Source organism: Furipterus horrens, unplaced genomic scaffold (genome assembly GCF_987537825.1).
Source record: "Furipterus horrens unplaced genomic scaffold, mFurHor1.1.pri manual_scaffold_1, whole genome shotgun sequence".
Classification (NCBI taxonomy): Eukaryota; Metazoa; Chordata; class Mammalia; order Chiroptera; family Furipteridae; genus Furipterus; species Furipterus horrens.
In genome coordinates, this window is record NW_028327171.1 from 38,879,597 (window position 1) to 38,951,685 (window position 72,089).

A 72,089-nucleotide genomic window follows, 5' to 3' on the forward strand; every position below is an offset into this window, starting at 1 on the left:
GCATGTAAATCTGGACTATAACCCCCCCCCAAAAAAAGTAAAATAAACTTTAATTACTACTCTTTGCAGTATTTGGGAATAACTAAACTTAGCTTTTTTATTTTTTTCTCAATTTAGAAAACAATGTGATGTAGTGAAACCATGAGATTTTGAAAAACTCTAGACCTGTGTTCAATCCTGACTCAGCTGCATAACTTTGGTAAAATTCCTAAAATTCTCTGAAACTCTGTTTTCTCATCTCTATATAATATAAGGAAATTGAGTCTATCAGGATGCCTAGTAGTTGATAACTGATCAACTGGTATAACAGGCTAAACATTCAGAAAAGAAACTGGGGTCACTCAGTTTTGTTGTTTTAGAATAACTTATAGCTCTCAAGATACCAAACTATGACAACATAATGAATGGGACATTTAATTAGCTTAACATTCTGAGACCTCTGAGCATGTTTCAATTACAAACTTCACTGTTCATATTATAGGCTCTAATCAGAAAAAAAAAAAAAAAGAAGTGCTGTGGTCCAGTGGATATGGGAGATCAATGTCTCTGAGTCCTAATTCCTTTGTCCGCTCATAACATTTTGAGTGGTCATTGTGTTTGCACATCCCCTGAGATTATGGATAAAGACTAGGTATTTTTGCAAAAATGGATATTTTAACGACATAATATAATTTGATAAACAACATCATGACAGATAAATACACATTTCCTCTGGAGAATTTTTTTTAACATGCAATCTTAACATCGTAACAGTCAACGAACAGTTGAAACTGTCTCGCTCGTTCATGTGCTGTTCTCTATCATCTCAAACTCAAGCAAGTCAGTGGTATGAAAGGTTTAGATTAAAGTCTTCTCTTAAGGGAAAGTGCTTTTCATCCCCCACAGGCAAATTTTAAAACCAGTTTACTGAACACCATGGAGATTTTTTTCACCTTGCCCCTGAAATTCTAGACATTGGCTTAGAATAGAATTAAATTACAGAACTGGTTGCTTTTCCCTGAAAGAAAATTTTTACATTTGTTCTGAAATGCTTTCCTTCCCTGGTAGGAATAGAGGTTTATCATCATTACAAGCCTTCATCAAGAGGAGAAATGGCACAAAAAACATTTCCCCAGAAAATCTCCAACTATCCATCTCTGCTGTATCATGACTTACATGGCTGAAAATCTGTAATCCTTTTTCATTTTAAAATAAATACCTGTCCTAACCTTCAGAGGATTGATATAGAGTTTTGAATTACACTTTAAACAAAAAAATTAAAGGGTAAATGTTAAAATCATTAAATAGATTTTACCTAAGAAATAAAAAGAAAATGACTAATTCCAGTCCATTGTTATATGATGTGTCATTTTGAGGGTAGTTTTTTTTTTTTCTTCAACTAGAATACAGAAGTCTTTTCTGTCTACTTGCCTGTCATCTTTCTGTCAAAAGATTTCTCACATCATATTCTCTTTTACCTCTCAAAACACTTCACTTTAAAATTTTATCACAGGATTTTCTGAGTATTTTTTAAGTTATGTCACATAGCACAAAATATAAAAAGCTCCTATTTTTTAAAAGTCAGCTCTAATAAGAAGAAAAAGTGTTTAACTGACTATCCAGAGTGTCTTTTCTGAACTGAATCTATAATCATTCTCCTTAAAATTTCTCATATATTTCTAAAGCTTGATAGACATTTTGCCTCATTAAAGTTAATGTGACATAACTAAAAACAGAGAGAATAAAATGGCACGTGAGGATTTCTTTTTTAGTCCTAAATCCTTTTCCTGAGGCCCTCTTGCAAGACAATTTCTGCTGGAAGAATAAGTTTATACTGGAGTTAAAAGTTCATTCACTTTGACATACCTGGGCTACTGTAGAAAAGAATCATGTTTTCACAGTAAGTTTCGCCATTCTCTCTGCATATTCTTTGCTGACCACTTATCAAAAATTTAAATGCATTTTACCTATGACCAAAATCCTCTACAAAGAGACTTCTGTCTTCATTCAGGTCTTATGGCCATAGTACCTCTCTTAAGTCTCACAGCACTCCACAATCAGATCAGGGAGAGCAAGATGATCAGCTGCCTGCTTGAAACTCCATAGATAGCAGGTGGTGTCAGTCAATATAGAGATGGCTTCCCAGGCCCCATGCCAACACTTTGGGGGAGGAAAGGAAAGAGGAGAAAGTAAAACATCCCTTACTGTTTTTAGTCTCATGGCCTGTAATGGTTAGAAATTAGATCTGCATATTACCCTAACAAATTTGATAGTAAAGGATTCTTTTGTCTCCCACTTGTGAGGTCTCCTTTCTATAGTTTCCACTATGGGCATATTTTCTCCTTCAAATCACACAGATTTTACCATTTCCCTGAATGCTGTTTCTGGAGCTCAGTGTTCAGTAGAAATAGAATGGGTGATGAAGTTTACATTTAAATGCACTTAACTCAGATTGAAAATGGAATTGGTTTTCATTTTTTAATGTAAATAACTAAAGTGTGTGTGTGTGTGTGTGTGTGTGTGTGTGTGTGTGTTTTAGCAAGTTTCTCTGAGAAAGTTGAGGTTAAATCACTATGCTACATTTCTGCATTTTACATTTCATTGGGCCCAAAGGTGGAGTAGATTATATATCCAGCTCGGGTGAAGTCATCAAGCACTTGAAAACTCATTTTTTAAAAAATGTCATTAACCTCTTGAGCCTAAAGAGGCAAAAACAGTGATGTGCAAAGCTTGACTGTCTGAGGAGATTACTAATGAGTTAGCACTTCTGGGTTTCATTCTCAGCAATGACTTTAATCCATCCCAGTACCCCAGCAGTCAGAGCCCAGGACTGTAATTAAGGTATATATATATAGTCCCACTCAGTTCAGTTAAATGAATAGGTCTGCACTAATTCTGCGCTCTGGGCTTTCATTCCTTTATTCACAACCAGTGATTTTTTTTAATTACTCCAGTTTACATAACCTGAAGATGAAGAAACCAAAAGAACTATAGAATAAGGGAAGAACTCTATTGTTTTGAATGCCTGCAACATATGATTCACTGGTGCTAATCCATAACCCAATTTCACAAATAAGGAAACGGAGCTTCAGCTCGGCTATATAACCAGTCAAGATTGCATAATCAGTAAGTGGCAGAGCAAAGATTAGAACGCAGATTTGTCTTAACTTAAAACCCATGCTCCTGTTATGAAACTAGGTCTCTTCCCAGAAGGCTGCCTTCCTATTTGACTGTATCTAGCTCAAGATATAAAATCAACAGCCTTGAGTGGCTCTGAGCACAAATAAGTGATGGCCATTTTCAATGCACTCCACCAAAACCTGGAAGTAAACTTAGCTTTTCTGTAAGAATCACAGGATTCACTTTATGATTTTGACAAGTGGAGTAAGGTATAGGGCATTGTCTCACTATAAAATGACCTAGGAATAAGACAAAATAAACTGAAAAAGAAAAAGCCAACCCACACAATGACATCCTGGCAAGTAGACAGGAATCAAGAATGCAGTCACAAAGACCAGATGAGAAGGACCTTAATGAAGCAGTGCTTCTTTCTGGTCACATTCAGGACAATATCTATGTTGAAAAGTTCATACTCATCACATCAGAACATTTCAAGCTAGTATGACAACATGAGATAGGTAAGAAGCTTATCGGGTAAATTTCTTTATTTCTTAACACCTTACCTAAAATGGCTTTTTTCTCTCTTTTTCCCTAGCTCGTAAGAAATGCCAGAAGTATGTCAATTTACAATGTTTATTCAGTCTTTGCCAAATGGAAAGCAGTTTGTTTGCCTAAGAAACTAATCCTTCTTGCTTATGTTTCCCAAACCTGTAGTATCCATGTTTTTCCAGCACATTCAGAATGAATATATCACTCACTGACTGCAGCACATGGCAGCTTACAGGAGGCTGTGACCCAAGGGCAGCCTCACAGTGCAAGGAACTGCGGACTCCTGGTTTACAGGCTACACACATTCCTCAGCACTGATTCCTAGTCACAGGGCTCTCTCAGGGTTCCAGTTAACACCCTACTTATGTTTCAGCTTCTATCAAAAACTAATATATTGTCCCTAAAACCCAACTTTCAGTAATTTGGGCTACCTCATCCTCTGCTGGGAAACCAGCAGACAAATATTGCATAAACTACTTGTTTCTGCTTCTCTGACAACTCCAGGTCATTAAAATGTATAAAAGCAAGCAGAAGTTAAATATTTGGATCTACTTTAATAATAACCTGAAGTACTTCAGTGTCACAAAACAGTCATTTAAATAGGATAAAAATGATTTTTAGCTACATGAAAGGGGGACAACTAGAATTAATGGGTTGTTTATTTCATATGGTCAGCTAGCTAGTTAACAGTGAAATTTTAGTGCATCCCCAACTTTTTTCTTGCTTCCATGTTTCTTAGAGGCCTATTCTTCTTCAAATTTTGATATGAGGTATAAATACATCATAAATGTTAGCCCAAGGAAAACATTAGAAAAATAAATGGGTTACAGTGATAAAACAAAATTTATTTTATATTTTAAAGAAGAATTTAATCAACTTCGAAGTAAGCTCTAATTTGTGTGTATCGTCGTTGGCAGCCGTCCGTCTCGAGAGACGATGGTGTAGCTTCTTAAGAGTCTATCTGCACCGCCAAGAATGGCTGTGCAGTCCGACTCGGGAGTGACACGGTATCTGTCTCCTCCCGTGTTGAATCGACATCTTGCGATGACGCTGGAGTGTCCTCTCCAGTGAAGCTGAAGCTACAGAGCCTGGGCAGGGTGATATGGAGGGTCTGCTGTTGCCCATGCAGCAGACCCCCCCTCTCTTCGCAGCTGAAGGGTCCAAGGGAAAGACGGAGTCAATACAGCTTGGCTTCAGGTGCGCCGCAGGAGTTGCCGGTGTTGACTACAACGTCAAACCGCCTTAGGGACTCCGGCTCCGGATTTTCTGTCGAGGTTTACTCCCTTAGCCTTTCCCCTGAAGAGGTATGCCGCAAGGCAGCGGAGGTTTTTTGGAGTCAGAGTTTTCCTTCTCTGATGTGCCCTGACTGGAAGATCGAACCAGCGACACTTAGCTCGCAGGCCGACGCTCAATCCACTGAGCCAAACCAGCCAGGGCTTTTGTGTGTATAATAGTCATTTATTTATCTAGGTTATCTTTCATTCAGCAAACAAATACATCTTTTTATGCTAGGTTATTGGGGAAGAAAAAAGTTTATTCTAATTTAATACCTCAGAAAACTCACAGTCTAATAGAAGAAACAGGATGAGTTATTTATTTCCACAAAGTAATCTGATATCTAATCCCCAAAACTCAGAGACATAAAGTAATAAGTATGCAGGTCAGTGATACAGTCTGGACAGTATGTGAAGTAGTTATTCAGGACTTGTCTGGGCTTATTCACACATCTAGGCATCAGGTGGCTATAGGCTGATCTAGGCTGGTTTTGGCTGATAGAACTGGCAAAAACAGGTGCTCTCCACACATATCTCATTTTCCATGGGGCTAGTCTGGGCATATTCTCAAGGAATGGAAGGAGCATAAGAGCACAACATAAATACTTAAGTACTTTTTCCAGACTCTGTGTCATGACTGCTAACTAATATCCCCTTGGCCAAAGCAAGACATACAACCAAACTCAGAAATCAAACAGCAAGGAAATAAACTCTGCCTCTTGGTAGAAGGACCCTTGAAGTCACATGGTAAAGGACACCGATATAGGGAGAGTTAAAACGTCACAGCCATCATCACAATCCACAATAGAAGTGTGAACAAACAAGAAGATATCCTCTTATTTTAAAAATACTATGGGAACTCAGTAGAAGTCCTAAATATCTTTTTCCAGAAAATCAACAAAATTTTCATCTGAGAAATAATAATTGAACTTGTTTTTTAAAGCTGCATGTCTGCAAAGGCAGAAAAGAGGTCATTTCTGAAATGAAATACACATTTAATTACGTAAAGGTGTTATTAAGCATAGTAGGTTCAGAACATATGAAGACTCAGTGAGTCTGAAACTGGAAAAAAAGAAAAGAGAAATTGTATTGGCGATTTAGGTTGAACCATATAAAGAAGCCTTTATATGCCAACCTACTATTTCATTTTACCCAGTTTACTTGATTGTAAATCTCTAAGAGAAAAGGGGTATGTCATTAATCATCTCTGCGTTACCTATAGTGACTTGCACATAGAAAGTACTCAGTAAATGTTAGCTAGATTGACTTGCACTCCACTCATAGGGAAAACAGGGTCACAAGTTGGCCACATGATGGAAAAGAAGTGGTGATGGACAAAGACATCTTTATAAGCAAGTACAAGTCTGTAAGTCATCTCTTTTCATATCAAGTTTGCAACTTACCTACTGAAGTCCTTAAGCAAATTTTTGGTCTTTGGTGAATTTAAAACTTATTAGGAGGATGAGAGAATTTGATTTCTTTGTTTTTATTTATCCCTAGGAATTTAGTAATGAGAGCAGGGTTAAAGGTTATAGCCCAATTGAGGGCATTCCATGGTGTTGACTTTGGTTATTTGGGTTTATTTCAAAACATTTTATGTTGGACAACATGAGAGAATGTGATTTAATAAAAGATAAAAATAAGAGGTACATGTAAGTCTAAAGTATTAACCCTTTTCAAAGGCCATCTAAAAACCAAACCTAAACTTCCTATCAGTGGTCCCAAGAAGAAACTCAAAATGAAATAGTAACTAGTACTGGGAGAGCTACATCATATAAGTTAGAACAGGGCTTCCCTGCTTTACTAATGATCTCTTCTGCTGAGAGGGACAAATACACTGTCATTTTATCATACAATAAAGATTAAGGCCATGGGTTAGAAGAAAAAGAACTGGCATATACTGGGTGGAGCTCTTTATTTCCTTACCTTAAAAATTCCAGGAGGCTATTTCCACCAATATAACACTTGAGTCTTACTTCATATTGTTCCTTACTCATTTTTTCCAATGATCCAAGAATTAATTTGTCAGATTAGTAGGTGCTATGAATCTTATAAAGTGGAACTAATCAATTAAGAAGCTACCAGTTTGTCCTCAAAAGGCAAGACAAGTTAGAAAATAGTGACTCTATGTGTGTCTCTTCTGCCAACTCAAACTCAGGTTGGGTATCCAAAGCTCTAGAATTAGCAAGTCCATTTTTCCCTATTCTCCATCAGCCTTATAGATAATAAAGCTACTATTTAATTTCCAGGTGACTTCCCTTATTTTCAATTGGTTCCAAAGATAAAAAGAGAAGAAAGAGGTATTATTTTTTGCTCTTCTAATTGCAAAAGCAGATATTCTGTCTTATCCATTGTAATATTCCCTACAATGCTAGAATACTGTCAAGAATATAGTGAATGCTCAAAAAAATGTTTCATGAATGAGAACAAGAATTATTTAACATCAAAATCTAGTCTGATCTTTTATTTAAATCTCTTGGGTTTCTTTGAGAAAAGTAGAGCTCCTCTTAGTGTCATAGTCAACATTTTTCTTCTCTACACATTTGTTCGATTTCTCAAGGGCTAATGGTCCATGCAACTCTTTTATCTCCCTGTTGGATACTTTGTAGGATGGTGACCACAAAGACTTTGTCAAGTACTTTGTCATCCTTAGTAATGACAAGATCTGTATGCATTTAAGTACTACCATCTGTGCTCCGTTTGGGGAGTTCACAGAAATAACCAGGGCCTGTTTTAATGAAACACTAAATCTGTATCACTCTAACTGTTGTCTCTGGTGGCTCATTGGAAGCTTCCTGAATGCTACTCTCTTCTCAAAACAAACAAACAAACAAAAAGAAAAGAAAAAAACAGTATTGCTTGCTGTAATTTCCCCAATCTCCCTAGAATTTAAGGTAGTTCTCAATTACTTAATAATAACCTCAAAATAACCAAATAGTTCTCAAGTCTTTGACAGTTTTTCATTCCTATTTGTATAGAAGAAAATGCAGCGCATTGGAAAGAGTTCTTTGTAAAAATTTTGAGGCCAATTTGATACAAAATAGTTAGAAAATCTGGGTGAAAGAGGAAGTTATTGAAGGAATTTGAGCCAGGAAAGAGGAGGATAGAAGGAAGGGCAGGTAGTCATATGAGAATGATACCCATGTCACATCTTCCAAAATATAGACTCAGGCTTGGCCATCACTGAGAAATTCTTAACGGGAAGAGCATGCATTCAGTGTGGCCCATTCACTGCTATTACCCATTGTGATGCTTGGGAAGTCAGTCCGAAACCATCAAAACTCTGTGGTTGTAGGGCTACAAACGACCAGTTATAGACTCAAAGAGTGTTTGAGCTAAATGGAACTTAAGAAATATTCTGGTCCAAGTTCTTCATTCTTTCTAAATAAAAGGTAACAACCCAATTTGTGGAATTAAATTATGGTCACCTGTCCAAAAGTCCAGGGAAACGGATAACCTACTATGAATCAATTCATAAACTAAAGAGTTTGCTCTCTTTGAATTCTTAATATACCCTTCAAATGTTTGTGTGTGTGTGTGTGTGTATGCCACTCACAAGCTATGACCTTAAAAAGGTGAACCTCCTTGAACCCTAGACCTTATAATAGACTTATAACCTCTATTTTATAGGTGAAAAAAAAAAAGGTTCAAAACAGGTTCAGGAAAGTTATTTCTCTATTCCAAGGTCACACAGCTAATAAGTGGCATGGCCAGGCTGGGAGCCCGAGTCTTTCCAATGTTTACATCACCAGGCAGCCTCATCCTCCACAATTCAGTAAGTTAATTTAGCATATGCAGTTTCACCTCCAGGCAGGAGTCCAATATAAATCTATATTCTCCCTGGAGTGTAAAGAGGCAAACAATTCTCAAAATTTAAATCAAAATGTAAAAGCTACTTTTCCTACCCATGAGACTAAGAAGCCAGATTTCATTTCAGGTGTCTCATTTGATCTTCTTAAAAACTTCTTTCCTTTGGGCCATTAGAACAAGTGCTGTCCGCAGGGCCAAAGCACTCAATGCTGCAACAGCAGACTGATCAAGTGGAGTGTCTTTATAAACACTGCACTTGGATTTATTTCACAGGGGCTATGAAAGAGAGGCTTTTATCACCATGTTTCTGTGATGAAACAATGGGAAAACACAGGTGCGATCTGCAGTGACAAGTGAAAATGTCCAGTACGCAGACCTGGTTGCGCTCGCTTACTGTTGCTGAAAACAGCATCTCTGCCTTTGCCATCATACCAACCACTCACCAATCTGCTACTTACTCTTCCTCTAAGACAATAATGCCACAGGCCTGCCAGTGGCACATGGGATGCCTGGGTTCTTCTGAGAGGAGGGACAGTAGGCTGCTCAAGAGCAGGGACCTAGAAGTCAAAATAAATTAGAGTCAACCCTCTTTTTCTTACCAGGTGGCCTTGGGGCCAACTGTGTAAACTTATTCTCAAATGCTGTCTGAAAAATTGAAGTAATGACACCTTCTTCACAGGGTTGTTGAAAGAATTACCTGTAGTGTGCATAAAGCAAATTAGCACAGGGCCTTGAACTTGAAAGAGCAGTTCAGTGGTATATCTTTGCTGACCAGCTTATGTCTTTTTCATTTTCCCTAATAAATCTATTATGGAATTTCTGAATAACTCCTCTTAAAACTAGGAGTTCACGAGGCCCTTTCCTCTGCATTATTATATGTAATATAGCATATGCTCTTTGTAAGGTGAGCAGGGAAGCTAAGGCATCATACCCATTTGTCAGGTAAGAGGGGCCTGGGAGCTCCAAATAATAAAAATCTTGCTTCAAGACACAGACGACTAAGTGACACAACCAGGATTTGATCCCGGATATTTTGTCTCCTAATCTACTGCTCTTTTCTCTGAAGTGTCCTAATGTGACAAGTATTACAATAGAGCCCAAATCAATATTACATTTTATTGTAAAATAAATCAAGAATTGGCCGGCTCAGCCTATCAATCTGAAGAGGCCATCCTTCCTCTTTAGAGTGTCCTAATGTCACAGGTATTATTAGCAAAGCAAGCAGCTCTGTATTTGTCTCTTTTATAAATAATTATGAGCCTCTAGAATGAAATGTCTCGCTGTACAATTTTCTGGTGACTATAGAGAACCACAGACTTTCTCACAAACCCACTCAGCAGTTTTGTTATTTGTTATTGTTGATGTTTGTCAGCAGCCCACTTGATTTTGTAGTGCGTCTTGTGCTACCTCATCAACGGTGGAAGACTTCACAGTGACATGGAAGGCCTCCTGAGAAAGGAGGTAATAAGATGTTCAGGTTTCAGCACTGGTTCTGCCTCGAACCAGCCTGCCAGCCTTTGTCAAGTCACTGGCTCCACTTTGTCATCTCTAACATGAGAAACTTGCAGATGATCCCTGTGATTGCTTTCAAATCAAACATTCTCAGGCTTGCAACTAACTGTCTCTCATGGACCACATGAACTGTCCCCTGAAGGGTAATAACTCTGATAAAACAAGGGAGTTACTAACATGCAAAGGCCATTTTCCTCTCACATTTAAATGCACTGTATTTTATTGTAATGTATTATATTAGCATAAGCCCCACATGGTAGGAAAAAACCTGGATTTAGAGCCAGACAATCTATGTAGTACCTCTATTAACACTGACTATCTGTGTGACCCTGGAAAAGTCAGTGGACTTTTCTGAGTTTCTCTTTGCTCAACCTTAAGATGGGGCTAATGTTCTGGCTTTTTGTGCATCACTGTTGTATCAAACTTGTGAATGTTCTCCATAAACTGCTCTGTGATATATACATTTGTATTGTGTATGAATTGCACAAATCTGAGTGTAATAAATGCCTCAGTTCCTTCAGGTTCCTAAACTAAATTTAGTCCTTCACCTTCAACCTGTAAGGTGGAGAGAAACTTTCATATTCCCAGTCATTACTGGGGCTTCACTACTTCCATGTTTCTTCTGGGTCCCTGAAAAGGTATCAAGGGTCACAAACAGTTTGGAATATTCATATGAGGGCCACTTTCTGTTACTGCTGAAATGACCCATCCCCCAGGCTGGCATGGCCTCTCCAGGGCAGGCAGCTCCTTAACGCCTTGCCAGTTCAGGTAGAAGGTGCTCCTGTGGCAGCTCCTACCAAGCGCTTTCCCACCCACTTCATTCAGATGCAAACATGTGGCTTTTGTCCATAAGAATGCAACTAAGAACACCCCTGGGAATGTGCCTGCTCTCAACATGATCTTTCTACTCTAGCATCGTTCCTACTTCAGTTCCTTACCCCTGAAGTCTATCCAGCTGTAATGTCCCCTTAACAAGCCTAGATTGCATCAGCAACAGTCCTGAGGGAACAGCAAATCTGCCACTCCATACAAGGGCTCCTGGTGCCAAAGTAAACAATTGGCAGAGAATGTCTTCTCAAGATATGAAGAAGAAAGTATCCATAATATGAGAACAATCCAGAAATTTATTATATATGATATATTTGTATTCATATATAAATTATGTCCAATATGGTACATAATACATGATATAAATGAATAAATGATCCCACATCTGTTTTCTTATGTCTTTTTGTTGTACATAAACAGCACTTGGGAAGTTTAAATTGTAAGAAACCACTCTGAACATCGATGTTTTACAAATGCGAGGAAACTTACTGAAAGCTTTGGGCCATATTATTGGAGATTTATATAGCCCAAATGCCTAGTATTTTGCTTTTAAATTGTTATGTTTACATGCCAGACATTGTAAAATAAGCCTTTTTTCCTCATGGTGATTCGACAGAAGTGCTTCTGGGCCACACTCAGAGCCCAACTTCCCCATCATCCCAGAGGTGGACCATTTGGCCTTACCTCTCCTGGAGCCACATAAAAAACCGTAAAGCAGAACAGAATGTTAGCTCAATCATTCATGTGGATTATCCTGGCACATTTTGACCCACCCACCCCACCCATCCTGACTCCTAGCATCCTCTTCCCTCTTTCCTTCCCCCCTTCTTCCTTTTGGGTATGCTTAGGGGAAGTGCACACTCTGCGCCTCCTGGGGCCAAGCCTCATCAGAAGGCAAGGGTTTCTGTAATGGGGGAGCAGAGGGACTCATGCTGCAACAGGCCCACAAATGCACCCACTTCACTTTGGTAAACACGCACTGTGTGACCAGGCCAACTTGTGTATGCAGCCAACTTGTCAAAGAAAAGCCCAAGCACTGGCTATCATCCATGCTGCATAGAAGATAATGGATATTTATCCCCTTTACTCTTTCTTTTAGGGAGAGGGGATGGGAAGAAAATAGAATTTTTGAAAATCTATAAAGGTGGCCTCAGGCATACTCTGAAGACTTGAACTTTGTGAGCTAAGGCTCCAAAATGAATTGAGAGAGTCTACACTGCTTTCTCAGCCTCAAGCACAGATCTAAGAGTTCTGCAGAGTCACTGTTGCTCTTTACATTGATTGAGCCTCATGTGGTTGAAAGGTGTCCCATACAACAAAGAGTGGAGAGTTATAGCCTCACAGAGCCACACTGTCATGCCAGGTGGGTCCCTCTACCATCTTATAGGCCAATTTGCTCCATCTGCCCTCTCTCCCTGGCACATGCAATTGAAAATCACCTTATCAAATTTACAGACTGATACTGTCAAGATGTAAATAGTCAAAACTGCAATCATTAAATATGTGTTGCAAAAAGAATCTACAATATGCTTGTTTATTAGCAACATCCAAAATCACAACTGGCAAATCCAAGTAAGACATTGGTTATCTTTAAAATGCTTTCTAAAAATGTATATGTGTATTTGTAGGAGAAAAAAGCAATCTGTTTAACAACTATATTAAGTGTCTACTATTTGGATTTTTCACATCTGTACTTTATATATACTTCACTCACCTACTCAGAAAACTTCAGTGGCTCCCCATTATTTGAGGAACAAAGCTTATGCCTTGAGTCCCTCCATGATTTGGCACCAGCCACTCTTCTGGTTTCATCTCTTACAACTCCTGCTACACTACAAATACACACACAGACATACACATACCCAGCTTGAGCTATGCTAAACTACTTTAAATTTCCCAAAGTAGTCACATCACTTCATCCTTGGATCAGCAATTGTCAACCTTTATCAAGGTTAGAAATATGTTTAGAAGGCAAATTCTGGGTTTTATTCATTCAGTAGAGCTTGGGTGGGGCCAGGAATCTGTATACATAAGCATATCGGTTAGTTCTCATAGAGGAGGCTCATGGATCACATTATAAGAAACACTAGATTGGATCATTTGCATATATATAATCTTTGCTCTCTCTGAAATGCCACTCTCTCTCTAATGGACCATAAAATTCCTTTGTATTCCCCAAGGCCCCAGTCAAATGTAACCTCTTTCTCCTTCTAGTCAGAGTAAATTGCTTTTTCCTCTGTGCTCCCAGTATACTCAGTACACACCACTTTTACTAAATTTGTCACATTTCATTTTATTTATTAGATAAGTATCTATCTTCTCAGGTGGATTGCAAGTTACTTGTAGACTCCAACTATGCACTGTAGGTGTTCAATAAATGTTTGATTAATAAATGATCTTTGAGGATAAGATTTATCCTACCTCAAACAGCCTTCACTTTCATTTATAATTGAATAAACCTTAAAATGTCTCAATTTCAAGATTAATGTTTCTTCTTTCATAAATCCATCCTTGGTAAGCCCAGGAATATATATCCTTTCTGCTGTGTCACAACAAGCCTTGTTTTGTCCTTCTCTCAAAGCATGTTATCTCACTGTTTCGTATTACATGTACCTGTACACATTCTTATTTCCCTCCTTGACTATGCTTCCTGTCTTGCTCATTTTTGTGTCCCACAGAGCATAGAGCAGAGCATCTAGCTCATAAGACAGCCTCAAAAATATTTGCAAAGAATTGGATTGTACATAATCAACTTGCCTGACAAAAGTGTAAACCCCTTACACAACTGAAAGACTCCATTTCCTACTCCTAGTTACAGTAAGAAATAAATAGATTTAAAAACCAAAACGACACCAAGAACAATGCTTTACTCTTTGCATATATCTTAAGATTTCAAAGTTGGTAGTAGATGGTCAAGTGACAGCTTCAACTTTATAAATCTAGGATTTTGCAGCTTTGAAAAAAATTCTTACTTGTACAGGTCTCTGTATTATTAGACTGTTTCTACCACTTATATTTGTTGCTGTTGTTATTATTGTTATTATCAATATTGTTATTTTTTATTATGTGGCCATACAAACTCAGGTGGAGAAATAATGTAGAAGTTGTTACCTTACTGTACAGAAGTTCTGATCTGCTTATCTTAAAGGGATATCCAATATCTCCTCTCTCCTAATATTCAAAATATCAGTAACCAGAAAGAACAAGAGAAAAAAGTTATTCATTCGTTCATTCATCCATTTATTCCATGAACACTGAGGTATGCTTAAATGCAAAGACCATGTCTTCATCTTCTTTGCAGGCTGAGACTACCACAGTTCCTGCCCAGTACAATTCTCTTTAGAAGTTGTTGATTAATGAACAAATGAATGAATATATGAGCAATAAGGAAAAAAGTTTTATCCTTTCCCTAACCAAAAGGATATACTGGCAGAGTCCTTCCAAGCTGTTAAAATAAAATTGAGTTATTATTGATCTGTGAACAATATAAGCCATTTTGTTAAACTCCTAAATAGTCTTTATTCCTGCCACGTGTTTAACTTGTAGAAAGGAAGGTAGAGTTTTGTCAGCCAAGGAAACCCTCTTGGATACAAAGGATATACTCAGTTTCGTAATGTTTTTTAATTTGTTTCAAAAGAACCATTTACTTTACCTACATATGTGATCTTAAATTGGGAGAACCACTCATGTTTCATGTGCCTTCAACAACTGTGAGATATTCAAATAAAGTTCCAAGAAGTAAATAAATGAAATATATCTGAAATTAACAGTTATCTTTGGCAATCAGCCTTCAGTCAGTTGACAATGAAGTATAGTCAAACTTTTAGTAGAAAGAAGTCATAAAACTAAAAGAATAACCAAGAATTCACTTACTGTCAAAATACTGTTGGTGGTACTCTACTTAATGTAGAACAGGAAGATGCACATCAGCATGGCAGCTACTGGAAACAGCGGCAACGACAGCCACACGATCACAGGATGTGCAATGATGACTGCAGATTACTTGGAGTAAAGGCTTCACGCAGCTTTCTAAATGGCTGAGCTCTGAAAGGGCAAAACCGTGTTAACTACAGGCACCATAGCCACTGCAGCTAACAGAGGGCTGTGTTACCTCAGGGAGCCTAGGTATACTGTTTGAAAAGACTTCCTGTTTCACCATAGCCTGTTAGCTATTCTCACTTGCAGGAAGGGAAGCTCCCCCAGTGAGAGGTCTATATTGATGTCTTATGACAAAGCACACCCAGGAATGTGTTAAACCAGGACTAGTGAGCTTTTTTTTCTCCTGGGCTTTTATTCTAATGTTGCAACCACAGGAAATTAAGCATGCAGGTGAACATTTACAAGAACTGTCCAGAGCCCTTTTATATTTTATGAAAGAAGTCTGCATTATCATCCCATTGTTGAAAGCACAGGAAAATAGATAACAGCTAAATCAGGAATTGTCAAACCCAAGCAATTGTCAAGAATTAAATGGTGGTGCTGAATCCAAGTCATCACTGAAATGCACAGAAACCTCTAAAGCAATGTTAAAAACTTCATGACATTGCAGAGTTTTCCACAGTCCCCTATATGGCAGCAGTATTGAAGAGATTGTGCTAGTAAAAATGTCAGCTGTAGAGTTTGTCTTGTACCTCATTACCTGGAAATACCATTGTGGTTTTTATACTCTTCTGGATAACTGTTTATAAGCTGGTACCCTCACCTTGAACATCGCTGTTGCATGAATAACAAACCATTCAAAGAGACATGAATAACAAAATATGGGGTTAGAATAAGCATGAAATGCTTTGGAGCATCAAGGAAGAAAGATATGTGGAAAACTGCTGCTATGTTTAAAACTGAAGATGAGCTGTTTATTCATATTAAACCAGGAAATCTATTCCAGAGACTGCAATAGCAGTTTTACCTCTCAGAGTATCATTCCAGTATCACCTGAATCTTTCCTAAGAACGCTAGGATCTGAAGAAGACATTCCATATCTTGTCGAGTTGTAGAAAACAGAGTGTATTTTTTAAAAAATAAGAAATGAACCTAAATACTAAAAATGGAAAGCCACTACACTTAATAAATATTGGAATTAATTAAAAAACAAAACTCTGCAGAGCTAGCTAATGAAGAAATATGAAGTGGTCAGACCAAGAAAGGAAGGTGAACAAATGACTAAGTTAAATGTGTTCTTGAAACATCTTGTACTAACTGGGTGACAAGAAAGTCTTTTCTGGAACTAAGCTACTGATTGAAGAAACACAGGCTATAGATAGACTCAGGTGTTTGTTTTGTTTCGTTTTGTTTGTTTTTACATTTCACCTTCAGCCCTCATTACTTTTCAAGGCTATCTTAGCCTCATTCTCCTCATCTATCTGTGGGGCAATAGAGAAAATATTTTTACTTTTCTGCTGAGTTAGGGATGTTTGAGCAAATTTTATTAAACTTGGAACCAGAACTTAAAAAGAAGCAGTGGAAGAGAATTTATGACTGATTAGCTAGAGAGAACTCCAGAGACATTTATCTCTCAGAGATAATGTGTTTACATTCCAAGAAAGGATGAAAGTGGAGACCAAGAGGACATTTTGGTTGCAAAAATGGAGACAATAGGTAGCTTTTACTTAGAGATAAGAGATTTAGTCACATTTAAAAGGGTCAGAACTAAGAATCCTAATAGAGTAACAAAGATTTTTCTGCCTCCTTTCAGGAAGAGAGGGAAATAGCATGTTTGTAAGCATCCAAATGCATGTTTTCAAGACTCCTCACCTTTGATACAGATTCTGTGTGTAGTTCTGTCTATCCAGCTCTCCTCATGTTGCTCCGAAGCTAAGAATTGGAGTACAATGGAACCAAATGATTGTTATTTGTTGTAAAGCAAACAATTAATCTGCTCTGTTCCAGAAATCTCACATGGGCATTCAGGATCCATATTAATACAGATAAATATTAAAAACATCACTGTTCTCACTGTTGGAGGGGATGATTACAGACAAGCAAGGGAAACAGGCTAGACCAATCTAAATGGTATTAACTTAATATAGATACATACAGTTAAATATAGAAATGTTTATAGATGTGTATAGATACACTGACTGGTCAGTATACACACAACTATTTCTTTTGTTTTGTTATCAGAGAGGGCCCCCCAAAATAAAATTTCAGTAGCAATGAGCACATATAACACCCAAATTTTGGTTTCTAATACCAGCAGGAGCAATGGCTGATTTTATAACAAGAGTGGGAGTTATTTAAGGTGAGTCCATTGCATCTTGTAGTACCATAAATTAAATTAAAAACTGTTCACACACACACACTAATGGGATTACAGCAGAGATTCAGAAGCCAACTGAATGACCTCCCAATGGTGAAAGATTTAAACAATTTGAACATCAATAAATAAAGTAGTATTGAATTATAATGCAACATACAAAACAAATATTCATGAGTTCATATTGATTATAAATAAATGATGGTGAAGAGACAGATTTCCCATGCAAAAAAAATTCTAAATTAATAATATAGCTACCTCACCTTAAGGGAGGGAGATCATAACTCCTCCCACCTCAAGTGTAAGCTAAGCATAGTGGCCTTTTTTTCCCAAAGAGTCCAGTATGGAAAAAGGGGATAAAAGAGGTAAACTTCAATAGTGATAAATCTAGTTGATAGTGTGTATGTACCCTTAATATGATGTGATGAAATTGTACTTTACCTCAGAGAGCTCCTTCCCAGAAATCCATAAGCCCAGTCTATCATGAAGAAAACATCAGACAAATTCCAATCGAGGGGTATTCTACAATATAGCTATTATTTGAAAACTAAAACTTTTAAACATTTTGAAAAAAATAAGAGAAAAGTCTTCGTAAGGATGTGGTAGGCAAAACATTTTTAGCTGGAACATGAAAGCACAAACAATTTAAGAAAACATTCATAAACCCAACTCCAGAAAACTGCAAAGTTGTACTCTTCAGAAGATACTGTTAAGAACATGAAAAAAATCCACAGATTTGGAGAAATCATACACAATACATGTAACTGACAAATGACTTATAGCCAGAATATATGAAGAGCTCTCATAATTCAATAATAAACTGTCCATTTAAAAAAATGTCAGAATCAAACACACTGCACAAATCATTGCTCATAAGAGAAATGCAAATTAAGGCCAAAGTGAAATACCAATCCATATACACTGGCATGGCTAAAATAACAAAACTAGCGATATCTAGTTTTGGCAAGGATATGGAGCAACTGGAACTCTCAAACCTCACTAGTGGAAGTGTAAAATACTATTCCATTTTGAAAATCACTCTGGCTACATCTTATGAAGTTAAACATAAATTTGTTACACAAAACAGAAAATGCACTCCTAGTTATTCACTCAAGAAGAAAAAAAAACATATTTACACAAATAAATGTATGGAAATGTTCAAAGAAGCTTTATTCATAATACAGTCACATACCAAAGAACGTATTTTGGTCACAATATATGACAATAATCTCATCGGATTATAAAGGATCTGAAAACTTTCTTTCTTCTAGTAATGTTATAGTCACCATAACATAGCACAACACATTATTCAGACGTTTGTGGTAATTCTGGTGTAAACAGGCCTACTGTGCTGCCAGATGCATAAAGGTAAAGCCCATACAATTATGTATGGCACCTAATACTCAATAATGATAATAAACAACTATGTTACTGGTTTCTATATCTACTATACTTTTATCATTATTTTAGAGTTTACTCTTTCTAATTATTAAAAAGGGGGGAAGGGTTTGCCATGAAAGTGCAATGTTATGCCAGCAGCAGCCTCATACATCTTAGGTTTATTGTGTCTCTTAATTGCATCATTTTCTCTTCTGCTTGATTTAATATCATATTGTTTTATAAATTTAATGTAGCATATGTGTACACTATTTATAAAGTCCACAATATTATACAGTAAAGTCTTAGGCCTTCACATTCATTCACTATTTACTCAATGACTCATCCAAAGCAACTTCCAAAGCTGCAAGCTTCATCATGATATATACCCTATATAGGTGCTATAGTTTTACTGTACTTTTCCTATGTTTAAATATGTTTAAATACACAGGTACTTACCATTGTGTTATAACTGCCTATGGCATCCTGTACAGTAACACGCTGTATGGGCTTATAGCCTAGGAGCAATAGGCTAGGCCATATATCCTAGGTGTACAGTGGGCTGTAGCACCTAGGTTTGTGTAAGGACACTCTATGATGATCCCACAATAATTATATCGCGTAAAGAGGCATTTCTCAGAAGGTATCCCCATCATTAACTGGCATATGACTGTTGTGAAAAACTGGAAACAACCAATGTGAATAGGTAAACAAATTAAGCAGGATACTATTCAGCAAAAAAAAAGTAATAAATTACTTGGTGATTCTACTTGATAATACTATATTGCACATTTGAAAGTTGCTAAGAGAGTAGATCTTAAAAGTTCTCATCACAAGAAAAAAATGTGGCACTATGTATGATGGCAGATGCTAAAAAGACTTATTGTGGTGGTCATTTTATAATATACACAAATATCAGATCCCTATGTTGTACACTTTATACAGATTCTCTTTGGTTAAATATTTGGTCAATCTTTTCCCACTTATTAAGTGGGTTATTTGTTTTCTTAATGTTGAGTTTTGACAGTTCTTGTATATTCTGAATATAAACCCCCTGTGAGACATGTGGTTTGTAAATATTCTTCCAGTCTATAGTATGATATTTTGTTTGTTTGTTTTTTGTTTGTTTGTTTGTTTTTAGGAATCTCCATACACTATTTTCCATAGTGGCTGAACCAATTTACATTCTCACTAAGAGTGTGCAAGTGTTCTATTAACTCCATATTCTCAACAACACTGTTATCTCTTGTCATTCTGATGATAAATGTGGAATGATAGATCATTGAGGTTTTAATTTGGTTAGTCATGTTGAGCACCTTTTCATGTATCCATTGGTCATTTTTAGTCTTCTTTGGAGAAATGTCTGTTCAGGTCATTTGCCAATTTTTTAATCAGGTTGTCTGTTTTTCAGATATTGAGTTGTATATGTTTCTTGTGTATTATGTATATTAACCCCTTATCAGATATATGGTTTGCAAATATTTTCTTCCATTTCATAATTGTCTTCTCCTTTGTTGATTGTTTCCTTTTAAGTGCAAAAACTTTTTAGTTTGATGTAGTCACATTTGTTTATTTTTGGTTTTGTTGCCTTTGCTTTTGGTATCAAACCCAAAAATCATTGCTAAAATCAATGTCAGGAAGCTTACCCCCAGTTTTCTTCAGCAGTTTTATGGTTTCAAGTCTAACATTCAGTTCATTTTGAGTTGATTTTGTATGATAGGGGTCCAGTTTTATTCTTTTACATGTGGCTGTCCAGTTTTCCCAATACCATTATTAAAGAGACTGTCTTTTCTCCATTGTATATTCATATCTCCTTTGTCATAAATTAATTAATCAAAGATGCCGAGCTTTATTTCTGGGCTATGTAATCTTTCCTTTTGATTTATGTCTGTTTTTACGCCAATACCATACTGTTTTGATTAATATATCTTTGAAATATAGTTTGAAATTAGAACGTCAATGACTCCCATTTTGTTTTTCTTTGTCAGAATTCCTCTGGCTATTTGTGATTCTATATGAATTTTAGATTTGCTTTTTCTATTTCTGTGGAAAATGCCATTAGAATTTTGATAGTGATTATGTTGTATCTATAGCTGGTTTGGGGTATATAGATGACATTTTAACCACATTGACTCAATCCATGAACAAAGGCCATCTTTCCATTTATTTATGTCTTCTTCAATTTATTTTAACAATGTCCTAATAGTTTTCAGTGTACAGATCTTTTACCTTCTTGGTTAAGTTTATTCCTAAATATTTTATTCTTTTTGATGTTACTGTAAATGGGATTTTTTTCAGATAGTTCATTGTTAGTGAATAGAAATACAACTAATTTTCTTATCTTAATTTTGTATCCTGTAACTTTACTGAATTTTTTATTAGTTTTAACAATTATTTATTGACTTACTGAGGGTTTTCAAGATACAAGACATGATCAGCTACAAAGACAATTTAAATCCTATCTTTCCAATTTTGATGCCTTTTATTTCTTTTTTCTGCCAACTTGCTCTAGCTAGGAATTCCATTACAAAGTATGATACTGAGTATAAGTGGTAAGAATGGGCACCTTTGTCTTCCTCCTGATCTTAGAGGGAAAGCTTTCAGCTTTTCACTTTGAGAAAGATGTTAATTGTGAGCTTGTCATATATGACCTTTATTATGTTGAACTACATTCTTTCCACCTAATTTGTTGAAAGTTTTTATCATAAAAGGATACTGAATTTGTCAAATTTTTTTCCTGCATCTATTGAGATAATCATATGCTATTTCTCTTCATTCTGTTAATGCAGTGCTTCACATTTATTGATTTATGTATGTTAAACCATCCTTGTATCTTAAAAATAAATCCTACTTGCCTCATTGTATATGATTCTTTTAACATGCTGTTGAATTTGGTTTGCTAATATTTTGTTGAAGAATTTGCATATTTGTTCATCAATAATATTAGACTGCAATTTTTTTCCCTGTACTGTCCCTATCTGGCTTTGGTATGAGGGTAACGCTGGCCTCATAAAATGAGTTTTAAACTGTTCCTCTAAATGTACAGTGATTTGAAATATAATAAATGAAGGCAATGCATGGCTTTCCAATAAAAAATATTTGAAGACTGAAAAAAACAATAAACTATTCCTTCCTTTTTAATTTTTTAGAGGAGTTTGAGAAGAATTGGTATTATTTCTTATTTAAATGTTTGGTATAATTCACCTATGAAGCCATCTGAGCTTTCCTTTATTGGAAGCTGTTTTTGTTTTTTGGTTTTTATTACTGCTTCCATCTTCTTAGCTTCTATTTGTCTGTTCAAATTTTCTTTTTCTTCTTAATTCATTTTTGCAGGTTGTATGTTTCTAAGAACTTATTTATTTCTTCTAGGTTATCTAATTTGTTGGCATGTAAATGCTCAAAATAGTCTTTATGATTCTTTGTATTTCTGTGGTATCAGTTCAACACCATTTTTGAAAAGGCTATAATTTTCAAAAAATGGTTTTGAAATGTCTTTGCTTTCAGATACCTTTCTATGAGTGTCAAAATCAATGAGGCACATGTGTGAATCTAATTCTGGAGTCTATTCTTCTCTATTCTTCTATGTGCCCATCCTTTTCCAATGTCACACTGTTTTGGTTACTATAATTTATATATATTAAATATGTCTTCAAATATGTCTTGATCATTCTAAATCCTTTTTCTAGATTATTTTATATCATTCCTTTAGTATTCTCTTTTAAAAACTTTTTTTTTAATTGTTGAGGGGTTCTCTATTAATTAAGTAATACACACATAACTTTTTACAGACTACTTAGAACCAATATTCTATGACTTTGAGTGATCTGTAGAGCTCTTATCACCATATCTGTCTCTTTACTCTCCCACATTTATATTGCAGTTATCTTATACATTATATCCAGATGCATTGAAAACACTAACAGAAATTTAGTTTTTGCCCTAAGTCGTCAAACATATTTTAAAGTACTCAATAAGTGAATAGTTCCTTATAGTTACCCAGATATTTACCATTTCTGATACTCTCTTTCACTTCAGATGTTCCATGTTTTCTTTTGTATCATTTCTCTTATGTCAAGAAATCCTTAGTAATTCCATGAGAGCTTTGCAGTGCTATTCAGAATTGTCCTGAATGTAAGCCACCCATAAATCAGTTTGGATCTTGAGCATTGGTATATCCCATAGCTTAGTTCTCAAAGTCTGTATGTGTTTTTCAGGATTAGGTTTACAACTGTGCATCAATTGATGAGCCTACAGGTTCATTTTTAACCTTCAGGGGTTGCATTCTCAAGTCCTCTCTTACCGGGATCTCCTCAGTTTGTTTTAGCTCCTTGTTGCTCTCCTTATGGTCATTCAGCCAGAACACTGAGGTTTTAGTCACCCTACTCTGCCTGATACTCCCACAGCAGTGCCCACATCTCAAATCAAACTATAGAACAGCAGGAAGGGAAGGGAAGGGAAAAGAGCCACTGGGAGTTAGTTCATCCCTCTTATGATTATAGCTCCTCTGATCAGAGAGGAAGTTTGCCTACCTATTAAGAACTGAATATTTGTTTCCCTAACCCCCAAATTCATATGTTGAAATTCTAACCCCCAGTGTGATCCTGTTAGGGGGTGGGGCCCTTGGGGAGTGATTAGATTTAGGTGACGTCATGGGGGTGGAATCTCCCATGATGGGCTTAGTGTTCTTAAGAAAAGAGAGAAACTAGAGTTCTCTTTCCCTCTCAGACACCTGAGGGTACAGCAAGAAGGTAGCCATCTGCAAACTACGTGCTCTCACCGGACACCAAATCTGCTGACACTTTGATCTCAGACTTCTCAGCCTCCAGAATCATGAGAAATAAATGTTGTTTGAGCTGCTCCGTCTATGATGGTTTGTTAGAGTAGCTCAAACTGACTAGGACACTGCCTTTAGTATTTTGGCTCCTACAGGTCCCCATTGGCTTTGCTCTTGCCACTCCCATAGGATTGCTTGAGGGTTAGGAAACAAGAAGTAGAGAAAAGATAAATTAATCTTCTTAAGGTGGGAGAGGTTTCCACACTCTTTATTAGCCTTAGAAAATTACTGCTTCTTAAGCCAGAAGTGGAGGGCTTCTCCTGGAGCTTTTTCTCTGCCCACGCTAACCCCCACTTCTAGGTTTTCAGCTGCATTAAGTTCCACTCCGGATATGCTGAAGTAAACTAAATGGTAAACTCAGTTTAGCAGTATTTTGAATTTTTATATTCTTCCTGATCCTCATCTTTCTCAATGCTATTTACTTTGTACAATCTTCAAATAGCTGCTCCGTGAATCCTGCCTGTGTTTTATAGCTGCATTCATTGGGAGAGACAAAATGGGCTGCGCTTACTCCATAGAGCGTGGAACCTGAATACCCTGTACAATTATTCTTAATTTAGGGGTTTATACAATCCTCAAAGCTCAGAAACAGACTTGTTCTATTTGCTTGAATGAAGTTGGACTTCCAATAGTCTGGCATTCATTTCCACAAAATTAAGCTCCTTGAGAATTGCTTTTATGCCACATTACAGTTATTAATATTCCCTTGTTGTCTATCAAAGGTCATTGCCAGAAGCAAACATGATATTTGTAACTTAAATCAGTATAAAAATGTTAAAGCCACCACACATTACATTACTCAATGACCCTTTACAAAGTTCCATATGAGGTTTTCTTTTTCTAAGTTAATATAGTGCAAGAAAAATTGTTTTTCTTAAGAAACTAGAATGCTTAGAACTTCTAATAACAAGAGTGTTATCAGTGATTATATGCTTCTATTTTTTATCCTGCTACCAGGAAGCACAGAAATAAATCAGAAATCTTATTTTATTTGCCATAATTATATTATTCCTAATTTTCTAATCTCCCTTGTACTTTTTTATTATTTCATTGCATGAGCATTTGTTATATGCCTCCTCAGAATCTTTGCAGAAAGAGGCAGAGAATAAATAAATAAAATATAATGAGTAACTGAGGTTTTAATTGTTATTTTTCTAGGATTTTTTACCTGTCCAACGGAAACTAGTTTTTTTCTTCTGAAAATTTTTTTCAAGCAGAAAGATATCAAGGGTCTTGCCTGATTAGTTCATGTCCTAGAGCATTTTCCTCCTGCATTTACACTGACATCTGCAAATGCTAATGGAGTTTCTCTCTGAAATGGGGATCATTAAGTCAAAGAACTAAAACAAAATGGGCAATGAAAGATGGAATTTGTTCATGTCCATAACAATAGGCAGTGATGCTGATGTGCATGGCAATTTTTATTGAATTTATTCAGCACATTGCAGCACCTGGAAACTTTTTGCTTGACTTGGGGATGCAATCAGTTCAAAACCTTAAACATACTCTTCAGGGTTTATTCTCTTATTGATTAGAATTAAAACAAGTTGAACACATGAAAGCCTGGGGCACTGATAGGAAGTTAGGGACACAGAGGTATTTTACTCAGTGATAAAAATAAAAAGCAATTACAGTGAAACTCATTTCCCCTGAGAACAGAAGAGCAAACCCTCCACTTGCCCACTTGCAGCACAATTTTACAAAATTGAACAATATGACTTTTCTAGAAAATTAGGTTAATGTCATCACCAGATTGAAGCTGATGGAGTTCTATGTATTGCCTCTACTGTGATCTTCACTCCAGAGAATATCCCACTCCCCAGGACTGAAGCCCTGATGCAGTATCTCTGCAGCCTCGTGGTACTCTCTGCCACTTTGTAGTGTCTCTCGGTACAGAAACCAGCCTTTCTGTTTGACAAGTTTCGCTGTCTTGCCTCCAGATCAATCCTTCTCCTGCCTTCCAATTAAGTCACTCTGCCCTCCATCTTCTCTTCCCAGATAGCCACTAGGAAGAAACTGCCTTAAAACTCATTTCTCTTCTCCCTTGTCCCTCCATCTCTTTATTTCCTTTCAAAGCACATTCTCATTCTCATTGGCTGCCATGGTTCTCCTTACTCTGAGGTCTGGATACACTCACTATATCCATACTGTCTTGGCAGTTTCCCTCATCTGTCTCTCCTTCAGAGGCTCTGAACCCTCTCAGTATTGCCAAGTTGGACAGCTATTTCCACCATTATCAAGCAAAAACCCACACAAGGCAATAAGTCTACTAATAAAGCAGTCTCAAGGTATAAAATGATTACTTACTGGGAGATTGATTTTTATAGTAGGCAACCCAAACACGAAGGTATACAGCCCCTCCTGTTGTGATTGTAAATAGACATCAATTGCCAGTACCTTATACTCAATTCAGGACTTATTGCATATCTATTCCATCTGGCTTCCTTCCAGTCCTGAAATGATAAAGCAGCTGAAGAAATGGGCTTAGAGTCCAGAGTGATGAGCTAGAGGGGACTCTGAAGTCCTTCTGGTCCAAAACCCATATTTCTTCAAACAATTGTAGAACCTGAGACTCCTAGAGGTGATGACCAAGATCAAAGCAAGAATTTAAACCAAGGATGTCCAATTTGCAGCCACCATTTTTCTGTAAGACCCTTCTGCTTATTTTCTTTATCAGAAAAACTTCCTTCCCTAAGCATCTTTATCACTGACTTCTCTGTTGCTATTAATATTACCAGTCCCATATGACATTTGAATATTTGTCTTTGTTTTGTTTCTCAGTTTAAGTAATTTTTAATTCTACAGATAAGTATGTTGCATTTCTAGCTTCCTTTACATTCCTTTATTCTTCTGCCATAGTTTCAGACATTTTTACCACCTACTATGACTCCATTTTAGCCTTCAAATTTCTAGCACTATAATATTTCTAAATTACACTCCAGTATTGCCACTTCCTTGTCCAAATCCTCTGTAACCTCTCATTCCCTACAAACCAAGTGCAAGTTTAATGTTCTCCTAAGTGTATCTATCCCCAGTCTCTCTTAATGGTCTTATCTCTCTCACTACTCATGCTCATAACATCAGGCAGAAAGTTGATTTCTTACACAACTAAAATCATAAACCATGTATCAAAGATTTAATAGTTAGCTTACCACAAATCAAGGAACTTAGCATCTTGAGGCATTTCCTTTGGAAAAAGACTAGAGTTCTGAAGCAGAGTCACCCAATAGCAGGTGAATACACAATATAGTGTACGGATGTTATGTTGCAGAATTGTAACAATAAAATTTTTTAAAATAATAATATGATAAAAAATAAATTGCCCAACAGCAAAATTAATGTTTTATTCCTAATGCAACATTGAGTATCTAAAATATTTCCAGGTACTTTACTTAGTACTGGAAATAGAAGGTAATTAAAACAAGCAACTCATCATTCTATAAAGAACATAAAACCATGTACAGCTGATTCTAACCCAATGAGATGCTTGCCATATCAGAGGCAATAATAAACTATTGAGGGAGTTCTTTGACACTGGCTACCCCACTTGCCCTCTTGGACTTCCATTTCTCTGTTATCCTCCATCTCCATTGCTATATACCTTCTTCTTCCTTATTGTATCACTCTCAAGAAGCTCCCCATGGATACCCACTAAAATCTGCCATGTTCTAGACCATTTGCTGACAGACCTTGCCTTACCACAACTCCTTGCCACCCTCTCAAAACACATTTTATGCATATTCTACTTCTTCACTCTTCTTCAAGAAACTGACAGTAATCTGGCAATGATTCCAGCTCAAATATGAAAACCTGATGATGGTTTTATGAGTCACTCTTTTTTGATAACATTATATTTTTAAAGGGACAGAAATTAAGGAATTTTAGTCAAGAAGGTATTTGGGGGAAATGTTCTGATTCTTTGTTACTGAGAATGGAACTAAGGTAGTCTCTAGAGGCCATGAAAGATTGGACCAGGTGGTGCCCTAGTGCCTGGGAGATAGATGTATCTAAGCAATGAGTACATATGGTAACTGAGGGGCAGTGCTGACCAGAATGTTTCCATAATAACACTAGGAGTCAAGATTTCATTCACCCTCGTGCATTTAGAGACATGGAGACCAGGCTAGAGTTCATAAGCCAAGGCTCGCAAATAGTAAGCAAAGCAGCATGAGGAGTCAAGTTGTGGACTGTGAACAGCATAGCCTGATGGTCTCTGACATATACTGAATGTTAGCTGTCCAACAAAACATTGAATAGACTTTGGTTTTAGATGTGGAAACAGAATAAACAAGGGAAGGGAGGTATTTTCATTATTAATCATAACAATGCTTGACATTTGTTTAGCATTTAAAGTGCAAACATTATGTTACATAGGTGATGTCCTTGTAGTCCATTAGATAGAGAAGAAATATTGTTTTTGGTTTATAAATGATATATGAGAGATATCGTATAAATGTCTATTTGTTCATTGTGATTAACTGTGTCATTGATTGATCAATGATCCCTAAGAAAAATGACAGTTCTTTCTTCCCAATAAGGCATGGTAGGTGGAAGAGGTGTCTGTTTTATCAATGAGGAATTAAAGCTTAAAGATATGAGTTGGCTAGTCTTCTAACACCTAACTCATAAATTGACCCAGAGTTTGAACTTGAGTTTTCTAAGAACATTTTAAGAAGTATTTTTATAGTACTCATTTATTTACAGGCCAGCCTTTCTGGCACCCTTGATGGTACCATTTGAACAATTTCCTAGACATTAAGCTATCTCTACACTTGCTAATAGAGAAAGCATCCTAAAAACCTACCTTCGCTGCAGAGTGTATCTAACCAGGAGGACTATACCAGGATCAAGAGCAACAGGTAAAGATGTCTTCTGCTGCTATTCCCTTCTGAACCCTCATATTCTTGCTATGATAAATACATACATATACACATATGCATGAAATATGAAAGGTGATGAGATAATAGTAAAATAATTAGGTAGTAAGAAAATTTTAAGTTCCTTTCCAGAAGTGTGAAGCAGAAATTCTAAATTTTTCCTTCTTCCCTGGTAGTTTTTACAAAAGTACTTTACTCATTCTTTTTTAGTATAAGGCTTTTATAATCTAGATGGACATCAATAGTAATTTTATTTCCTCTTCTATGTTTTTTTCTTGTCAGTGAATGGGACAGCTGGGTTAAAAACAATTCTGAGAATAGATGAAAGGAAAGCAGAGGTCTTTTTACCCACAGTAGACTTTAAAAGTGAGATAAATATTTTGTATAACATGAATATTGAGTAGGATCTAAGAAATGGTAGAGAGAGAAGGCTCTCATTTACAGTTGGGTATCAGGAGTTTGGAAACAATGGAATATCTAATTCAGTTTAAACAGGCACCACTTACTAAAATGATCTATTTGATGAATATAAGTAAGCTCATAGAACAGATTTTTTAAATGACAGTGGAGGTGGATCCATAGGTGGTCCTAAAATTCAGAGTGAGGAGGTTGAATCTGATTTTTTTTAAAGAAATAAGAAATAAAAAGAAGCAAAGATGTTTAAATGAATCACATTTAAATACCTATTCTATGAGAAGATACTTGGAAACAAAATTTTTAAATCAGTTAATGGCACCTATTTAAAATAACAATTCAAAATATTCTATGTTAACAGAGCTGTTGCAATATAGAATAAAATGTCATTTAACTATCATCACCTTCAAAAATGTATTTGCTGTAGATTCTCACATGCATAGAACCAATATCTAGTAAGTCATCAGACATATTCTTTGAGCTTATAATTTTTTTAAGTATTGACATAGGAAAACATTTTTAAATAACAAACAAATCTAGGACATATGTATGATTATGCAGCAATATACTATATATATGTAATTGTTGAGATATCAGAAATATGAAACGAGGCTATAATTGGTGTTCTAGTGATAAAGAATATGTTGTCAACCTGCTCAGCTAGTTCCTGATCACACATTTGCAAGAAGACAACAAAATATACTTTACAACCATGCTGAGTTCCTCCCCATGCTAAATTAATTGGCCTAAATCAATCTTTCAACTTGGAAAGAAATGAAAAAGAGAGGAAGGAATACGAAAGGAAGGAAGGATGTAAGGAAAGAAGGGAGGGAGGGAAGGAGAGAGGGAAGAGAGGTAAGGGAGGGAGAGAAGAAGGGAGGAAGGAAGGGAGAGAAGGAGGGAAGGGAGGTAGGGAAGGAAAAAACGAAGGACTGAAAAGGAAGAAAGAAGGGAGAGAAGGGATATCTAATGGAGAGGCAGGGAGATAAGAAAGAAGTAGAGAAACTGAGAGAATGGGAGAGGATTAAGAGAAGTACAGACTGGCAGTTACGAAGTAGTCACAGGCATGTGTGGTACAGCACAGGGAGTGCAGTCAATAATATCAGGATAACCATGTACAATGCCAGATGGGCACTAGAAACATCAGGGCAATGCTTTGTAAAGTATATGATTGTCTGACCACCACACTGTACACCTGAAATCATTACAAAATAATAGTGAAAGTAAACTGTAATTGAAAAAATTTTCAATTTAATTTAAAAAAGAAAAGAATAATAGGGCAACACGTATTGTCTACCAGGAACTCACACATCACAAACTCATTTCCTCAACACAACAATCCTGCTTTGTGCCTATTATCAATGCCATTTTCTAGATGAGAAAAGCGATGCTCAAGAGGCAGTTTAAGTTACTTGTTCACAATTAACAAATGATGGAGCCAGATTTTCAATCTAGAGCAGTGGCCCCACAGCAAAGTGCCCTTAACTCTAGGCTCTACCTCGGGCTCTCCAGTGGTTCTGACACGGTGCTGTGGACTGCGGAGGTGCTTGCTCTCCCTTCAGGAGAACCTGCTGCAGGGAGCCAGAGCATTGGCCATCTCCATCTGCCACACCTTTTAACCCACTGCAGATTCACACCATACCTCTCCCAGATGCTCCCAACCAATGAATGAGCACAGTGATATATGAAGCAGGCAATCTCTGCCAACGTGGGGTTCCTTTAACAGGCACCGGTAGCACAGGCAGCCTCCCTTGGTGAGGCTGAAACTTTCTCAGAATTGTGCTGGGGTTGGAGATTCTTAGCTGTCCTTACTTCTTCCTGTCTTTTCACAGATGGTAGACCTGCACTGCAGTCTGAAGATTCTTCTCTTCTCTCAATCCACCAACTTTATGCTTCACAGGTATTTACCCAATAAACCTCTTGCAGGTCTAGTCCCACCTTACTGTTTACTCCTTAGAGGACCTGAACTGACACAAATGCACAGCCACATGCATAGCAATGCCTGGGTAAATCCAGACTTTTACAGTCTAGAGGCAGCCTGGATAAGATGGCCTATGGATTTACATACAATTCTCAGCACACTCATTGTAACCTCCAGAAAAATCAAGGTAGACCATAAAACTCTCTGCCAACACCACGACTACTAATAAGTAAACAAAAGCACCAGAAGATGACTTGCTCTCCACTGTGAAGCCATGACTCCAGCTCAAATTGAAGGTTCATGGGAAATCTCCTTGGTGTGCGTTAGAAACTGGAAGCTATAATAAATAGACCATGAAGTTTATTCATGTCAGTCCCAATCAGAGGTTTAGAATGAGATATGAGCTGCTAAAGAGGTGATTCCCTTAAGGTACCTCCCTTTACAGCATCACTGCCACTGCTATGTTTGTTTGTTTTTAAGGGATTCTGGAATTTTTCATGCCTCAGAGAAGAAAGAGGCACCATCACAGACATGTAAACCTACACGAGTCTGCTTCAGAGCACAAACTTGCTCTTGTACATCCCCTCCAGCGACTGCAAATGTTTTCTGTTAGCAAATGTCCAATTCACATATTTTCACGTCTTACAGGACTAAATGTACCCTAAGTTGGAGAAAGAGGACAGCAAATCACAGTGTTCTAATGATAATCACCAGGTAGTTCACTGTTTTCACAACATTTTTCTTATAACTTATATAAGATCAATGTAAGTAACATCCCAGGCATGAGAATAAACTAGTACAGTAGAATATCCATAACTTTATATTACAGTGTTGAGGAATCACATAACATATACAGTAAGCACGGAAAGGTCAGTGATTAGAATTTACAAACTTGTCCTTTTTTATGCTTTTAGACAAATCAAATTTACAGACCACATTTTTATGAGGATTTAGTCAGATTACTGCGTGCCTCAGTTATTACTACCTTCTAACATAGAGTCTCTATAGCTATGTAAAAAATTTTCTTCTATTTTTCTCCCCCACAAAAATAAATCTACTTCTGCCTTTTAATTCTAAATTTTGCTATTTTTTTATAATAATGTCTTTAAAATCCTATGTGTCAAAGACAAAACAATTAAATAACTGCTGAAATCTGAAATATATACAATTAGTTGAAATTTTATTAAGCATTTCATGCCAAAAATACAATCATTGTGATTAAAATGTAAATATTATAATGTAGCAAAATAACTCCATCATTTAAAAGAAGAAAATATGGTTTCATAAACTATAGACTAGAACTACTGCCTTCTTACTATTTTAACAAACAAAACTTAGGATATTCTTAAATGTCAACACTCATCCTTTTGCAATAGTAACTATAGTTTTTTTTAATTTTAAAGATAAAAGTACAAAAGATAAATTTTGTTTGACCAAGATTTCTTTACTCTGTTGAAGTGAAATGAATTTCCAAGGACTGATGTAGAGTAACTCTTACATTTACATTTGCATTTTCCATTAATTGTTTTCAGCTTTAAATGCCAAAGCATTATTCCTATTAATAATAGCACTGAGCTACAGAAACTTTAATGTATGGATATTAGTTACAATAGTTGTGATCCACTGTAAGGAAAACTAACATAGAAAAAACTTATTTATAAAAATTTGGGACTGATTATTAATATTACCGAAAAAATTTTTGCCTTCAGAAATGACTTAATACAGAGTATTTTCAATTGCATTATGTAACATATTTAATATTAAGTAGTAAATGTTTAAAAGGTGACCTCAAAGCTACTGTCTCCCGGAGAATATTTAATTGGGTTGGTTAAGAAATGTCAAGGTGTAGCACAAAAAAATGACTCCTTTTTGGTAAAATCTCTAGGCAGAAAAGACTTTACCTAACAAATGGCCATAGAAATTTTTGCATAAGCATAGTACACTAAGGGAATGGATTGAAAGGACAAGGAAATGATATACTGCTAGGTAGCTGTTAAAAAGCAGGTTGCAGAAGTATATTAAATAACACAAATTTTTTTTTACTACTAGCGAATGAAAAAACATTATATAAGAAAACTTTGAGCATAAGCTCTATTTTTTAAAATAGCACATATATATTTCTAAATAAGCATATATATATATAAATTTCTAGGCGTATATATAAACTTTTAAATTGCCAAAGGAGCCTTGGCTGAAATAGCTCAGTGGATTGAGTGGAGGACTGTGAACCAAAACGTCACTTGTTTGATTCCCAGTCAAGGAAGGCACATGCCTGGGTTCCAGGTCAGTTCCCCACTTGGGGGCAGTCGAGAGGCAGCTGATTGATATATCTCTCCCTCTCACTCTCCCTCCCTCCCCGTCTCTCTAAAACTAAATAAATAAATAAATAAAACAAAATGCCAAAGGATATTTACCAAGATATTAGGATAATAATTGGGTTTTTTTTACATAATTGTGTATTTTTCTATTTTTTAAATGACCACACCTTTCCTTTATAACCAATTCTATAAGTCAGTGCAGATGACATTATACTGTGGAAACAAACAATCCCATGATCTCAGTGACTCTACCCATGAAAAGTTTATTTCTTGTCTATTTATTTATATAGGAAGGGGTGCTCTGCTCATGGAGTCAGTCAGAGATGCCAACTTATGGAGGCCTCATCGCCACGTTACCTTCCCTGATTACTGAGAACAACAGAGGACTGTGGAGAAATGTGCACAGCTCTGAAGACTTCTACCTGGAAATGGTACATGTCACTACCACTCTATTTCATTTGAAGAGCAAACACATGGCCAACACTAACTTTAAGAGGGTTCCATAGTTTATGAGAACTGGCTAAAAATCCTCAACAAATACTAAGTCACAAGGATAATTGTTAATTTTTTAAATATATTTCTGAGTTTTTTAAATTTTCTAAAATACCATGTACATTTTGTAAGGTCTCCAAAAAAACTCATAACAAATATTAATCACACAAAAAAGAAAAACTCATTATCACAACATGGATGAGAAAAAAATTTATCTTCCAAATACAAGATAAATCACCAGAGGAGAATATTAATTCTAATACAAAATAAAGTAAGCTTATGTTAGAGAGAAAACAAGATTTGACATTATGTCAATGATTCTAGAGTACAAAGTAAAGACTGCCTGATACAAAAACATAGGCAAGGGCCAGGATTTTGTAACATGACCTAAAGAAGTTCCCTCAGTCCAGACAAAACTATTGGTGAAAGGATATCACCCAGTGAGAAGGAATCAGTAATATGAAAACATATTCTATAGCCATCACAGTCGATTGTTCACAGTAAATTCTAGGTTTTAGTCATTACAGAGCCTGAGTGTGGTCATACAAGCATTTTAGTTAATCCTTTTGTTTTTTGTTCATTTATCAAATATGTATTATGTACTTAAGTATAGGCTACACATCATTATAGGTCTTAGGCAGAGCAATGAAAAAAAATGACGTACGTACTCCCTGTTCTCATGGAGCTTATATTCTAATGTTGGGGAGGGATGTAGACAATAAATAGACAGAGTATCTCCAGATAGTGACAAATACATACTCGTATGCAGAGTGAGGGGATAGAGAGGGAGAGGGGGAGTTGTTTGAGATAGAGTGGTCAGGTAAGACCTCCATGATGAAGAGACATTGAAGCAGAAACCTGAAGGAACTGAGAGAAGAAAGCACACAAGTGTCTGGGAAAAGAGCATTCTAGGCAGAATAGTAATTGCAAAGACCCAGAGACTGGAGCAGAACTTGTGTTCAAGAAGCAGCCAGGGGCTTGTGTGCCTGGGGCAACTGAGCAAAGAGAGAGTTGTAAGAAATGAGATCAGAGAGATAGCCAGGTGTGAAATGATAGTGACTTTAGGATCATGGTAGAAATAAAGCATTGGATTTTATTCTGTATGCAAAAGAAAGCCATTGGCAAGTTTTGATCAGAGAAGTGACATAATCTTACTTTCATTTTAAACAAATCACTATAGTTACTGTTGAAAATAGGTTAAGGCAGAAGCAGGCCAACCTGGCAGGAGGCTAGTGCATAGTCTAGATGAGCTAGCTTGAAATACAGCGAGAATGTGAAGGTGTTGAAAAGATTGAGGATATCATTTCAAGCAGAGCCAACAGTGTTTGCTGATGAATTAGATTTGCTCTGTGAGGTATTATTTTATGGTGAAGAATAGATTCTCAGAACTTTCTATGTATCATTACATAAAAATCTCTAGAACAGATATACACCTACCTCACGTAGAATTTTTTTTAACAAAGTGTATTTCTGTATGGCTGGGTTACATGCTAAAATTTCAAAATTAATTCTAATTTTTTTTAAAAAACACCTGATATTAATATAACTTTTCGTATTTACTAAGTTTAAGTATCATACTCTTGTTGTGATTATTACACAGAATCTAAAAAAATTTTTTTTATTTTATCTGTAGGTTTAAGGGATAGATCTTGAGGAACAATGTAAATAAGGACAGAATAGAGTATATCATAGCAGTAGAGCACTGTTTCAAAAAATGTCTAGATTGCTACAGTTTCCTCCCAATACTTTTTTCTTTCTTTTAATATCCTTTATTGAATATGCTGTTATAGTTGTCTCAATTTCTTTTCCCTTTGTTCCCCTCCACCCAGTGACCCCCCTTCATCCAGTTGTCCCCCTCTTTGTCCCTGCCCATTGGTTGTGCATACAGTTCTTCTCAACCTCTTCCTGTCTACTCCACTCCCTCCTACTATGCTTCTTAATTCCGGTACCATCTCCTTCCCTATCTCAATTTCCCCCTCCCTGCTGACCTCCCCCCAAAATGTTCCCCATACTTATAATACTCTCATTGCCTATTTAGTTTGTCTTTGTTTTGGTTCCCTAGCTTCTATTGGTGGTTGTTGTGATACAGTTTTCATTTTAATGTTCATAGTTTTGATACTCTTTCTCCTAAAAAAGTCCCTTTAACATTTCATATAACAGTGGTTTGGATCTGATGAACTCCTTCAGTTTTACTTTGTCCTGGAAGCACTTTCTCTGCCCTTCTATTCTGAATGACAGATTTGCTGAATAGAGTAATAGTGGTTGTAGGTTTTTGCTTTTCATTACTTTGAATATTTCTTGCCAGTCCCTTCTTGCCTGCAGTTTGAGAAATCAGCTGACAGTCTTATTGGGATGCCTTTGTATGTAATTCTCTTCTTCTCTCTTGTTGCTTTTAAGATTCTCTCTTTATCCTTATTTTTTGACATTTTGATTATAATGTGTCTTGGTGTGGTTCTCCCTGGGTCCAGTTTATTTGGAACTCTCTGTACTTCCTGGACCTGTAAGTCTATTTCCTTCTCCAAGTTAGGGAAGTTCTGCTTCATTATTTTTTCACATAGTTTTTGAATTTCTAGTTCTTCTTCTTCACCTTCTGGCAACCCTATGATTCTGATGTTGGCCCACTTATAGCTAGCTGTTCCATAGGTTTCTGAGCCTCTCCTTATTTTCCTCACTTTTCATTCCTCTTTGTGCACTGGTTGACTATTTGTTCTTTCCCTATGTTCCGATTTGTTGATTTGATCCCTGGTTTTCTTTCCTGCACCACTAGTTTTGTCCCCACGCCCTCCAGCTCCACACCCTCCAGCCTCCACAGTCCAAGGCAATGGGTGTCTGCCTTCCCCGACATTGGAATCGTGAGCCGATGGGTTTGATGTGCAGTGGGGGGTACTCCCCAGGCACTTCTCACCTCCCCTTAAATACGGGTGTCTGCGCTTACTGCCATCCCACCACCATCACCCCAGCTGCCGCTGCCAGCACATCTTGACCTCTCCACCCCAGCTTTGCCCCTCCTACCTGTCTGGATGAGCACCACTTTTTTATAACTTCATACATTGGACTTCCACGCAGCTTTACTTTCTGGAACCTCTGGTTATTTCTGGTTTTGTGGTCATTGTATTCCTTCTTAGTTGTGGAGGGAGACAGAGCGTGTCAGTCTAGGCCTCCATCTTGGCCAGAAGTCCCAATACTTTAATTTAAAAAATAGGATCAATCTTTTTCCTCAATAATTAATTATATCCTGAACAGAGTTATTCCATGGCATAATTTGTGCTATCTTTCTAATATCAGTATGATTTAATAGTGAGAGAAATATTTAAATAACTTTAATTTTTTTTTAATTAACTTTTCTTGGGAGAAAAGTAAAGTGATTATCCATGAATTTTGAGAAACAATTCTCAACATGAATCTTGAGAAGACTTAACATTAAAAGCAAAATACGTAAGAACTAACTGTGGAAACTTTGACAGCAAAGAAGACCTAAAGGAAAAAGCAATGATAGTAATGGAACCATAGAAGAAAATGTAGATATTATATGAGGTTGATAAATCATCACCAATAAAATCTGATGAGAGAGGGGAGGGTATGATTGGCTATGCATAGCAACACTTAGAGTGACAGGCAAGTGACACACAGTCACAGATGTTCTTCACCTTCTTTCCTCCATCACTCTACTCCAACTGAAGAATCTCTCTCAGCTTCTCCTCTCCAGCTAGCCACTTGTTAAAATGAAAATCTTTCCTCCTATATAATGGTTTCCTAGACTTATTTATGTGGATGGTATTTTTTTTTTAATATCAAGCAGGAAAAATGAAACGTTCTCAATAAGCAGAAAGGAACATTTTTAAACAAAGTTTAGTGAGCATTTTATAAGAGAAAAGCAATTCCTATGTTTAAAAAAAAATTCCCATGCCAACACGCTATAAAAAACATTTCTAAAATAACCAAGAACTGATGTGGACAAATCCTGCCTTACTCAATTTCTCTGGAGTAATTGTACAACCCTCTGGGGCTCCAGCTAGGAAAGCTTTGTTCCTTTTGTATAAAAATAAGCCTATAAAAGATCAAGAAAAAAACTATTTTTCAAAAATATAATGACTAAAGTGAAAAAGAAGACAAACATTGGATAATGTATCCAACATTACATATTTTTCTTATTTATTTGCATGTTTAAAGACAAGTATTTAATATTTATTTCTTATTAGATAATGGCCTCCGTTCTGTTATTCACTGTGTTAGGGAAAACAAGTATCTAAACTAGTGGTTCTCAGTTTTAAATTGAGGGAGAATAAGGAGTGTTGTACTGATTATTAGAATCTTCCTTTGAGTACAATTTTAAACACACTCCCAACAGGTGAATCAAATGCCAAGACCCCCTCTCTTCATCCGGTCACCACCAGCTGAAAACTACTAGCCTATATGTGAACTGCAAATACAATTCTATCCTCTTCTAAGCATCCCACACCAGAGGGGGGAACTATCCTTATTTTCAGTCAATTACAACTACTTAATACCTAACCTAATAAGTAACATCAATATAGCTAGGCTGGGTCACATAAGGTATTTACCTATTGTTACCTATTAAGTCTCCAGAAGACCAGCAGAAACCTGTTGAGCAAAGGACACTAAGTCTGTTAGTAACACCACCTTGACAAAGTCTGAGTAGTGTTTCAGAAAGAGATGGTAAGAGAAGGGCCTTGGGGTCTGGGCTCAAATAATTTAAGGCAGGTTTCTCAGGCATAAGACAAATAAGGATTAGGCAAGATCTGCAACATGAAAGTTTCTGATTGATGGATGCAAGAAAGCAACTGCCTTGAAGAAAGTCTTGATAAGTAAGTTGTTGCTTGAGAAGCAAGCTGCTTGCTCAGGTACACAGTCTATTGCTGAAAAAGACTGTTTACCTAGATGAGCAAATTATTTGCCTGAATAAATTAATTTTCAAAAATTTTCTGAAGTAAACAGTGGGTTTATTTATTGGCTTACAGTTTTTTGTTTTTTTTTTAATTTTTTATTGTATTTTTTCCATTACCATTTAGGCCCCTCCATCTTCCAATCACCACCCTGTTGTCCATGTCCATGAGTCCTTTTTCTTTTTTGCTCAATCCTTCCATCCCCTGACCTCTCCACCCCACCCCACAATAGCTGTCATTCTGTTCTAGTTAAGTTTTGCAGACACAAGTGGCCTTAGTTATTAGGCCTAAGAGTTCAGTTTTGTGGATACAGATAGTATACTTCTTACTACAAAGGCCAGCAGATGCTTGGAAGTTCAGTTCGTAATAAGTGGGAGTTGGGATTCATAATTTCATTAGGATTAAAAACAAACAAAGAAGTTAGTTGGAGCTGTGAAGCAGAATGAGAAGTCATGTTAAATAACTCATCACAGAGACCAAGAAAAATTGAGGAGTGTCTGTTTGCTCATTTGCAGTGGCTAAATAATGCTACAGGTATGGACTTGATTATTTAAGGTGCAGACCAAATGAAGAAGTCAGCACAGCCTTGTTCCTCAATTCCTTCCCCATCTGGAGAAGGACCAGGATCAGAAGGTAGAACTCTAGTAGTGTGCTCAAAAGAGAGCAATAGGGGAAAACTAATGAAATTCAGACAAGAACTATAGTTTAGTTATTATACCCATGCTAAATTTCTGACAGTGATCATTGTAATGTGATCATAAAAAACACTGACATTAGAGAAAGTTCAGTGAAGGATATATGAGAAGGTTTTGTTTTGCAATTTTTCTATAAGCCTAAAAAATATATCCTCAGAAAGCTTAAATTTTATTTATAGATTTTTGTGCTTATTATTTGGTAATGGATAAGAGTCTAATTAGAGGTTATCTGTCATACCTCTTTGTGTGCTTGTTAACTGAAAGGGTGTGAAGGTGTGATCTGAAGTGAGGGCGCCCTCTGTTTGGGTTGTCTTGAGTCCAGAAAGCCACGTGGCAAACCAACACTACTATACAACTAATGAACGTAACAAACAAATGAGCAGAGTGGAACCAGAGACATGGAAATAAAGAACAAACTGATAGAGACCTGAGGGGAGGGGGGAGGGGGAGAAGGAGGGAAAGAAAGGGAAGGGTCTTGTCAAAGAACAAGTATAAAGGGCCCATGGACATGGACAACGAACTGAGGACTGACTGTGGGAACGGGAGTGAAAGGGCAGGGCAGGAGAGAGTAATGGGGGAAAAACTGGGACAACTGTAATTGAAAAACAATAAAAAAAAAATTTTTAAAGAGAGAGAGAAAAGCCAACTTCTATGTCAAGGTAGGCAGAAGGTTCTTAATAAAGCATATTTGAGAGGGCACTGAAGTAACGAGGAAAGGAGACAGACAGAGGAATCTTCCCTAAGGGGGTGGCAACATGTGCAGTAAAGAGCCTAGGCTTAGAATGCAGGGAGGTGGCCATCCTGAGCTGTGCCAGGCAGAGCATCCTGAATTCTGATCCTGCAGTGCCAGCCCAGAAATCGAAATGTAGGCCTGCTAGCAGACAATAGGAAATTAGGGGATTTCAGAAGGTCACAGACACCCATGTAAAGGTATTTAAAAAAAATTTTTTTTTAACTGTGAGGGCACCTGAAGTTTGTCTATGAGTCACAAGTTTTCAATCCAGGTAGGTTCTCAACTTCATGGGAGAAAAGTACAAAGGATTTTGCAGTACCTGTCTAGCCTAGCATCAGGTGGAAAAATCAAGCCAAGTTGAACACAGAAGCCCTGCACAGGACTAACAAGCTGATATTTGATGTACTTTGGAAATAAGGGCACGGGTCTGGAATATTTCCATTTAATTAAAAGTCTGCACACAGAAAGAAGTGAGGGCAGCAACTACCAGACTTTTGGTGAATATCTCACCTTAAACCCTAACACATTATTGTGTGTGTTTTTTGCATAAGCACATCTTGAGATTCCTCCATTTCACAGATTTCCAGGAATTGTTTTTGGATCCACTGGGAAGGGAGCCTCTTATACTTAAAAGTAGATGAATTTCAAAAGGCTAAAATTTTATTTGACTAGTGATTTGAGTTTGTCAGATTTTAAACAGAGTAACAGTACATGAGGTCAAATATATTTTTTTACAAAAGAGTCAAATAGGTGCATTGAAAATCAGGGTATTCTTGTTAACAATGTAGCATATATATCTGAAAAGAGATTTAGATAAACATTCATAATGAAGGAGAGTAACAGTATTCTATCAGTAAAACAGATAAAATTTGATATTGAGTATCTGCAAAAGACCCCAGGTTTGTTCCAGAAAATAAAGCATTCAAGATTATCCTGTTATTTGGGTTTTAACCAAATCTGTGACTTGGGGACTCCTTTCTCTTCGGTCCTCTGTGTAATCTCTCGCTCAGTACCTGACTCCTGTAGCAACAGCCAAGAGAAAAAGCCCTAAACACTCAAAATTTTTCATAACAAAAGTATTTTACATAGAGAAACAAAATTATTCTTTTATATAAAATACTGCAAAAGGTTTCATAAACTAAAATACCAAAGGGTATAAGAGCTTAGAAATGGAATCATTATGTCAATGTGATTTCAGCAGCTTATTTCAATATTTGAAGTCTACAACATCCCACCCCACCCCCCCAAAAGAATAAAGGTAAGTTTCTAAATCATGTAAATAAGTTGAAACGATGACACATTTTTTATTTTGCAAAGGTCTTTTATTCGCTCCAACTCATAAGGATTTGTGTATTATACGTTCATCATCTCTAAAATAAGATAATAAAAACAAGAGTCTGTATCTTTGAAAAACCATTTCCTGACCACCACACTCTGTCCTAACTTTTCTTTGTTTGTACACCATGAAATACCATTTGAGAAAAATTAAACATCTCCAAAGAAGAAACGTCAGGCTGCACAGCCTGTTATAAGGGATACTCGTGTACTGTAAGAACTGGCATAATGACATCCTGCTTCGTAATGACTATGCCCAGGTACAAAAATCACAGGCATCTTTTAAAACCAGGCAGAGCTCTGACTACCTTGGCTGCACCTATTTTCCACCTTTCAAGCTTGATAGTTATTCCTTTCATAAGGATAATGAGTGTCCCGCTGAATTCTTCAACTCAGCTATGTCTATTCTCCCTTGTTTTCTAGATATTACATTCATTGTATTTCACAGCAGGGGCCTCCAATCAAGATCCTGAATATTGCTTCATGATAAATGTCACAGATGAAAAAATGGTCCAGTGCCAAAGTCATTATCACAGCTCTGGCCCATCTCCTTGAACAATGCCTTTCATTGTTCACATTTTTCCTTAGACAAAGGTATCGTAGAGCCTATCTTTTCAAACTTAGAAACTTTCTGTCCAATATTTGTATAAATATGTCGATTGTGAATTGGCTGATAGGTCTCTCACATATTTTGCTATTTGGAGTCATTCTGTTATTCTGCCTGTCAGACTTCACAGTGCTCACCATCCCACACCGTCTCACTGTGTCGAATCGGAAAGCACGTGAGAAAGGGAGCGCACGGAACAGCGAGCTTCATTGCACTGCCCCACAGCGCTCTGACCAGCAGGGTGAGGGAGATTCACACCAGCCAGAAAATAGATTACTGACTTAGCCTAAAACCGTGATTAACCAGAATATGGTATATTCCAGAAGCAGACCAAAGAGCATCAAAGGGACTTTAAAGTTCATCTAATTGAGCCCCTTATATTATGCACAAGAATAACGAGACTCAGGCAGTTTATGTAAGTTATATACAGCCACTTAGCTGCTTGGCTACAGAACAAAGACTTGTAACCAGAACTCTTAGCTTTCTGGCACATTCTTTGGAATGCCACACATATCTCTGTTACTTAAGAGTGAATAAAGTTTCTATTGAATCTAATTACCAGAAGTTTTTCCTGGTATTTTAGACTTTTAAACGTCTTATTTTGAAAAACATTTATCAAAATTTGTATCTGATTTCTATCCTTATACATTAAGTTAGCAAGAATTGAACTTCTCTTTGACGATTAATAAAAAAGATGGCATTTTGCCGCTGAGTGAAGGAGATGGAATTGTCAAAGTTGAGGGTGACAGGATGAAATCTATACTGACTTGAATCAAGGTATGACTTTCAATATATACTGATTATTTTCTTGTGGTTTTCTTCTTTTCCCTAAAATTAAGGGCAAAAGTAATTTGGGATAGTTAGTGGTTTCACATAATTGAATCTTTCTGCTTTTATCTTGGGATTTAAATAACAGGACAGTTCTACTCTGCTGTAAAAGTTAGCCCAAGTGTCCAACTCCAAATAATTTTTCCATGTATCTCAACAGAATCCACATTCCATTTAATTTAGCAAGTATTTTTTGTTCTTGCAGTAGGTTTTAGGAGAAGGGGAAGAGAGAAATCAAAATAATACAAAGAACAGTTCTATATTTATCTTTTCTCTCTACTGATACAGAAACTCTAAGTTACACTTTTGCTTTTCAGTTATCAGCCTTCAGTTTTTTAAAGTGTCATCTTCCTAAGGCCTTACCATATTTCTGGATTCTGACCTTTTCTCTCCTTATTTTAAATACACACCTCTTTCCTTTTTAGTTAATTCTTTCTTCTATGATTCCTTCGATAATGGCCCATGGGTAGCAAATGCACTTCTTAGTTTTTAGAGGTCTGCAGATACCTTTATTTCTCCCTCTCTCTTGAATGCTAGTGTAGTTCGGTACTAAATCCCAGAATGACATGTTCGTTTCCCTCAAACGTGTGAAGGTATTTCTCCATTGGATTCTGCCATCTGTTGTAGTTGTAGTTTATGAGTCCAATTTTTGTATTTTGAGAGCATCTGTTTTTCCCACCATCCTCTTTTAAGATTTTCAATTCATCTATCTCTCCTGAAGTTTTATTATGATGCACCTACATATCACTTTTTTTTTTCAATTTATTCTGCTTAGTTATTGAAATGCACTTTTATCTGTGGATATTTGTAGGCTTTTTTATAATCCTGGTAAATTCTCAGCACTTTTCACATTTTTTTTCTGCAATTCCCTCTACTCTCTTATTTTAGAAAGTCTATTAAACATGTATTGAAGCTTCTCAATCGTGTTTCCATATCCCTTAACTACTCCTATTTTTTTTCTTATTCTTCCTATAACACTATTCTGTGTTCTGGAATCATTTCTCAATACTAACTTCTAATCAGCTGATTATCTTTTCAACTGTATCCAATCTTCAGTTTATACTAAATGTTGATTTTTTTATTCTAATTAACTTTTTTTGTTCCCAAAATTTCAGAGTCGTTCTTTTCTGTAGCTACATCATCTTCTTTCATTTTTGCCTGAATGTGTGTCATAATTTCTCTCTTTTCTTTTCAGTGTTATTCTTTCTTTAATCCTTTAAATCTTCTAAAGAAACTTAATTTCTTTCAACAATACTATTATTGTTTTACAAGTGAAATAATTTCATCTTCTAATTGGTGATTGTCTTGGCTATCTTAATATTAGTTTTCTTTAAGTAACTTAAAGTTTTGGTTTGGAGACTCATCATGAACATGGGGTATTTTTCCTTACTCTTTGTGACTAGATGTTTTGCTATCTCTTCTACCAGTTCTCCAAGGGGCCCTTAAGTGATCCTATTGGACTCTTGATCTATAAAGATAAGAGGGCTATCACTGAGAGAGTCACTCAGCTAGTAGGTGGCTTATCTCAAATCCTGCTTACTAGTCTCTGTCAGGGATGTTTTGCTTCCCTAGGCACACAAATATACTTACTTTTATGGACTTTTTATCCAAACAGAATTGTACACCCGGGTAATTTTCCCTGCCCCTAGCCCTGGAGTCTAGAACTATTCTCTGTTCACTACTCTTTTCTGTTTGTTTGCTTGCTTGCTTCCTTGCTTGAATTTTTAATTGAATTTATTGGTCAATAAAATTATATAGGTTTCAGGTGTAAAATTTTATAATACATCATCTGTATATTGTATTGTGTGTTCCCCACCCCAAGTCAAGTCTCCTTCTATCACCATTTATCCTCCCTTTACCCTGTTCTACCTCCCCCAACCCCCTTTCCTGCTGATAGTCACCTTACTATTGTTTATGTTTATAAGTTGTTTTTCTTTGCTTAATCCCTTTACCTTTTTCACCCAGACCCCCAATTCCTTTCCTCCTAACAGTTATCAGTCTGTTCTGTATCTATGAGTCTGTTTCTATTTTGTTCGTTAGTTTATTTTGTTCATTAGATTCCACATATAAGTGAAATTATATGGTACTTGTCTTTCTTTGATTGGCTCACTTCATTAGCATAATACCCTCCAGGTCCATCCACTCTGTCACAAACAGCAAGATTTCCTTCTTTTCAAAGTTCTTTATTTCTGTTCTATTTTATGTCCAAGGTGCTACTGATAACAGCATGTTTATTGTAATAATAATTAGTTTTCCCTACCAAATATTTCCACTTTTCCTTCCAAACACTGAGTAGGATTTTATTTCTTACCTTGGACATGGTCCCATGATTTCACTCGGTGAGTGAGGTATGAGTGGACGTGGCATGTGTCTCCTCAAGATGGATTCTATAAGGAGCTAGTGTATGACTCATCATGTGCCCTTTCACTCTGCCATAGCAACTAGCAATGTCCCCAAGTACTGGTTCTGTCATTCACCTAAATGTCAAGGTGAAGACATCATGGAGCCCAGAGTCAAATCACAATGGAAATGTAGCACAAATAAGAAATAAACCTTTCTGTATTAAGCCATTAAGATTTTGGTGTTGTTTTATACTGCAGTCATACCTGAACCATCCTGACAGGTTTGGTTTGTTAGTCTTTTTAATTTTTTTTTCTTTTTAAATTTTTACATTATTGCTTATGTGTTTGGAGCAGAGAGAAGATTCAAAGCATGAATTTACAATGCAATCTTATTGGAAGTGCAATCTCTACCTCCAAGAAACTTTAAATCTTGTGATATAAACAAAATAAACATCATGAAACACTAAAAGAACAATACACATATATATTTTTGTGTCAAAGTATGTAGCTTCACTAGTAAGTATACAGGTATAAATTACTAAATTTAACATACGCAAATTCTTCTTCAATTATTTCAATTCTGAATGTACTTTTAAAATATGGAGACACCCTTCTGATCCTTTTTCTTCTCTGTAAAATCCACTATTAGCAAGTTTGTGATTACTCAGTAAATTTCGCTTTATATTTTCAAGAAGTCTCTGGCCTAGACCTTCAGGAGATAAAGCTGGCTGCAAATAAGCAAATTTCCCACTTTTACTTTCTTTGTTCCCTTTATTTGTTCTTTACTGTCTGTAACATACTCTTTCTTCTCCCTTCAGAATCTCTTTGCCCGGTGGCCCTCCACTTGATCAGTTCCCACCCACTTGCAATGTTTTCTCTCTACTCAGAATCTGATGCAAATCATGTGTGCCATAATCTAAATAAGTACAGGTCAACTCTTCTCTCTACCAGAGTTCCTTGATTATAATCATTCAAATATTTCAGCATGTATTTATTAAGCATCTATATAATAATGACATTAGAGACAAAGATGAAAACAATAGTTTTCTGATCTTGAAGAGTTAAAATTAAAAAGGGCAAAAATAAATAATGGCACCAACGATAATACAAATAGTAAAAAGTAACATCGTCTATGAGTACAGAGAAGAGGAAGTTACCCATCTGGGTTTAATTGTAGAATGAACAGCTCTGTCACCTGTTTGAGAATTAGATATTGTACTCCAAGAACAAAAAAGAGAGATATTTTCAACCAGACAATCATGGTGAATGGGCAACCACATATTTTGTTCATTTGCAACATCGGTGCTGCCTATGATCCTTTAACCCAAATTTATTATTGGTCAAAGCTGTTTCTCAATCATGGCAGTAAAAATAGGATTGAATTTGTCCATTTTTAATTTTCTATTAAATTTTTTCCTATCAGTTATTTTAGAAGGTAGTTTTATTTCTAAAATGATCAAATCAAAGTTTGCTTTAATTTTATCATTGATCTCTCAAGGAAACCTTTTCTAGTAAGTATAAATCACATGCCTAGTGATAGCCATGTAAGAGGTCTGGGAAGCTCTTTCCTTCCACCTTGACTCTGGGCTTATGAAACTGTCTAACATTTATGTAGTGCATAATAGTTCTCAGAGCCCTGCACATATGACCTAATTATTTTTCCTCTCAGAACAACCTTGTGAGGGATTCAGGTCAGTTGTGAATCCAGGATCTGTGCCATTTCATCCATACTCTGAAATGTACCCAAGTGGTACATTCTACTTGAGATCTTGATGGACAGTAGCAAATTCCTACGGGAACTCTTTTCACATTTGTTTTTTTGTTTGTTTGTTTGTTTTGTTTTGTTCTATTTTGTTTTTTGACCTTTAGGAAATTTATAAGGCCTAAAAGAATGTATCCTCAAGATACTGTGTGCAAATCAACTGATTATAGTGGAAAAAATGTTTCCTTTTTTTTTAAATGTGGTATATATCAAATAATTTCTATATTTAAAGGGTTAGAATAGGAAGGAGTCACTGGGTTGCAATTGAAGACAGAGTAAGAGGAAAGGCATAATTCCTCATTTGGCCCTCAAGAGACACTCTTTCCATTCTTTTCTTCATCACAAGTTTCTATAGTCTGGTGGTAGAGACAAATAGATTTTACTAAGTCTCTCTCTCTCTCTCTTTCTCTCTCTCTCTCTCTCTCTCTATCTCTCTCTCTCTCTCTCCATATATGTATATAAAACAATGTTAGAGTAATAGCCAGAAACCTAATCAAAAAACTAGCTGCACTGTGATTCTACTTACAACTAAATTGACAAGGAGGAGAAATGATAAAAGAATTATACCAAAGTAACCCAACAATTTTGAAATAAGAGGTCCTAATTTTCCACCTCCAGCAAGAAATTTGGTTTTACTTTGTCTATCAACTCTATTTACCCCATCTTCTAACCCAACATTGATCTCAATCTCTTTTTTAAGGGAAAAAAAGTATTTTGTTTAAAAAAATAGTCTTTTTGTAGCATACATATTAAATATGGCATGGGATTGTGAGAGAACCTGCTGTGTTTAGAGCATACCCAACATTTCTGTGTAGCTGACGTATCACAGGCATAGGACAAGAAAGTTAGGCAGAGCTTAGAGCTTGAGTGAATTTTTAGACCATGCCAAGATATTTGGATAATTTTGACCACAGGACTTTGCCTAATATTACATCATATCATATACATAGTCTCACTTCATTAAAAGTCTTTATAAGTACTATCTTAATGAGTATACATTTCATCATACTGGTATTATATTACTTTTTAAGGATAACTTTGATATTGGGTATTTAGATTTTTTTTCACTATTACAAATATCACAACAGTAACATCTTTATAAATCTTTGCTTGTTGTAGTCCATCTCTGTTTCCTAAAAGAGGCACTTCTGGGGTAAGACTAGAAAGATATTCAGGTTGAAGAAGCAAGAAATAATCATGACCTTATTCCAGGTTCTCGTCTTTTCTTAGATTAGAAAAATGTTGGCATCTAAACTTTTTATACCATACACAAAAGTGTGTTCTGTATATGGGAATAGCTACATGGTTTGCATGTAAAAATGAGAGATGGAGAGAAGCATTGCCAATTCTAAAAGCATATCCTAAATAATACTTTACATTTTTTGTTTTAACTAGGGTCACATTAACTTTTATAAATTTAATGTTCCCTACGGAAAAGTATAATTTTTCTATTTAATCTTTCTTTCATGGACATTCCCATGAGTCTCTGTGTTTTCACTGAGAACAAGAGAGTATATCACATTTCATCCTTTGACTATGAATATCCCATTTCTTAATAAGAATGATTCAGAAGATTTCTGAGACAGGGTGGCTTTTCTGAAATGCACACCAGAAAAGCCTGTCCTAAATAACTTAATAATGGACTTGTAGAGCAGGAGAATAAAAAAACAAAACATGTAGCCCATTGTTTTCCAAACTGAGATACACATTCTGTTAGTGATACAAATTGCAAACTGCGTAAATAATGGGAAGTGCATAATCGTGGGAACGTAGTTGCTGGTACAATTTTTGCCAGTGGTCCATGAGGGCAGTTCCTTTAAATCGATATTTATTAATTCATTTTTAGAGTTACACTTATTGCAAGTGGTAGTACTTTTCTCTTTGTTACTTATTTTAAATTTTCTTTTCAAACATATATATTTTTGCTAGTTAGTTGAGTCAATTAAATATGGTTAGTTGAGATACGAAAGTGGACAGCTGATATGTGAACATGTGAAGGTCTTGAAGTGGAGGTACATAAATAACCAAATTTTGTGAAACAACTATTCTAGGATGACCTTCTCATCTGATATATAAAAACCAGGGAGATGAAGTTATTTGCCCCAAATCCAATCTAATAGTGGCATTCAGACCTCCAGTTCTTGGTCCTGTTCTTTGTTTGTATTTATCTCCTGCTTTGTAATGCTCTCTTTCAACAAAAATACTCATTCCTGTGTTTAGAATAGGACAAAGTCACATCTTGTGAATGAGAAATGAGGCAAAATTAGGAGAATATATTTGAAGATTTTTCTTTTCTGAGTGTCTATCATTCTCATCACAGGTAGGGAAATTAGCTTGCTATCCTTCACTTTGCCAAAGATGATTATTATGCCATTTCTTGTGGGTGCACTGAGCCAGAACTTCATAGAAAATAAGTGAGTATAGGAAAATTTGGCTTTGACATTTATGTGATAAATTTGCCTTCAATTAGATGAAAAATACTCCATTAAGTAAAGTGAGTGTGCCTATTACTATGAAGATAGCCTACTGTTAATAATATAATTGAAATTTAGAGAAGGAAGGCTCAGCCCTCCAGAAACTGACTGCTTCAGGAACAGCAATACAGTCGTATAAATATCTGTGCTCTTAGCCATTTTCAGTTGTTCTCAGAATTTTCCTAATTGAATGTCATTTTTATGTATATATTAAAATATTGCCCTGTTATTAGCTTCAAGATGTTTCCATTTTTTGCCATAACATGTAAAAAAATAACAAAACAGCTACATGTTTCTATGTTATAATAAAAGACATGTAGATATGGAGCACTGGTAACCCCAAGATGATATTTTTGAGATAAAACAAAATTCAAGCTTAGAGCTGGGTCAGTAATGATTGCTTTTAGTTCCTCTTGGAAGAGGAATATTTTAGACTCACTGGCAGGGGAAAAAGGAACTCATCCCATGGTGTGCTGCTTTCTGCAGCTGTGCAGTAGCTGTCAGTGGCCGGCTGCCAAGGTGCTTCGATTTCAATTGAACAAAATGGGAACATGAGTGTTCTAAGAAACAGTCCTGCAAAGGGATGGCCTAGTATTGAATTCTTTTTCATCTTCAATGATTTTGTGGCTCGTATATATTTAAAATGTAAAATGAAATATTTATCAACAATCAAAAACAGACATGTCCAACTCCATTATCTGAATTCAATGCTTCTTTCATCTCAGAGAATAGAAGGTTGCTTCAGAGGGGCACTCACCCCGCCTCAGCACAGCCTCCTTTCAGAGAAGACTCCTTGAAATTTTAACCCCTTTAGTTCAAAGGAACTTCTCTGGGGAATGTTTCACCAAATCCAAGTGAGAATTAAACACAAGGTGCCCGCCAACTTTATTCCAGGATTTAAAGTTCTTTTTCTTTGAGAAAATACAATAATAACAGCTCGCATTTAAGCCCTATTATGTGTCAGAGGTGGTACTAAATGTTTTTGCATTTTTTACTTATTTCGTGTTTACAAAGACTTGCAAAGTAAACATTAATATTTGCCATTTTATAAATGAAGAAAATAAGCCTTAAGTATGATCAATGAATTATCAGCTACTAAAGGGTAGACACTGAATTTAGACTCAGATCTGTCTGTCCCTTAAATACTGATGTCTTCACACTACTAAAAGGTCCCTCCTCTGTTTTCAAAAATTCTTCTTTTCCTAATTCCCTGCCTTGATGCTGCAAAGTCCTCTCTTCATCACTACGTACTGCCGGCAGGTTCCATTTGTATCCTATGGGTCCTGCCATCTTTTAATGGTCATAAAGATTCTTTTTGGTTCTAATATCTCAATGCCCTTTTCTTCTATTTCCCTCCTCATGCTGTCATCTTCCATTTCCACATTTCAGTGCTTTATATAGTAGTTAAATACCATCTGCTACCTGGATCTCCCAGCCTTATGTGAGTTATTTCCACAAGGCCCAAAAGGACTCTCATAGACACCTGACCCCCAGGTAGCTTTCAGAGATACTCTATTGGTCTCACTCCTTAACACTAAGTGTGGACTTACATATTCAACTAATCTGGCTAGTTCTCTTTTATTTTTATTTTTTCCTGATTAAATTTACTTGTAATTTCAATCAAACTAGTGAAATCAACTTGACCTAAAATCTAAAAACTGAAAATTATGGCTCTCCTTAAAACCACCTAGCAAAGGCTTAGGTATTCCTTGTGACTGTCAGATTCTGTCTTAAATTTCTTTCCAAAGCTCCCCTACAATATAAAGAAAAAGGACATAGACACAATTAATAGAGAGGTTTACTGATATCCTCACACTCTTAAGTTGATGGGATCTCCAGACTTTCAAAGCATGATCCCCCATTCCCTTCTAGATCAATGTCATGGAAAAGAGATGTAGTGCACCTCCCCGCCCCGCCCCCACACAGTCTGAGGTGGGAAGAGCCACAGTAGAAAAGTTGATTCAGGCTGCTATGGCTGCAGGTTTCTACATTATTTTCCTACTTGCAAGGCACGGGTGATGAAAATATCCATTTTCGTCCTAACAAGTGTGGTTCAGTTGGTTGAGCCTTGTCCTGCAAAGTGAGGAATCGTTGGTATTTCTGCAAGTATTGTATTAAACAGAACCCCAATATGCATTAAGAAATGTGCCTTGTCTTTGCCAAAAATATATTCATTGTTGGGCATATTTTCTGGCTTAATCCTCATGATGGCATGGAGAGGATTTATTGTCCCCATTGTAAAATATGGAAACCACACACAGACTGTCACAATAAAGGTCCCTCTCTAAAGCCATAATCTATTATACCTTAGTCTCCTGCTTCCCAATCCATTTACCCCTTCTGTGACATAAACCCTTTGGCCCACATATCATTTTGCCTAGATGGTGGTGAGAAAAATTTTTTTTTCTTAGTCACAACATCAATGAGCTAGGATAACCTGTCTTACCTTTGTCATAGGCAGTTACCATATAGAATTTAAATTTTTCAACCAGGTAAAGCTACGAGTTTTTAAAACCCAAAGCAAAGACTGTAGTATACACTGCCAGTGGGCTTCTCTTTGTTAGCAACATCAAAGGAAGTCCATTTCACTCCAGGAATAGCAGCCTGTTCCCCTTTTTTCAGCACAGTGCACAAGACAGCAAAGATTCTGTCACACTATTTATGGAAATCATTTACGATTGCACTTGGACCTTCAGGCAATTCGGCCAGGCTCCATTCACCACCTCCGGCATCCCGCCAGCCTGACGCGCTCACACCAGATGCATTAAGACTTCATTTTTTATTGTCCTACTGGTATCTTATCACTATTGCAGTAATAGTTTTATTTCAGAACCAAACAATTATTTGCTAGGATATGTCAAAGCTAGAAAATTGGTTTGTACCTCAAGGAGCAATGAGAAAGCAAGAATACATGCTCTCTTGCTGCTCCATTGATTACTGGAGGTAGATAGGAATGGATAAGAACTAAAATGCCACCCCCCACCCCTGCTTGGAGAATTGTTCAAGTGGGCTTTGATTAAGCACGAAATCTTTTCAGAAGAGTTGCCAAAATTATAGGCCTAGTTTTAAGTCAAGGAAGCAGTAAGATAAATTGACACTGATGACCAAATGTGCAGATGCAAAAGTCTATATTTTTATCTGCTATAAATTCAGAAGGAAAAGAAAAAATGATCCTTGTTACCGCTCCCATTTTAGAAAGTTTGTTGGATATTTCTACTTTGGCTCCATCTTCACTGTTCAATAAGCAATTTATCAATTGCCTTCTGTGTATCATGTATTCTGCTTGGCGCTATGGAGTTCCTAGTCTTATAAAGGAAAAGGACAAGTAATATAACGTAATAAGTATTCTGGTGGCTGTTTCATTAGGATTTTACTGGGTCACACAGGAGGCACATCTAGCCTTGGTGGAAAAGTAGAGGAATAAAGGATTTTCTCATGGCTCCTAAGTTGAGTCTTGAAAGATAAGCAGAAGTAAACCAGCAAATAGTGGAGAAAAGGACCTGGATCACAGCACAGAGAACAGAGAGAGTATGATGTTTGGGAGACTACAGATATTTCCAGACAACCAACGAAGTAGCATAGAGTCACCCAGCCATCCTGCCATTACATTGTTCACATATTTAAAATTAAATTTTTATTGCCCTCTTGAACCACAAATCTTCCATTCTTGACTTTACATTCAGACTCAATACCTTGGATTCTCCTTTAATTTTTCCTTTAATTCACCTTTCCATTCAATGAGAAAATTCTCTCTCTTCCACTGTTGGACTAAGGCTGGCCTTAATTTCTTCCTTTTCAATTACATTATTAATATACTAGTCCAAATTATTTATACCTTGTTCCTAGACTATGGCAATAACTGTCTTCTTCTTTTATTCATGAATGCATTCCACTAACTGCCATTAGATTGACTTCTTGAACTTGATCCTGTTGATCTCTCCTCAAAAATCTTTAATGTTCCTACAGTATAGAGCCCATTCTCTTGGCCAGATAGGGAAGTGATCCTTAATCTGGCCCCATATTGCTTTTCCAGCCATAGCTCCCAGTATGCATCTACATAATCCCTCCTTTCAGTCAAATGCTTCTGCTCATTCCTTATCTTTCCCTACTCAGAGGCTTTGTTTCTACCACTGCCCATGCTTAAAATCCACGCCCTCCCCCTAGTGAATCCTGCATTTTCTTAAACAGTTTCACTTATCCTTCCATGAAACCATACAAAACCAAAACATGACTATCCCTCCTTCCTCCTAAGAATGTGTATGATATGATGTTTTAATAACAAATTTAGTAAAGAAAGGAAAATTAATGTTTTTTTAGAATATACTAAATACCAGGTTATTTAAAACTCTAGGAATTAAGTGTTATTTTACAAATAGGGACATTATAGTTAAAAGAGGATAAGTAAAATGGCCAACATCATACTGCTAATAAATCTGAACCCAAGTCAATGTAATCCCAAAGCAGTTGATCTTTTACTTATATCATACAGCCATTTCTAAATCAATCATCATTGTTGTCATCATTATCACTGCTCTCAAAAATCGAGCATTTACCATGTACAAACTATGAGCTAATATCTTGAGATGATCCAACAAATGTCTAACAGGCATTTTGAAAGAAAGTAGAGAGAAATGAGAGAGTGTAATATTCGAAGAGACAATGACTCAGAACTTCCTAAAGTTATTAAAATACATAAACACTCAAATATAGGAAACATGAATCAAAGCAGACTACATAAACATGATTTCACCCCAGGACAAATTATAGTGAAAACAGAATACGATATCTTAATTTCTCATTATTGTCCATTAGCTTCCAAACTATCCTCTTTTCTAATCTATATACCACTGAGAAGTACAGTATTCAGTCATTTGTGAAATTAGTTGTTGGTTTGGTTCTACCAAGTTCACTTGGATGAGACAGCTCTGAGTTTTACTAGAAGGAAAATCATTTTGAAACATGAGCATCCACTCAGAAAAACAGCTTTGATGAGTTTTGTAGTAAGGGTCTTTGAATACAAAAGAAGGGACAGAATGAGAGCACTTGGCACTGAGGGAGAGTCAAGTTGTGTCATTATCTACATGTGGCCCACACTTGTGTTCTTCCCTTTCTCTGCATCCTTTCTTTCAAAAAGTGTTGGAGCTTATAGTTACTTGATTTTCACACAAACGGTCAATTGTCTCAAATAACAGGGAGAGAAGGCAAATTTCATTCTGAGATCACAGTTTCTATGCTTATCATTAGAAATGTATCCATCTAACTTATTTTTGTTTGATTCAAATGAACGCATTCTTAAAAGTTAAAATGGCCTGACTTATTTATTTAAGAAATTCCCTTCACTGATAAGCCTATATTTGTATTGTGTCTTAGATTTGCCCTGAGCTACTTAGTATGTTGGAATAGAATCATGCTAGATACAATAAGAATGAGCAAATTTAAAGAACTGTCATGCATGTTTTGTCAGGATCAAAATGTGTTATTACTAATTCTGAGAACCAAATGAAGTAGACAGGGCAATATTTAGAAAATATTTTCACTGCAATCATCTTGAAGGTCTCCATGTTGTGGGTGTTTAATAAATCCTTTGAGCTAACATGGGCATAAGGTAAGATGCTGAAAGATGAATTACCTTCTCTACGGTTCAGACCCTCTAGCTACAGGAATATTCTAATGCCAACACAAACTGTTAGAAATAGTAAAATAAATTCTTACTCTAAAAGGAACCTTAGTGAGAACTATATATAATTTATTGACATTAAATGGCATTAAGTCTTCCTACGCATTTCTTTTTCATTATCCTTTGTCTCATATTACCCTGCAAGAATATATATACACCTCAAAAACCTCATTGGTCTCTTACCTTGAAAAATTTCAGTCATATGGTTTTATCTTCAAAGACAGAGATTAAACGCACTGACTCTGGAGATAGGCACCCCTGGGTTTGAATCACAGCTCTGCCAGTTTTATTAGCTTTATAACATGGCACCACTTTCTTGACTTCACTAACTCTGTTATCTAATGTATAAAATGGAAATAATTATACCTGCCTCTAGGGGAGTAGGATGATGGCACTGTGACTAAATGTCTGTATAATGAATTTAAATCTCGGTTTACCACTTTCTACCTGTTTGACCTTGGAGAAGTTACACAGCCTTTCATGCCTCAATGTTTCCACTTATAAAATGAACCTCTTGGGATTGTGGCATTAAGTAAAATAATTTCTATGGAATAACGTTTGTGTCTCCACCACCCCTCCTCCAAAATTAAAAAAAAAAAAAAACCTGACTGTTGAAAACCTAACTACCAATGTGTGTATTAGGAAGTAGGGACTTTGGGAGGTGATTAGGTCATGAGGGTAGAGCTTTTATGAATGGAGTTAGTGCCCTTAAAAAGTACCCCACAGAACTTCCTTGCCCCTTTCGCCACAAAAAGACACAGTAAGAAAAGGAAGCGGGCTTTCACCAGACACAGAATCTATTGGCACCTTGATCTTGAACTTCCTAGTCTCCAGAACTATGAGAAATAAAAATATATTATTTATAAGCCACCCAGTCTGGGGTATTTTGTTATAACAGCCCAAAGAGACTGAGATAATAGTGCCTATAATTAGGGTTGTCATATTTAGAAAATAAAATTATAAAATGCCCAATGAAATTTGAATTCCAGAAAAAATTAATAATAACTCCATACTTACTAAACATCATTTTTATTTCACCTGAAATTCAAATTGAACAGGGCAGCTTGTACTTTTTTATCCTTGTTTAAGGAAATGTTTATTAATTTTAGAAAGAGGGGAATGGAGCGAGAGAGAGAGGGATAGAAACATTGATGTGAGAGAGAAATATCCATGGGTCATCTCTTGTACCTACCCCCAAACAGGGAATGAACCTACAACCTAGGCATGTGCCCTGACTAGGATTTGAACACACAACCCTTCTGTTTATGAGACGGTGCTCCAACCAACTGAACCATGCCAGCCAGGGCCAAGACATCCTGTATTTTATCTGTCCACCTTTCATATATTGCACTTGGGAAAATGTTAGTTCCTTCTGAGTAATCAACATATGAATACAGGGCTTAACACACACTAACAGCTCATGGAGACACTAAGAGAATTTCACCACCCACTCTCCAGGTGATTCCCTCACGCTGTCCTCACATCTTTAGTAAAGCGTTGTTAAACACAGGGTGAAAGGTGTTCTCTTGGAGGACAAAACGGGTGGAGAGAACAGCAGCCACAGAGTGAGGCGGAGTGATCAAGTCCAGAGCAGGCATCTGAAGAGAGAAGCAACAACGCACAAGACAGATTTGTGGAAAATGTCACTGCTCCCCAATGATTTTGCAGTGATTTTTCAAGGCAAGGCTATACCTCCTGTGAAAATGCAGAAGACAGGTTATGTGATATTAGTTGGCACTTAAAAGAAATGCAACCTAACCCTTAACCCTCCTCCACCTTACCTTACAAGGACCAGAGATGGTGGAAATGTCTGGGTTATCACCGATTTATCTCCAACAATTATTTCACCAAGAAAACATTTACATTGAAATAAGCTCTTCACACTCTCCTCATGAATTGCACCTTCTCTTTATTTTACGCACAAACTCAATCATTCCTGCTGTTTCCAGATTGCCACTTTTGTTCAGTTATATGTGCAGAACTAACTTCACTCTGCTATTCCTTCATTTATTCCAATCTGATTGTTGGAATTGTTTCTTATCAATGTGCTCTATGTTTTTGTTTGGGCCTTTTTCCCCCAGTGGGGAGGGAAGTGGAAATGGCAGGAAGAGCAGGTGCTGGGGGGTGGGGGGAGTCCCAAATGTGTTCAAACTGAAACTATAGTGATGGAAAATATGCACTCCCAGCATTTTGCATTTTCAATTCTTCCATTCAAGAGAAGGGCATTCTTTGTCCTTCTCTCACAGAAGTGTTGCAGTCCCCATTTAGTGGCCTTCCAGGACCCTGTATAATATACACGGTGTTGCCTTCCTGCCAGCCTCATGTAATCATCCCTAGATGAATTGCCCAGGCTACAGATGTTTCACTAATTATCTTTTTATCATAACAAAATGCAATCCCACTTTTATTCATTCACACCCTCACTCATTATAATAATAATGTCCTGTTCTCTGCCTACAGTCTCTCCATTCTTCAGGACCTGAGAGGGCTCGAGAAAAAATAGGAATTGTTTTTCTCCTGCCTGAAATTAGTTAAACATTGCTAATGCTAAGTAATTCCTTGCAAAGTTAAACAATGGAAGAACCAGAAGTGAGAAGAATTCATTCGATCAAAACTTCAGGAGACTACTATTGACGGTGAGAGTGGCTCCTCACTCCACCTCCACATGAGCTTTACCAAACTCAAGAATGAGTGACAGTGTTGCAAGCAATGTCTCAGATTTTATTTCAAGAAGTTCAGAGTTACAGGTCCCTTCATGTAAAACCTATCCTGAAGACATAACTTTGAAGTAAACTCCAAATTTCCAGATGTTTTGTACTTGGTTAATTCTGCACAGTGATAAACTCATGTCGCTGGCCTCTTCATAGAGAGAAGGATCAACTATGAGTCCTGGCCATCGTTGTCACATTAAGTTATAGCTTTCTATTTCATTCTTAATTTCTTTCATTTATAAAATAGTTACTTTACTTGTTCTTTCTACATCACAGGAACATCGTGAACTTTCAAACTGAAGTTCAACTTTCACTAAATTTCTTGCTGTCTCTCAAATTCTCCATATTCTCTTTTCTTCCCAGCCTCTCTCATCCTAGTCCCTCTGTGGTTACTGCACCTGTATACCCACTCATCCTTCAAGAACCATTGGAAATATCGTCAATTTATTTAGTATCCATTGTGAAGAGCTCCAGAAATTTAAAAAACTGAAATTATTTCTGCCATCAAATATCTTGAAATGCAGTTAGAGAAAAAAAGACATGTAAACAAGTAAATATTATAAAATCTGTAACCTGAATATAACCGGAGCACCATGTTATCCATTCTCTATGTCTTATTGATTCAAAGTGCACTCTAACAGAACTAGACAATTGAAAATAATTCTAATTGTTGTGGTCTTTGAGAAATTATCAGTTTCAAATAGATGTGTAAAAGCAACTCTTTGAGAAATACCTTCCAATATACTTTCTCACTTACTTATTACATTCATTGCTTAATGTCTGTGTCTTCCTACAAGCATGTAAATTCTGTAGAGGCAGTGATTTCTGTTTTGTTCACTGAGATATTTCAAGAATGGGTATGATGCCTAGTTCATAATGGTCAGACAGTAAATATTTGTTGAGTAAATAAATTGCCTTACCTTTTATGCACATATTCTGAGCAGATACAAGCTATTCTTCAAAACTCACCATAAAAAATTCCCCAGAACCAGCCTACAGACACCTCTCTTCATTTAATCACAGTTATAATGAATCTCTTTTTATCTTCTTTTATTAGGAAACAAATGGAGTGCAGGAAAATGAGGCAGGAAAGACTTCTACAACTCTTCCAGTGCTGTTGCTTCACAACATTCGATTTATACCTATGGAATAAAGCATATTATAGCATTATATTTATGTATTGTATGTGTTTATTTTTTAGCCAACTTCCCCATTAGAATGTAAGATCCCCAAGATGCTTTGTTCAATCTTGCAACACCATATATATCTTTGTTTGGGAAATAGGAGATGGTCAAGAAGCATTCACTAACAATATTTAGTGTATGAGTAAGCTATGTTCTTTTGGGGCCAAATTTTCAAGACTTGGATCCTCTGTTATTCTTTGGGTACAGTCTAGATCTAAACATACAAAAGCCTTTGAACTATTTGAAGATGGATGTGATACATTTAAAATGGGAATTACTACTTTATGTATAGTATTATTAGACTTGATTTCTTTGAATTTCAGGTATTTTTCTGTGTGGAGATGACAAGAAAGCTGGTGAGACTACTGCTAAAAACATGTTTGCTTTTTAAATCTCATTTTTAAGATACAGAAAGACTCATCTACACACATCAACATATATGACTACTGTCATATGCCCATATTGCACAATAACATGTGTGTGCCTATATATTTGTAAATGCTGTGTCAAATACAAATGAATAAAAGACATTTCATACTACATGAGATCTCAGGGGATTATTGGTTTTAGAAGCAAAACATAATTTTCTTTGGTATTAAGAGTCAGTAGGCAGTATTCAATAATATCAGAATTCATCCATACTCTTTCAGATCAGAAATCCTACAAGAATATAAAACAGAATTTCTTCTCAGCTTGATTGGCTATCTGATGGGTTTAGTGAAAGTTGTATTTTCCTTAAGCAAATAGAGAGGAGTGAACAGAATATTTTCAATTTTCAAAAAGATACAAATTTCTATAACAGAAAGAAATGCAGGTAGCAGTTGAGACCCAACAAGTGGGGACTACCTGAACCACACAAAACCAAAGAGGTTTTATATGACCAGGGGCAAGTTTTAAAACTCCACTCAATGAAAGGAAGATATCAGTAGGGTACATCATACAGAGCAGGTGTAAAAATTGGATATGAATTTTGATTAAACCCCTTTTAAAGCTTTTGCTAAAGCCCTGGCCAGGTGGCTCTGTTGATTAGAGCATTGTCCCATAAACTGAAAGGTGGTATGTTTGATTCCCAGTCAGAGCACATGTCTAAGTGTTACTAAATAGTAATGTAGAGTTCTGCTAGTCACCACCACCCTCCAGGCAAAATTCTAGAGCCAGAGGTTTGGAGAAAAAAGAAAGGAGTCTTTTATTCAAAAGCTACGCAAACTTGAAATAATGGCAGGCTTCTGTCTCAGAGTCCATTTCCTCTGGAACATCCAGAGAAAACCCCCACCACCCACTGCCACATTAGTTCAAAGCTGTGCCTATAGTTCCTTTTTCCATTTAAAATAACATTCTTCAGGAAACCACAGGTGGCCACTGCATGATCATCCAGGCAGCCTGGCCTCTTTCCCCATCACTGTCAGGCCTAAGGCTTCTCCCCGAAGTCTCAAGGTCACTGATGTCCTACTCACTGCACACTGCCCTTTCTTCTACTTGCTGCCCATCAGCGCAACACCTGCACCTCATCCTTCTGGCCACTGGCTCACTTGTGCATCATGCACCCAGCAAGTAGGACCACAGAGTGCCAGTCACCCATGCTGCTGCCACTTCTTGAGCTGGGGTGGGGGTAGTCCCAGGGCCTGTCTCCTGGCTGCTCAGCTTACAGTGCCTGCCGATCTGCAAGAACTCTTGCCCCCCAATAGGATGAGCAAGAGAATGAAAAAACATGTGTTTTTCCCTCTCCTCCATTTAAATCTACTGGCCCAAAATTCCATGCACTCCAGAAGGGTTCAGCTTCCCCAGCCAATCCTGTCCCTCTCCCAGGCTAGAATGGCATATCAACACCTCCTCCTGCTACCATGTTCTGAAAGGGGGTATGAGGACTTTTTCTTTCATCAAATACCCTCTCCAGCCTGCAGAGACTCTGCTCAGGGCCCCCTTCTCACCGCATCTCAGGCTAGGGGTAGGGAAATCTGGCATGCACAATGCTAGGTCAGTTGCTGGGGGCAACACAATGCTACTGCACTGCTTTAAACTTTTACTGAGACCCCCTCACTCCAGGGAATGCAGCCTCACCCACGCAGCCTCAGAGCCCGTCCTCTGCCCAGTGATCTGGACAGATGGTCCTGTATCATAGGTTGTGGGTTTGGTCATATGTGGGGCAACCAATCAACACAAGGCAGGCACATACACAGGCAACCAATTGATGCAAGACAACGGATCAATGTTTCTCACATTGATGTTTCTCTCCCTCTCTCCCTTCCTTCCCCTCTCTCTAAAATCAATTTTTTTTTTAATTTTTAAAAAATGAATCCTTTGCGACTTCCGGCCAAGATGGAGGCTTAGACGGACACGCTAAGTCTCCCTCTACAACTAGAGAGGAATACAACTACTTCAAAACAAAGGATAACTAGAAATTCCAGAAAATAAAACTACACGGAAGCCCAACATATGAAGTTATAAACCAGCGGTGCCATTCGGGCAGGTAAGAGTTAAAGAGGGCAAAGCTGTTTGCGGAGCAGTCAAGCCCCTGGCAGTGCGCGACCCCAGCGCTGGGGAGAGCGGCCACCGCATCGCCTTGAACAGTGAGGCCCAGGGGGGCGGGAGGACGGATCCCGGTCTCCTAGCTGAATAACTGTGTGAATCCATTTTGGACCCCCGCCCCCAAAGAAAGAAAGCACCACAGGGCTGCGAAATAGGTCTCAGATAGGCGCCGGGAGCTGACTTGTGACGCCAAACGGCGCCGGTCGCTGGGTCATTACAAGTACACAGGCACTGCCCCCTACAGCCGGCCCAAGAAAACAAAACGCATCTGTCAAAATGAGGCAGACAACTATAGAAATACCGGTGACACAGCTCACCAGGCAGCAGATAGAGAACCTGACAGATGAACAGATAAGAAACCTGTCAGAGGCTCAGTTCTGGGCCATTGTTATCAGGTGGCTTACAGAATTCACAAAAGAGCAGGAAAAAGATAAGAAAGAAGCGAAAAACTTTCATAACAAAAGGAACAAAACCGCATACGAGACAGATGGTGAGGAAAAAAAATCCAGAGTTCATTTCAACAAACTGGAATATGGAGAAGGAACAAGCAGTCAACCAATGCAGCGAGAGGAAATGGGAAGCAGCAATGAGAGGATCAGAAACCTCTGGGACAGCTATAAAAGGCCCAACATAAGAATCATTGGTTTGCCAGAGAATGAGGAAGATGAACTAGAACTTGAAAAATTGAGTGAAAATATAATAAAGGAGAACTTCCCAGAATTGGGGAAGGGAATAGACTTGCAGGTCCAGGAAGCAAGGAGAGTTCCCAAGAGACTGGACCCAGGGAGAACCACTCCAAGACACATTATAATCAAAATGTCAAAAATTAAAGATAAAGAGAGAATCTTAAAAGCAGCAAGAGAGAAGAAAAGAATTATGTACAAAGGGGTCCCAATTAGACTATCAGCAGACTTCTCAAGGGAAACCCTACAGGCAAGAAGAGACTGGAAAGAAATATTCAAAGTAATGAAAATCCAAAACCTACAACCACGAATACTCTATCCAGCGAAATTGTCATTCAGAATAGAAGGACAGAGAAAGTGTTTCCAGGACAAAATAAAACTGAAAGAGTTCATTAGATCCAAACCACTGTTATATGAGATGTTAAAGGGACTGGTTTAAAAAACAGAAGCTAAGGAGATGAAACAAAGGCAAACTAAACAGGCAACGAGAGTGGAAAAGGAACTGTGGGTACGGGAAGCATATTGGGGGGAGGTCAACAGGGAGGGGGAATGGGGAAAGGGAGGGAGATGATATAGGAATTGGGGATCAAGGTAGGAGGGAATGGAATAGACGGAGAGAGGTTGGGAGGAACTGTATGCACAACTAATGGACAATCTAAAAGGGGGGGACAACTGGAGGGAGGGGGCCACCGGGTGGAGGGGAGCAGAGGGAAGGGAAATTGGCACAAATGTAATATTTTAATCAATAAAACACATTAAATCTGAAAAAAAAAATGAATCCTTTGCTTTAGACTGAAGGGAAGCAGAATTACCCACCCCATATATCTTTTTAGGATATTAATTATTTTAACCTTATTATTTTTAAGAGACAAAGATTCAGGAAAAACCTTTGACCTTTCCCCTAAGTGCCTAAGGAATTTAGAGAGAGGACCTGCTCCTGGAAGGGAGATGGCATCACAGGCCACTGTAGTTTAATATGAAGGAGTGTGTGATAGGGAGAAAGCTAGCAGGACCTATTTGATCAAAGTCCTCTCCAAGCCCCATTGTTAAAGAGAGCCCAACAAACATTTGTTTACCAAACATTTACTTTTCAATCTCCATGTGAATTGCTCCCCTGCCCTTTGAAGTCCTTACCTTAATTCCTTCTCTTTAGCTCATGATGATATATAAGCCTTAACTGCAGATTTGTCCTCTGGTCTCATATTCTTAGGGAATCTCCATATGTACATATGTAATAAATGTGGTTATTTTCTCTCATTAATCTGTCTCATGTCAGTTTGATTATTAGTCCATCCAGAAGAATTTAGAAAGGTATAAGGAGAATTATTTTTTCTTACCCCATAGATTTAGTCTGATGAATTCTTCTCAGTTAGATTATTGTTGTTTTATTTTATTCCTCCTTTAATCCTCATCTTTTATTACAAGACTTTGCAGTTCCTTCACTAGAGACAGTACATCTCCCCACCCCACTGAGGCTGGATTTGACCAAATGACTTGCTTTGTCCAAAGGAATGTAAACAGAAGTGACAGTGTGCCTGTTCTACCACTAGGCTCGAAGAGGCATCCCATGTTTCTACTGTTCTTTCCTCACTTCAGTCATCAATATGAGAAGAAACTGCCTTGTCTTGCTTGTTGGACCAAAGGAAATAAGAAATAGAGCTAACCCTGCCCTAATCAGCAACTTGAATCCATGTCTCACTAGTCCCAGCCTTGATAAATCAAAGCCCAGCTCATCTGAAGATGTGGGAAGAGAAATAAAATGTAAACTGCAACTTTTATTCCTGATCTTGACTCCAAAAATCTTCAATAAACTTCCAAAAATTACATTTTGTTTTATGTGGCTGGAATCCTTATCAAAGATGGAAAAGAAAATAGGATTATGAACAAGGTAAAGTGGGCTTAAAAGAGGTGCAGCCCACATGGATGAAAAAAATAGCCAAAACCCAGATGATAAATGAAAACAAATCAACCTACGATTTTTGATAAATATACTTTAAGGTTTAAAAACGTATAATTTGATAACTTAATTTAATATCTCAATGAATTCTGGCTATAATTTATAACCTAGCATTGTTGAATGACTGTTGAAAATTCTTATTTCTTTCTGAAAAATACATTCATTGATTTTCATAATTGCACTACTGCTGAAAAAAAAATTAGACAATTAAATTTGGTGACAATAAGACAGAATTATAATATAGTAATTTAGCAGGCTCCTTTTTCACCTCTAAAGAATACTCACCAAATGTAAGAATTCAGTATTGTGAGAGCTAAAATCTCTTGCAGTGTTTTGGGGTGAATATAAGCAGAAGCAGAGGAAAGACAGAAACAGCTGAGGGAAGAAAAGGAAGGAAGGAAGGAAGGAAAGAAGGAAGGAAGGAAGGAAGCTGAGTCAAATATTTACCAACTCTGATTATTACCGTTAACTATTGACCAACATTTTGGGATAAGGGAAGAATAACTAAAGAAGAGGATGGTGAAAAGAATAAAAGAGAGGATGTTAAGGCATGAGAGATGCTCCAGGCAAATTTAAACAAGGTTAGCATATGGTAGTAACAAGTATTTGCTATTATTGTTTGAAACTGGTCAAAATCAAGAAAAACTGAACTGCCCAAAATAGTAGAGTGGGAACACTAGCTCTTTATCTCCCTAACAGAAGATAATTAAGCACCCTCCAACTTACCTTCTGCAGGGTTACTGGGGAGAGATAAATCCAGACAGCCCCAGAGGCTCACGTCCTCCACCTCCACCCTCTGCTCTCTCAGTTGGCTTTGGGAACTGAGTAGGAAGATAGCTCACCAAGACAGTTCAATGAAAGAGCAGGGTGACTTCCAAAACTGAGCTCCAGAGACTTCTCTCTCTACCAGAGGAATTTTCTCTATCAAGAAACTCTGTTTTTACATAGTCACATAATTGCACCTTGCCATTTTTCTCTATAAATATTTGAAGCATTATAGGGAGGAGTCCCTCTTTACTAGAGCATTGTTCATGCAGCTTTTGATTCATTAGGCCAGCCTCAGCATTCTCCTGAATGGGATCATGAGGGCTGGGGAGGAGAAAGGAGTTTGGAAAGAAAGTAAACAAATTCAAACAGTGGTTGCAAACACTTTCAACTATGAGGTTTGACAGTAGAAACCAGAATATTGGATTTGCTGTGCTCCACTTCTGCTTGGAAGTGTTTTGCCCCTTAAATTGTAAGGTTCATTTGCAGTATTATTTATAATAGTCAACTCTGCTACAGAAAATAAGAAACTAAATGGAATGAGTAAAGCTCATAAAATGTGTTAAGCCCAGATAAGTAAATACTATGAGGCGGGCTGTAGTAGATAGAACAGTGTACATTAAAGATGGCCTAGAGGCAGCTAATAAACAAGGCACCTTAAACAACCATAAAACCTCTGAAGCGCTGATGGTCCTTAATCTATCTTCCAACAATGACTCCCCATTCTGGTTCCACATTTTTTTCTGGCCAGACCTCAGATAAAAGCCATAGCTCCTCATGATGAGGCTAATGGGCAAGTTACAGCTACTAGCCAGGATGACTTACCTCTACAATTTCCTATATGGCAAACATGTGTGTTGGCCTAGTATACTTTCTATCTGATTGAGTTCCCTTGGTTGATGTTAATCTGCCTTAATAATCACACCATCAGCAGGGAAAGCCATTGAAGTAGAGACAGACGAAAGAAAGGAAAGAAAGAAAGAAAGAAAGAAAGAAAGAAAGAAAGAAAGAAAGAAAGAAAGAAAGAAAGAAAGAAAGAAAGAAAGAAGAAGAAAGAAGAAAGAAGGAAGGAAGGAAGGAAGGAAGGAAGGAGGAAGGAAGGAAGGAAGGAAGGAAGGAAGGAAGGAAGGAAGGAAGGAAGGAAGGAAAGAAAGAAAGAAAGAAAGAAAGAAAGAAAGAAAGAAAGAAAGAAAGAAAGAAAGAAAGAAAGAAAGAAAGAAAGAAAGGGAGAAACAAAGAAAGAAAGAAAGAGGAAAACATATGAAAATCACATGCCCCAGGACACAAGTAGTATGATACTTCCTCCCCATTCTGACCTTAAGTCTATAAACACATCTCTTTGTTCCTCCTGCTTCTCACTATTTGTTTTAAATTCACTTAAAAAGCCAGTAACCCATAATTCAAGCATCTCAGTCATGTCAGTGGGCCTTTCTGTTGTTCTGTGCCTCTGGGATACCTTACATGATAATGTACTCAGAGGCTACCTTTGCATCAAGGTAATTTCCCACACAACAAAAACCATATTTTATATGTACATTATTATGCAGAAAAGGGGCCCATGTATGTGTTTCTGTATACCTCTTATGCAATGCCAGCAGGTGGTTTGTTCAATATACTAAGCTGAAAATCTCTTAGGATGGCTAAAAAGGCCCTCTACCTTTGAGTGCTGATTATTACTTCAGCCTTCCCTCTACTATCCCCACCTGCTCCATAGAGGTTATATACCAACCATATTGAGGTACCTGAAATTGTCACTCATGCCATACACTCTCATCCCTCAAGATCTTTGAATGTGGAGTTCTTCAGCATAAAATGTCCTCAGTATATTGAAATAACATTATATAAATAGCCCAACAATGGCCTCTGCATAGTGGCCCACAGTGTTTTCTTCTTCACAGGAAGCTGAGATCCATTAACTCAAAAACTTTATGGCAAACTCAAATTTGTACCTACCCAAATGTTTAAATATAACTCCAAAGGCAAGGTTTTTAGCCATTTAGAGCCTGTTGCTTTACACATAAAAAATAATGAAATTGAACCCTTATCTTACACCATACACAAAAATAAACTCAAAATAGAATAGAAACTTAAATGTAAGATCCAAAACTGTAAAACTCCTAGAAGGAAATATAGGGAAAAAATCTCCTTGATACCGATCTTAGCAATGATTTTTTTCTTTTTTTAATGTGGCAACAAAAGCAAAAATAAACAAGTGGGATTTCATTAAGCTAAAAAGCTTCTACACAGTAAAGGAAACCATTAACAATAACAAAAAGGTAATCTACTAAATGGGAGAAAATATTTGTAAATCATATATCTGATAATGGTCTAATATTTTTAATATATAAAGAACTTATACAAGTCAATAGCAAAAACAAACAATCTGATTTTTAAATGCACAGAGCATTTGAATAGACATTTTTTCAAAAAATACATACAAATGGCCAGAGGTACATAAAAAAGATGCTCAATATCAGGGAAATGCAAATCAAAACCATGATGAGATATCACCTCACATCTATTAAGAAGGCTGTTATCAAAAACATAAGAGATAACAAGCATTGACAAGGATATGGAGAAAGGGGAACCTTTGTGCACTGTTGGTAGGAATGTAAATTGGTGTGGCCCCTACAGAAAACACTATAGATGTTCTTCTAAAAGTTAAAAGTAGGACTACCATATGATTTAGCAATCCCACTTTTGAGTAACTCATATATCCAAAGGAAATGAGATCAGGATGTTGAAGAGTAGATGCACTCCCATGTTCGTTGTATTGCAACATTATTCACAATAGCTAAGACATAAAAATAACTTAAGCATCCATTGACAGATAAATGGAATATTATTCAACCATAAAAAAGAAAAATATCCTGCCTTTTGCAACAATATGAATGGACCTTGAGAACACTATGCTAAGTGAAATAAGTCAGACAGAAAAATACAAATACAGATACTGTATGTTCTTACTGAAATGTGGATCTAAAAATGTCAAACTAAGAAAAATAGAGAATAGCATAGTGGTTGCCAGAGCTGCATTGTGGGAGAAATGGGGAGACGTTGACAAAAGGGTACAAACTTCCAGCTTTAGGAGAAATAAGTTCTGGAAATCTAATGTAAAGCATGGTGACAATAATTAACAATATTGTATTATGTACTTGAAATTTTTTAAGAGATAAGATCTTAAATGCTATCACAACACCCTCCCCCACAAAGGTACTTACATGAGGATAAATGGAAGTGTTAATTAACTTGTGGTTATCATTTCACAATATATATGTGTATCAAATCATCATGTTGTATACCTTAACACATTTATGTTATATATCAATAATATCTCAATAAAACTGGAAACAATAAATAAGAAAAGTGGGGTTGAGAAAGGTTATGTAAACTACACAGTATATAAAAATCAAAGTCAGAATTCTATGAAGGCAGACATTATCCACTATTGTACACTGCACAATACAACCAAAATAAAACAGGGTAAACAAGGTCACAAGGCAGTTGATGATTAATTGGCAAATGAGTGGGGTAAACAATGTATAGGTGAGGATACTTTAACAGTTAATTAGTCCCTGTTACATTTCAGACTCCATGTAATTCAGAGTTAAGAAGCTAGATATTCATACCTTATACTATAGCTTTTATACCGTTAATGGTTGATTACCACCTACTTTAATAGAGTGCTTCAATAACTTACTTCATAAAATAAATCCCATGTGTGTCAATTTTCAAGGACCTAAAATTTAGGTCACTGCTCATTAGCACACTGGAGTTTGTATCAAAAATATATATTCTCTTAAAGGCTTCTGCATCTCAAATGGAAAAACATAATCTCATTCAAAGCACAGTTTCTCTGCTTAGATTCATTCGCCTTGAACTGTCTATATAACAGTTCATCCTAGAACAATAATCACAGAAGACTTTATGCCAAATATACCCATTGAAATCTACAATCAAAACAGCACCTTTGTTAGTTTCTTCTGTTATTTTTAATGCAAATCTACCATTTATTCAAAACCAAGTATTTGGCTTGACTAAGTTCTTACTAAATCAAATCTCCACATTGTTCTTAGGAACAAAGCAAGGAGTGAAAACATGCAGTGAGTCTTAGTCTGAAGTACTTCAAGATATTGAAATTGCAATTATCTAAACACTCTACTTTCTTCAGTATGAAACAGGGTATATAAGGAATGGAAATTTTAATTCACTGTGAAGAGCCTAATTACTTTACAGACAAGAACTAAAGATCTCTGTGAGTTTCAGCAACATACTCTAATCTCCCAGTCTACTCAGGCAGATCAGTAAATAAATCTACCTACAGTTGGTTTTGTTAGTTCCACAACAAGTGACCAATGGTCCTGCCTTGGCTAAACCAATATTAACTGTAAGATTGATATAATTCCTAGGATCCACTATCTGATTATAACATTTCTAGCAACCTCCACTACCTAAAAGGGCTCTGCGCACTTTTCTCTAATGTCTAAGCACATCCCTTTCTTTACGGACCGATAAAGCCCCACCTCAGACAGTTCATAACTAATCAACTTCAGGAGACTCACTCTACCCCGGGTCTCTGGGAGGATTTGTTTTCTGCATCTCTCAACTTGGTTCTGAGCAGGAGGTCCCTGTCTCCTTGTACTGGGTACATTTTCATATGTATATGTTTTGTTCCCTAACCAGACACAGGAAACAGCATAAGACAGGGGAAGTATATAATAATATAAAAAGCATGGGCTTTGATGACACACAAGCTGAGCTCAAATCCCAAACATGAAACTGTGTATGCTTTCTTTAACCTGGATAAGCACAATTTTTCTCTTCTATAAATAGGCCAGGAGAGGTGGCTGAGAGGAAAACGTAAGAAATAAATGTAAAGTACCTTGAGTGGTATCACCCCATAGCACAAGTAGATGTGCAAGCGTGTGCACACACAGTTGTTCTGTATCAAAAGCAGAATGCACTGTTGCTGAGCACAAGCTGTTTTTGCTATTAGGCGCTTTGTTATAAATTCCTTATCTGTTATATTTTACAGTAAAAGAAAATTCCAAAATGTCTTCACCAGCTACTAAGAGAGTGTCAGTCACCCTAACTAAATGCAGTGGTGATATGTTCATGCAGATATATTTAATTCTAAGGCACAGTGAAGCAGTCCTGGCTCTAAGATTAAATAATTGATTAAAGCCTAGTGATAGTTATATAAATTAATGGTATTTCAAAGAAATACTCTGAAGTCACTAAGATCATGCTTTTAAAGAAAGTGGAATGACATGCAACAATGCTCACAATAAAAACTTCAGTGAAACCCTGGCTACTATGGCTCAGTGGATTGAGCGTCAGCCTGAGAGCCAAGTGTCGCTGGTTTGATTCCCAGTCAGGGCACATGACTAGGTTGCACATCAGGTTCCCAGTTGGGTGCACGAGTGAGAGGCAACCACACAGTGATGTTTCTCACCCTCTCTTTCTCCTTTCCCCTCTCTCTAAAAATAAAATAATAAATGAACAGATAAATAAATAAATTATTTAAAAAATAAAAACCAGTGAAATGGCAAAACATAGAGCTTATATATGTAGTATGTTGAACATAGATCAATATAGCAACAGTTATATCTGGATATCAGAATTATGATGCAATTTATTTTCTACTTCATCTTCTTTCCATATTTTCCAGATTTCTTTTTAACCAAAAACATGTAGTATTTTATAATAGGAAAATTAACAGATTAAAAGGTTTTGTGAAGGGCTCTGGGTCCTTAAAAGGCAGGTTGCTTTGAATGCATACAGGGAGCTATGGTTCAGGAGTCCTGCGTTGCTTTTAGGGTTCTCCTGCTTATCAGTGACAGTGAGCTTGTCCTGAACCCAGAGATTTGCCAGAGAAGGTGCTAACTAGTTGAAGGTGAAGAGAATACTGAAGGAGGGAAGAACGTCTGAAAATAAGTCAAGCACCCCAGTCCAAGTCCCACACGCAGGCGTTCTCATTTCACAGAAAACCGCAAACCCAGCCTGCCACATCCACATCCACCCCCGAACATCTCTTTTGTGGATCAAGTCCAGTGGGGACTTTCTATGCTCACTATTTCCCTATTGAAACAAACAAACAAACAAAAACTTTTAATATTCACCTATTTTCCTTTTTTAGGTGCCATTATAACCCCATCCCGTCCAAGCCTGTTCGTAGAACCAGATCAAGGAAACCTCCTCCAGACCAACAGCAATGAAGATAAAGGACGGGGCAAGGCTCCAGCCAGGTCTGATGGGTATTTATAACTGGACTTATGGTTCCCTAACCTTAAGTTGCCTGAGGATCAGACACTTCTCTGTGAGCTGATCTGGCACTGAGATTGGCAGTATAAGTTTAACTTTGAACAAGAAAAAAAATCAAAGCTTCAAGCTTACAAATTCTGTGAGTCAGTAAAGTTCAAGGGAACACTTGAAATTTATCATCTAAGTCTGTTTTGATAATCATTGAGTCTTACACCATGACAGAGGAGTGAACATTTGAATGATGAAGACTCTCTTCATGTTTATCAGGAAGGACATTCTGGAGACCTCTGTCTTCCCCAATCTTTCAAACTAGAGAACATTTGAGCACCAGGTCAATTATACTTCTCCCTGAGTGGCTGAAACAGCTTTAAAAAATATTGTTGCCACTGTGTTAGATCAAGTGGAGAGGAGCAGAAATATGACTTGGGAGTCTCAAAAGGTATTAGGCAGCAACTTAGGTAAAAATTAAATTCCATTTGCTGAGATTCCATATAATACCCAGAGAGAGTGAAAAAAAATGTTCAATTCTCTTTATTAGTGCTAGATTTATGGTTCAAAATGAAGATTAAATTAAGAAAAATATCAAACTTGATGTCTAAAGAGCCCTTTAACTTCAAGAGCCCCAGTCCTGTGTTTTGGCAGCTGACATGGCCTCCCTGGCTCCAGCGTCTCTGAAACTAATCTGCTGTGTTCATTTCCACTGAACCAATTTTTACAAGGCTACATCCATCATGCCATCCCTTTACTCTGCAAACCATCAGAGCCTTTGAACAAGTTTGAATTCCTCTGACCAGCTCTCAGGGACCTCCAAAACCCAACCTAACTCTGCCCAGCCCACCAGCTGCTCTAACACACCTGCTGCCCCTCACCTGCAATGGCACCTCGTTGTCCAACAGACACTCTTCTTCCCCGCATCCGGTCTTCCTTTGTGCTGGTTGCCTCCACCCCAAGCATCAGAATTTATCCTTAGTGCCTGCTCAAGCTTTATCTTATCTTTAAACTTTCCTTGACTTTTCTAGTCCACATGAGTCTTCCCCTCTCTGAATTCCTGCCATGCTGATGGGCTCCACAATTAACATTCACT